The sequence below is a fragment of the Pelodiscus sinensis genome, chromosome 4, assembly GCF_049634645.1.
Source record: "Pelodiscus sinensis isolate JC-2024 chromosome 4, ASM4963464v1, whole genome shotgun sequence".
Taxonomy (NCBI): Eukaryota; Metazoa; Chordata; order Testudines; family Trionychidae; genus Pelodiscus; species Pelodiscus sinensis.
Window position 1 is genome coordinate 54,219,362 of NC_134714.1, and position 72,089 is coordinate 54,291,450.

A 72,089-nucleotide genomic window follows, 5' to 3' on the forward strand; every position below is an offset into this window, starting at 1 on the left:
TGGTACAATTTCCAGAACAAAGCCAGCAATGTGACACTTAATTTTAAGATTAAAAAATGCTGTCCTTAGTTGCAGTGTAGGAAGTATAAATGCCAGAGGCATCATAACATCTAACTTTCTTTTTTTGTCAAAAGAGGTTTACTTTTCAGTATGGGCAGTATGATGAAATGTGTACAGTTTTTGACTTTCAAGAACACAACCATACCTACAATTATGATGGATTGCAATTGTGGCACAATGGTTGTTTGCAATGTGGGGAGGGGAGGAGGAAAAACGATCTGCAGATGAATTGGTACAGGGCTCCATGCTGTGACTTATGCATTAATCATGAAGCATCATGCTTATGCAAATGTGTAGGAGTCCAATTAGGCATACAGCACAGAGCACTGGGAATAATGTTATGGGCTATTGGGTCTTTGAAATACACTCCTTGGCCAAATTTTCAAAAGCAAAGCAGATTTGAGATGCCTTTTACTTTTCAAAACAGGTGTACAATTGTCTTCTTAGTGCTTATTTCATGCCTTCAACCTTAAAATAAAGCTTTATCCCAATTGGCATGATTTTCCCTAGTCACTGAAGAGTAGCGGTGGAAATTCTGAATCACTGACAAGAAAATAAAATGTTCGTTCAGAACATGGACGTGCTGGGAATATTGAGAATCCTTCAATATTTGGACATTTTTAGTGAGCATTCTGAAAGCCCCACATGCTGAATATACTCAGGGTTCATCTGGCATTTTGTCTATTCTCTTTACAGCATGTAATTAATCAAAACATTCTGATTTACGCTCTGCAAATCCAATGAGCAAAATTCAAACATAACACATTTCACTTTGGAACAGAAGCTTTCATTACATAGACTAATTTATGTTCTTGCCCAGAAATGACTCTTTCCTACAAACCTACCAGTGTGTGTTCCTTTCTTTCATAAAACACTTGTTGGTATTACTTCAGACTTATTAGCGGGGTTTGATTCAAAATACAGCCATTTGTTTACTTTCTGAAACCATTCTGTTAAAAAATACCCTTTTAACTGCAGTCAGGGTTACTAATGGGTAGGCCACTGAAATGCTGACACACACAGGAAAAATTCCATTGTGATAGGGCAAGAGTAGAATAATAGGTGTTCTGGGCTGGCAGTGATTGTCTGAGTGTCTTTTTTCTTTAGACAAGTCTCAGAGGGATAGCTGTTTTGGTCTGTATCTTCAAAAACAACAAGGTGTCCTGGGGCACCTTAAAGACTCAGGCCTGGTCTACACTAAAGAGGAAAGTTGACTTCCGACATGCAACTCCAGCTATGTTAATTACATAGTATCTTTAAATCGTGTTTTGGTGCTGTCCACACAGCGGGAAGTTGATGGGAGCATATGTTCCCATCGTCTTTCCTTACTTCTCATGACAAGCAGCACTCCCAGCACTGATGGGAGTGCCCTCTCAATTCAAATTAGCATGTCTTCACTAGACCTGATAATTCCCCCAGAAGAGTGACTATGGCAGCTTCTATTTTCTCTGTAGTGTAGACATGGCCTAACAGATTTATTTGTGCATGCAGTTTCATGGGCAAAGACCGACTTCATCAGATGCATCCTTCCTTAAGGGTTGGAACTCCCTTGGACAGATGGTCCTGTCCAATGGCTGAATTAGAAAGAAGGCCCTGAATCTGTTTACACTCAGTATATTTATACAATGTGCCCTTTCTTTTTTCTTTTTTTTTTCTGGTGTCTGGAAAAGCTGCTGGAACCAATATGGCTGTGTCTAGACTGGCAAGTTTTTCTGCAAAAGCAGCTGCTTTTGTGGAAAAACTTGCCAGCTGTCTACACTGGCCACTTGAATTTCCGCAAGAACACTGACGATCTCATGTAAGATTGTCAGTGTTCTTGTGGAAATGCTATGCTGCTCCCATTTGGGGAAAAGCCCTCTTGTGCAAATGCTTTTGCGCAAGAGGGCCGGTGTAGACAACGCAATATTGTTTTGTGCAAAAAAGCCCCGATCGCGAAAATGGAGATCGGGGCTTTCTTGCATAAAACCGTGTCTAGATTGGCACAGACGCTTTTCCGCAAAAAGTGCTTTTGCAGAAAAGCATCTGTGCCAATCTAGACGCTCTTTTCCGCAAATGCTTTTAACGGAAAAACTTTTCCATTAAAAGCATTTGCGGAAAATCACGCCAGTCTAGACGTAGCCTATATGTAAGACTTGTTAGGGCAGTGTTCACAGACTGAGTGATGAACCTTAATCACACTCCCCATTGTTTTTGTTCCCCAATCCCTGGTGTTGCATGAAATCCCTGGTTCACAGCTATCTGTACACCATTCACAAACTTAATAAACTATGATCCCCTAAGCACACTGCATACAGTTCCAATATCTATAACATGTATCACTCAAGTTTCAATGCAGCCTATTGGCAAGTCCAGCGGAACTTGTGCTCTGGGGCTAATAGAATGGAGAATGGTAGGAAGGACTTAATCAGTAAACGGAATTCTATCTAACTCTACAACATGGCCTGGCTTCAAATTCAAGTATTTCCTCTCAAGCATAATTCATCAACAGTGGCCTGAGTGTGAGGCAGACCCCAGCAGAATAAACAGCTCTGTAGTGAGACAGCTGGGAAAGTCTCTTGCCAGACTGAGCCCAACATGCTGCACCCTGCACAACTGACTTTGTAAGTGTCTCTTACTGCTTAGTTTCAGCCTAATTAATTAACCCAAAGTGTACATCCAACTTCAATGCCTACAGACTAGATCACACTGTTAAAGGGGAAGCTTCCACAGTTCCCACATCCACTGTAATCCCCTGACAACTCCAGGGAGTGGAGACTGGACCTACTCTAGCTTACCAGCACCCAACTGTCTGTGCTGCTCAAAATGTTTGCCATACAAAGGGTGCATCAGGAAGGAGAGGGGAAGATTGGGCAGATGCAGGAGGAGAGGGGGCATATTGGCAGTCACAGGAAAGGCAGTCACTGGAAGGACACATTTGAAGAAACTGATATGCCTCATTTAAGGAACTACAGTAGGGATAATAATCAACTCCTGGTGACATCTCTAGGAGACGGTGGTACAGAACACCTCCACCCCAGCAGCACTACACACTTTAGAGAATCAGGCCCATGGGCAGTAATAGATTCCAGAAGTGACCTTTTATGGGTTCACCCATTCTGTGAATCATCTAGCTTGCACTGCCTATCTATCAAGATGGTGGCTGCAATATAGATAACATACTGCCCTTCCCCCAAGTTAGCATCCCCCATTTATGGTCTTTTCAGTATAGATGCTCAGTGGTTTATTCACTGTCAAATAACTTTATTCACACAGAAGTTCCCCAGGGGTAGCTTGTGTCCTTCCAGAACAGCGACTTCAGCAAAAATGAAATCTCTGAAAAGCAGGAAGTACTGAGTTAGGCTGCCTGTGAATGCAACCCTACGGCTGCCCCTGAAATAGCAGTGGCCATTGTTATGTGTAGCTCCACTGAATAGGAGCAGGTTGACAGACCTGGCACTGTATGAGAAGCTCTGAGTCTCATCACATACCTGGGGGATGGGAGCAGGCTCAAAGGCAAGAGGTGCACTTGTCTCTTGAGGGATCAAATTTGCATAATTTCAACTCTGAGTTCTGAAGCTTGGGTCAGTAGCGGGACACATGGGGCTTCTTGCCATAATAACTATTAGCAATATGAATGAGGGTGTAATGATGGGAGAGGGAGAATTTGTTGCTCTGAGAGACTTCACAGTCTTTGCAACTTACAGTTAGCTATTAATTAACTTCTTTAAACTGGCATCCCATCTCAGCTAAAGAGAATGTGGCAGCATTAGTGAGATGAGGGTTTGTCAGGTCTTGCTTCACTTTAGTTAGATTTATGAGGGAAAGATGGTGCTCTACAGCACAAGAGCCTTATAGACGTTCAAGGCATGGATATGTACATGCTGATCCCAATTTCTGCACCACTTTGGATAGCGACTATTTCTGTTTCACCAACAACTGAGGATTGGGGAGCCATTAACACAAGAACTGGAGCAGTGCTAGCTGTAGAGATCCTGGTACTGTTTGCGGACAAGGCCCTGAAGTGTTCGAAAGAACTAAAATACTGCTTGGTTCATGGTCCTGGCATGAGTGCAGGGGACTGGACTTGATGACCTCTGAAGACTACTTCCAGCCTTATAATTCTTTTCACACTCTGGAGAATCCAGGTGACACATGCTATATATTATGGCCACACTAACTAAGGGCTTCTCTTCATGTATGATGCATCTGTGTCACTGTGGCACGTGGCTATGCCGATAGGAGAGAATCTTCTTTCAGTGTAGTTCACCTCCCTGAGAAGCAGTAGCTCTGTCAATGAGAGAAGCTCTATGGTCAATGTAGCACTGTCTGCTCAGGGGTTTAAGTAGGATTTTGCACATTGCTGAGTGTCATAGTTATACTGAAAGGGTGCGTCTAGACTGGCAGGATTTTGCGCAGAAGCAGCTGCTTTTGTGCAAAAACTTGCCAGCTGTCTACACTGGTGGCTTGAATTTGCACAAGAGCACTGACGTTCTACTGTGCGAAATCAGTGCTTCTTGCGCAAATACTTTCACGCTCCTGCTTGGGAAAAAGCCCTCTTGTGCAAATGTTTTTGCGCAAAAAGGCCAGTGTAGACAGGCAGTTAAGACGTTTTGCGCAAAAGCAGACTAAATGGAAAAAAGCCCTAGTGGACGCTTGGAGGCTCCATAGCCGCAATCAGCTCCCGGACTCCTGGTAACCCGAGTCCCCTTAAAGCAGACGCAGGCTGCTGAGGTCACAAGGCAGGAGCCCTTCTCTGACCTCTGGCCAGAGGTCTGCCACGTGGCCCCTGCCGTCCAGCAGACACCCCCAAGCATGATGGCAGCTCCAGGTGGGGATCAGCCACCCGCACCCCCAGGGCCAGAAAAAGAAGGTCCCCATCCTGGTCCTCGGGGGAGCTGGAGGCCCTAATGGACCTGTGGAAGGAGGAAGAAGCCCTGCATGAGACCTGCTCCCGGTGCCGTAATGCAGAGACCTTTGCCCTCATGGCCCAGGCACTTGCCCAGCAGGGCCATCCAGCCCGGACCTGGAGCAAGTCCGGGCTAAAGTAAAGGAGCTGCACCTGGGCTACGTCTGGGCCAGCGAGGGGCAGGAGCCGACACCTGCCCCCATTACCAACGGCTCCACACCATCCTCGGCCAGCCAGCACCGCAGGCACCGGACGTCCCCATGGACAGCAGCATGCCACCTCCCCATCACCAGGATGACCGAGGTGGGGGAAGGAGACATCAGCAGTGCGTCGGAGGATGAGGCCAGCACTGCCACCCTGCAGGCCCCCTCCGGCAGCCCCGATGTCTCCCATGCATCCTCAGAGGCCGGGAAAGGATCCACCAGTGATTGTTGCACTTTGCACTCACAAGGGCGGGGGGGTGGGGGTGGGAAGGGGAGCCAGGTGCCTGGAGTGGGGAGGGGAAGAGCGCATCACTCAGGCCATGTGAGCTGCACGCTGTGTAGCATTAGGCAGTAAGAAGCACATGCAACCACGTGCAGCCTGGTGACCGAGCGGGATGTGGCCGTGGCAGGCAACTGCAGGACATGCCTGGGACCATGCTGCTCACACACATTCGGCGGGACCAGGGGGAAGAGTGGATGCCGGCTGGAACCAGTCAGGGCCTCAGGGACTCAGGCCAGAGCAAGGGTGCAGCACGCAGAACAGCACACTGTCTCATGCCTGGCTGTGAGGCACAGCCAGCTGCTCCTGGGAAAACCGCAGCATCACAGCCCCACTGAGCCCCTCACCTTCTCCCGGTGCCTTGGCTGGCTCCCCGAGGGAAGTCCCCACTGCGGCCACACATGTCCCTGGGCTTCGTGTACGAGGGCTAACAGGAGGGGGAAGGGGGAAGCGCACGGGCCGGTCCTAGGGCTGCCTGAGTTTTTCTGCAAGGGTGGTACACTCCCCAGTCACCCCTGGTTCTGTCCAGGAGACAACCCATGCGATGGGGATCTGAGAGCCCAGGCCACGTCTGCCAGATGTGCTCCCAGGCACTGTGTGGGGATTCATCTCGCTCCCTGTCAAACACTATTGATTAGCCCAAAGCCTCACAGCCTTCACTGGCAGGGAGTTCCACAGGTTAACACAACACAAGTGCCCTCCATGGGGCCAGGACACAGACCGGTGGTTACAATACATGGAGGAGGACCCTACTCCAGGGGCGGTCCTGTATGCAAACATAAACATGGGGGATAAGCTAGTGGGCCCAAGCCACACTTCTGTGGTGTCACCTGGGCTCAGGGGTGGAAGGCATGAGGTGTGGGGACAGTGGCCGGGCTGCCTGATTGACCCATCCTTTCTTCTCTTCCCTGCAGCAGGACCAAGCACAAACCAGGGACCCTCTAGTCCTGCAGCAGTGGCAGCGGCAGCAGCAGCACCCCGAGCTGCCCAACCACCGAGGTGGCGGCTCTGCCAACGGGACCAGCTACTTCGGCGCCATGTGCAGGCCGTCGAGCGCGTTGAGGCAGCCATCACTCAGTGTGTGGAGGCGGGCGTGCAGTGGTACCAGGAGGCCTGGGGAGCCTTCTAGGCCCAGTGCATCCGCATGGCAGATTCGATTGCCACCCTCACCACCCACATTGGCCATTCCATCCATTATGGCATGGCCTTGCCCCATGCTCCCACTGTCCCTCCCCTAGCACTGCCCCTGCCCCCTCCTGCAGTGGTCCCTCCTGCTTCTGTTCCTGCCCCTCCAGCTCCTGCAATGGCCCCTCCTGCTCCTGCTCTGCTCCTGCTCCTGTCCCTCCTGCCCACCTCCCCATGCAGCCTGCCCTAATACTGCCTGCCCCCATGTGCAGGTCCGCTCCCCCAGGGGTGGTCACAGGGGCCACCCCTCCCAGAAGTAGCTCCTCCCCCTCCCAGTTCAAGGTCTCCTCCCCCTCTCCTCCTTGTATATAAAATAATACAAGTTTTTTCTGTTCAAAACAAAACTGTGTTTGGTGTTTATTGGGAGGTAATGAGAGGGGAGGGGGAAGGGTAGGGGATGGGAGGGAGTTGTAAAGGGAGACTGAGGCGACCCTACTATGGGGCTTGGGTGAACATGTCTGTCAGGGCCTCCCGGATGCGCACCCCATCCTGGTGCGCCTGGCGGATGGCAGCTGTGTGGGGCTGTTCATAGGCCTGGCCCTTGGCTGCCATCCATGCGGGGAGGAAGGCTTCCCCACTCCACTCCACAACATCGTGGAGCACACGGCACGCAGCACGCGGCCACTACCTCCGTGACATTCCGCTCACCCATCTCGAGACGGGTGAGCAAACACCGGAAGCAGACTTTCAAGTGCGAAAGCGCAAATGGAGTTGCGACTGGCTAAGGATGTGAAGGATAACAAGAAAGGTTTCTACAGGCATGTCAACAAGAAGAAGGTGATCAGAGAGGGTGTGCAGTCCCTAATGGATGAAGGAGGTAACCTAGTGACAGATGATGTGGGGAAAGCTGAAGAACTCAATGCTTTCTTTGCCTCTGTATTCACGGACAAGGTCGGCTCCTGGACTTCTGTGCTAAGTGACACAAGATGAGAAGAAGATGGACAGCCCTTGGTGGGTAAAGAACAGGTTAGGAACTATTTAGAAAAGCTAAACGTACACAAATCCATGGGTCCAGACTTAATGCACCCGAGGGTACTGAGGGAGTTGGCAAATGTCATTGAGGAGCCTTTGGCCATTATCTTTGAAAAGTCGTGGAGATCGGGCGAAATCCTGGATGATTGGAAAAAGGCAAACGTAGTGCCCATCTTCAAAAAAGGGAAGAAGGACAATCCAGAGAACTGTAGGCCGGTCAGTCTTACCTCGGTTCCTGGAAAAATCATGGAAGGGATCCTAAAGGAATCCATTTTGAGACACTTGGATGAGAGGGAAGTGATCAGGAATAGTCAGCATGGATTCACAAAGGGCAAGTCGTGCTTGACCAATCTGATTAGCTTCAATGATGAGGTAACTGGCTCAGTGGACATGGGAAAGTCAGTGGATGTTATATACCTTGACTTTAGCAAGGCTTTTGATACAGTCTCCCACGCTATTCTTGCCAGCAAGTTAAGGGATTGTGGATTGGATAAATGGACGGTAAGATGGATAGAAAGATGGCTAGAAGGCCAGGCCCAGCGGGTAGTGATCAACGGTTCGATGTCACGATGGCGGTCGGTTTCTAGTGAAGTGCCCCAAGGTTCGGTTCTAGGACCGGTTTTGTTCAATATCTTTATTAATGACCTGGATGAAGGGATAGATTGCACCCTCAGCAAGTTTGCAGATGACACTAAGCTAGGGGGAGAGGTAGATACGCTTAAGGGCAGAGATAGGGTCCAGAGTGACTTAGACAAATTGGAGGATTGGGCCACTAGAAATCTCATGAGATTCAACAAAGACAAGTGTAGAGTCCTGCACTTGGGACGGAAGAATCCCAAGCATAGTTACAGGCTGGGGACCAACCAGTTAAGTAGTAGTTCTGCAGAAAAGGACCTGGGGGTTACAGTGGATGAGAAGCTAGATATGAGTCAACAGTGTGCCCTTGTAGCCAAGAAGGCTAATGGCATATTAGGATGCATTAAGAGGAGCATTGCCAGCAGATCCAGAGATGTCATTATTCCCCTTTATTCGGCTTTGGTGAGGCCACATCTGGAGTATTGTGTCCAGTTCTGGGCCCCCCACTACAAAAAGGATGCGGAAGCATTGGAGAGGGTCCAGCGGAGGGCAACCAAAATGATTAGGGGTCTGGAGCATATGACCTACGAGGAGAGGCTGAGGGACTTGGGTCTGTTTAGTCTGCAGAAGCGAAGAGTGAGGGAGGACTTGATAGCAGCCTTCAACTTCCTGAAGGGAGGTTCCAAAGAGGATGGAGAGAGGCTGTTCTCACTAGTGACAGATGGCAGAACAAGGAGCAATGGTCTCAAGTTGTGGTGGGAGAGGTCCAGATTGGATATTAGGAAAAACTATTTTACTAGGAGGGTAGTGAAGCATTGGAATGTGTTACCTAGGGAAGTAGTGGAGTCTCCATCCCTAGAGGTGTTTAAGTCTCGGCTGGACAAAGCCCTGGCCGGGTTGATTTAGATGGGATTGGTCCTGCCTAGAGCGGGGGGCTGGACTTGACGACCTTCTGAGGTCTCTTCCAGGTCTATGATTCTATGATAAGGGGATGGTTGGATGAAATAACATGATCGTGGTAACTAATTGACCATTCATTATCAGTTGGAAATAGGTCAATGGAGGGATGATAGGAGTTGCTATAGGGAACTTTCTGGGTGTCTGGCTGGTGAGTCTTGTCCACATGCTCAGGGTTTAGCTGATCGCCATATTTGGGGTCAGGAAGGAATTTTCCTCCAGGGTAGATTGGCAGAGGCCCTGGAGGTTTTTTGCCTTCCTCTGTAGCACTGGGCACAGATCACAGCTGAAGGACTCTCTGCATGTTGAGGCCTTCAAAGTATTTGAAGGCTTCAATATCTGAGACATAGGTGAGAGGATTATTCTAAGAGGGGTGAGCAAGATTCTGTGGCCTGCACTGTGCAAGGGGTCAGACTAGATGATCATAATGGTCCCTTCTGACCTTAAAGTCTATGAGTCTATGAGTAAGTGGCCGAAGGCGCACTCCACGTGATTGCGGGCCCGGTTGAGGCGGTCGTTGAACCAGGCCCGGTTCTGGTCCGGCCGCCTCGTGTAGGGCCGCATTAGCCAGGGCAGCAGGGGGTAGGCCGTGTCCCCAACGACACATATGGGCATAGGCACATCCCCAACAGTAAACTCTCGCCGGGGGAAGTAGGTGCCTGCCTCCAGCCTGCAAAACAGGCTGGAGTTGCATCGTATGTGGGAGTCGTGTGCCCTGCCGGACCAGCCCGCATAAATGTCTAGGAAGTGGCCACGGTGGTTCATGAGGGCCTGGAGTATGATCAAGCAGTACCCCTTCCTGTTCATAAAATGGGCCACTTGATGCTCTGGTGCCTGGATGGGGATGTGGGTTGCGTCCAGGGCTCCCCCGCAGTTGGGTAACCCGAGGGCAGTGAAGCTGGTCACGGTAGTGTCCACGTCATGCAGGCAGATGACTCTAGGGAGCAGGACGTCATTGATGGCTTGGACGACCTGCAGAAGGGAGCAGAGAAACACAGGGGAACACATCACATAAGGCAGGGGTGAGCGTGCACTTCCTTGGGCTCCCCCCCCCGTGATGCCCTCTGTGCTCTCTCTCACACACACACACACACACACACACACACACACACACACACACACACACACACACCAGGGCCCCATTGCCCTACTGTCCCCCTCCCCCACCAGCAGGCCTGTGCAAGGGAGGGACGGCCCACACCCTTGGGTGACCCAGCCTGGAGTCTTGGCTGCCCCTGGGCATGGAGTACAACACCCTTCCCCCACCCCACTCTCCCTGGGACTTACCTCCATCACGATGACACCACGGTGGATCTGCCTACCCCGAACGGGTGTGCCACCAATCGGTAGCTGTCCGGGGTGGCCAGCTTCCATAGTGCGATGACGACCCTCTTGTCAATGGGGATGGGTGCCTGCATCCAGGTGGTGGCTCTCTGGAGTGCAGGGGCGAGCCAGGCACACAACTCCAGTAACGTCAGCTTTTGCATCCAAAAGTTCTGGAGCCATTGCTGGTCATCCCATTGCCCCAGAACCAGCTGGTTCCACCAGTCCATACTGGTGTCCAGTCTCCACAGTGGCCTCTGCACGCTGGGGTGGGGATGCCACAGGGACACCATGGCCTCCCTGGTGAGGGAGTCCAAATCGATCTGCGCCTCCAGGTCCTGGAACACAAGGGCAGCAGCCTGGAGCACCAGCTGCAGGCACTCCAAAATGGCCGGCAGGGGCCAGAGCAGGCATATGGCCACCCCTGGCTCCATGGCAGACAAAGCAAGGGAGATGAAAAAAACCAAACAAAGGCACTAAGTGACAAAAGGCAGTGGTGACCAAAAAGGCAGAGGGCAACCACCAAAACTGCTACGGCTGACAGTCCCTGCAAGTGGTCCTATCGCACGCAGCAGGAGAAAAACAGCTGTCCAGGGAGATCCTTTTAAACACGTGTCTCAAAGGAGCTGCAGTCCCCACCCCCAGAAAGGGCTGGTGCCCTTTTGCCCTCTTCAAAATGGTTCTGGGCTTCTGCTTTTGCGCAAAAGCGGCCCACCAATGGTTCTGGGCTTCTGCTTTTGCGCAAAAGCGCATCGTTATAACTATAAGTCTGGGACCAATCTAGACGCACTTTTGCGCAAATACTTTTAACAGAAAAACTTTTCCATTAAAAGTATTTCCGCAAAATCATGCCAGTCTAGACATAGCCAAATAGTTTAGTTTAGGCCTAGTCTAGGGAGAAATCACACTTAAAAGAACATCAGAGATGAATGAATCTAGTTGTATATGTTAAAATATAGGAGTATAAATGTTGTTGTAGAACCTATCATTTATATATGAAGCAGCAACAAAGTGGGAAAGTCTGTACAAGGAACACAAGATTTACTACTGCAATAGCTTTGGTTAAAAGTTGTTCATAGCATTCCAAATACTATTTGAAGTACATTATTAAATATTTAATGCTTTTGTATGCATTAAATGTTTATTTTACTAACAAACTGTATGACTGTTCTCTCACTGAAGCAGGCTGAGAACTATTAATCCCTATTTTTCAGGGTTTTACATATAATACACCTGAGAGTTGACCCTACATAATATTTTGTGAGGGAAACAAAAGTCCTGAAAAGACAGAACACTACCAATACGATTTAAGCTGAGGTACAGAAAGAAGTAGAGTGCAATATAATTATACACAGTATTGCCTGAGCATCCCCCAACCATGTTACAGTCACAAAGTTGAAAATCTATTTGTTTCTTGTTCTTTTTTGTTTATTGAGATGCTAGGATGTGTATGGGAATCTATTGATTAATTATCAAAATAATTAGTGATTGCTATCAGGTAACAGGAGCCCTAGACACTTCTGAAACAGACATAATGGTACTAAAAGCTAGGGATAATATGTTTTCTCTTTTGACATCAGTGCATAACTCCCACTGACTTTAACCTCATTACTTAAAAACTTTCCAAATTCCCATGGTAATTAAGGTTTGCAGTTAGCTAACTTCCATATTTACTGTAATCAATCCATTTGCTATAGTGAGTTCAAGGGAATGCTGCAGATTATTTATCTAAAGTAAAATTGCCAGGGTTTTTCATAACCATCATTCTAGATAGATCCAGGAAGAAAAAAAAAACCAGAATGTTTTTCTTATCTGAAATTGCTTCACTTGAAAAAGTTGGGGAAAAAGGGAAATAAATTCGTAAACATATGAGGATTATATTGTCCATATACTGAGAGTTAGAAAAATAGAAATATCTCACACATATTTGTCTTTTTGTTTATTTCCTCTGTACCCTGGGTACTGATCATTTCACAAAGGTTAGGCAAAACAGAAATGTAACTGATGTCAAAATTGCTTCATTTCTTCCCCACACACATATTCTCTTAGATGCTGTACATTTAATTTTGAAAAAAAATCAATAAGCAAAGAAAACATTTGAGAAAAGAAATTGGTCTAGTTGAATCACAGTGCTTTGTGCAATACATATGTCAAATATTTGAGGAAACAAATGGATTTTAACAGAACGTTCTTTTTTTGAAAAAGGGTGGAGCAGGCTGGACATTCAGGCTATGTCTACACTGAAGCGATCTTGTGCAATGCCGCTACGCTGATTATTTTCAGGTTTTTCTTGTGCAAGAAGGGGCCGTGTAGACAGCTCCTTCTTGTGCAAGAGCCTCTTCTGCAAAATGGCAGCTCATTATATATGCAAATGAGTCTTGGCAATATTCCACGCTTAGCCTGATTTGCATAGCTCTGGCGCAAGATCGCACCAGTGTAGACATAGCCTCAGAGTGTGTCTACACAGCAGTGTTATTCCAAAATAACATAGTCCACATCTACGCTACAAGCACTTATTTTGTCATAATGTCAAAATAATGGTGAGCTGGAGGACTTACTCCAACTCCCATAACCCTCATTTTATGAGGAGTAAGGGAAGTTGGAGGAAGAGTAGACTTCCTGCTGTGTAGACAGTGCCAAAAACCAAAATGAGCTATTTCGACCTAAGCTATGCAATTGATATAGTTGATGTTGTGTAGCTTATTTCAGCTTTAGCCTTGCTGAGTAGACATGTCCTCATTCTTACAAATAGAAATGAAGATTAGTGAAACAATTATTATTCTTCCTGGGTTTCTAACTTCATCTCCTCTTTAGAATATTAATTTCCAATTTTAAAATGAAACCTGCTGCTGACATTTTATGCAGACAGAAAATTTCAGCCTAGCTGAGTGGCAATGGCTCTCAGTAAATGTATGCAACAAAACATACACAGTCTTCTTCACTGGTGAATATGAGATTTTGTTTTTGTGCTGATCTCCCTATTATTAAAAAAAAAAAAACCTCCACACAAGCCCCTCCCCCTCAAGCCCTAACAGAGCAAAACCCCAATATGTAAGGCAAACTGCAAAGGCAGAACAAAGCTTGTGCCTGTGAAAATAGGATTTCTGCCTTCAGATTTCAATGTGCTGACCCTGTGGAAACTACTCTGTAGGTTTCCATCTCTGGGAAATAAGAAGCGCAGGGATGGTGTAAGTGAGGGCATGACAACCACAGTCAGTCTAGTCAGAAGAAGGTTTTTGGAAGCTGTGTTGATATTTGGGGCCAGAGGGAGCTAGATAATAGAAAAGAGACAAGGGACACCTGCAGAGATTGTGACCATCTTCAGTTTAAAGGGCATAGTGTCTCTGGCTTCTTCTATGAAAGGTACACCACACCTTTCCCTGAAGAATGAGTAGGAAAATTAATGCACTGAGACTTACAGGAATCACTGTGATTTACAATGCAGGTATGGTCCCCAAGGTTAATTGAACAGAGAAATCAGAAATAACAAGGAGACACCACAGGCAATAATTACTGTGCACACTAGTTTAAAACAACAGAATATTAAGGCAAATCTTATGAAAAGCAAAGAACAGAGTATAGGTGCACACTTCTACTTGACATGCATAATGCATAATTATCTTGTGATGTGAGGGTTGAGTGATTCTAATTTCACTCAAATAATGAAACCAAACCACTTTAGCTTCTTGGTGTTTCTGGCAACTTTCTGTTTTGGTTCTTGTCACTCTTTCAGTTCACTCAACAATCAGCTTCCTGGATGTAAATGACTGGAATTTCTCCTTAGCTGGTGTGGGAAATATTTTTCTTGCAAAGTTAGGAGAACTGAATGAAAAATCTGGAGATGTTTTCTTCTTTGTGTACTTGATTTAAAAACCTGGAACAAAATGAAATGAAAAGCATGGGGCATTTATCATTTGCTAGGACTATCTGGATCTATCTCACCAAATCAGTTCCCTGCCACTGCAGTGGCCTTGTGCATTGGTGCACACTGGTCTCTGTTCTCTGCCCATGGTACTAAATATTTTTGTCTCTGAAAACTGAATATTATGCATATAGTCCAAGTTGTTGGGCTCAGTACAGAAGTAATTGGGTGGAGCTTAATGATCTGTGAAGTGCAAGAGATTAGACTGGAAGATCTGGCAGTCTGTTTTAAACTCTATCAAAATGTTCCTTTTCTCATCCTGATTTATTTCAAAGCATCTTCCCTCCTACACTATTTTCTCCTTTTGGATATGTCACCACTAGAGCTGTTTGAAAAGCTTTGCATCACAATTTTCTCAAAATAAATGGATTTTTGATTAAAAGATGGTTTTCTTCACAGTACTTTTGTTTTGTCCCTGAAAAAAATGGGAAAAAACAGATTCTTTAAATGAAAACATTTTTTCCTCAATTTTTCATGGAAAATATTTGTTTAGCAGGCCTGTGGTCTTCATCTTCTTAGTCTTGTTTATGTGCGCCAGTTTTAACTGAATCTGAAGAGGAAGTAACTATCCTCCTTACTTTTCACTGGCATTTATTTTTTTACAGATTTTTGAAATGTAAACTTGCCAGTCATATTTCCTAACAAAGATGATTTCTAGTATGTGTAGGTCTGTAAGATGATCTGATCCTTTACAGAATGAATTTATAAAGAGACATGAAAAACTGAATGGGAAATGTTATTGTCCATTTTACCTTTCATCTAAGACAGCTGTGTTATATTCCTTTGTTCTGATATCATTCCCTAAAGTGCTGCCCAGAGAAATGCTGATTCTTGTCCTTATACTAAAACAATGGAAACATTACGTTGTCAGAATTGTATAGCAATTGTGGAAATTGGAGCTTTTCCTCGTTCTGCCTTTCAATGTGGCTTTTGGACATGGCTAGTTATTTTAAAGTCCTAAAATAAGTTTAATAAGTAATAAAGTCCTTGTACACTCCAGAAATACACTCCAGGTATGCACAATGTTGTGAAAATTATATTAAAATATGTTTTCAAAAGTCTTACCATACTCACCTCTGTGTCTTCTTACATGCAGGTTCATATGGCTGCAGTTAGGTAATAATGCACAGACCTGCAGATGCTGAAACAAAGAACTCTCAGAAACTATGCATCTTGAAATTAGCCCCAGCTCACTAGAAGTGCTGTGGCGGTAACCTTACATTAGATTGCCCCCTAATGTCAGGCTAAGAAACATGGGGCCTCAACTCCATACCTCACCAGCAACTGAGCCCCTGTTGATTATCAGGAGAGGAGTCAGATTCTCTACTACCACCCCTAGATCCCTAACTTATCCTTTTTGGATTAAACCCTAAGAGGCATTGAGAAATTTAATTTGCTAATGTATACAAACTGTTTGCTAAGAATAAATTCCCATGCTGTCCATTTTGCAAATATGTTCAAGCTATTTGCGTAACAGTGAATGGAGCTGACACTTTAATTTGTTTAGAAAGCCCTGCACGATGTTTGCTCATTTGTGACTAATTTCTAAAACACTGGCACACTTTTAAAACATATTAGTTTAACTTTTGCAAAACTCTGCCTGACTGACTCTTGCAGAATTATATTACTAAGTCTTCTCTTCCACTTTTCATGGACTTGCTGTCCTTATAGGTCAAGCCTCCTATGGTGTGAATGTATAATTGCCAGCTCAGTTGTCATTAGTGCTGGAAGATAAACGTGTATCAAGAGGGAAATACATTCCTTACTAGGTGAAAAGGGGAAGCTAGGGCTGGAAATCAAGTAGATGCTTAGCTGACTCTTGAGTATTACTGAGTTGATAACAATATATTTGTTGCTCAGTTGATTTGCTTTTGTGTCTAGTTATACATTACTGGAAAAGTACAGTTTAATCTGTAAATACTAGCTCCCATAGAAAGTGATTTTGGTGATTCAGATGGTAGTACTCATCTCTCCCTGAGTTTGTGCTGAATGAATGCTATATTATATTGCTAGTGGCTACTCAACTGCTGGGAATGTCAAATGAAAATGGAGATGTAAATTTGGACTCCTACCATTTGTGTTTACTTAGGTAGTTCACTCACAAACATTCAACAAAATCATTAGTTGGGCCCCCCTAAAATCTTGAGATTCACTTTAGAATCATGGGATTTAAAAACAAACATAAGATTTATTTTCTTTTTGGTGTTTGAGCCTTTCGGTTCACATTTTCTAGCTTTATTCCAGAAGCCTAAAAGCCAGAAATTAATTTTTTTCTGAACTAAATCTAGGGTTTTAACAACTCCCCCACTAACAGTTACAGGAAAATCACAAAATTTGGTAGCATTGTTCATGAAAGATCTCAAGATGTTTTTTTTTTATGAAAGCTGAATTGTTGAGTTCCTGTATACAGAAATACAGCTCAGGTCATTAAATGCTAATGTCCACCTGTAATTTTGTTTTCATATATTCATAGATTTGAGGACAGAAGGGACATTTAGATCATGAAGTCTGGATTTTCTGTATAATCATAGCCCATTATATTTCATTTAGGTATCTCTGTTTTAAGCCCAGTAACTTGTTCATTGCTAAAGTATATCTTCCAAAAAGGCATCCATTCTTGATCTGAACACATCACAGATGGAGAATCTACCACTTTCCTAGGTAATGTGTTGCAATGATTAATCACTCTGGTGTTTAAAAATTTGTTCCTTAAAATTTGAACTTGTCTGGCTTCAGTTTCCAGCCAAGCAATTTTTCGTTCTTGCTGTGCCTTTCTCTATTAGAGTCCTTTTATTCCCTATATTTTTGCCCTTGACAGTACTTATACACACTAAACAAGTCACCTCTCAGTCTTTTTTAAAAATAACTAACAGATTTAGCTCTTGAAGCTTCTCACTGCACAATGTTTTCTTCAGCTCTCAAATTATTGTGTCTCTTTTCTGCAGCCTCTCCAATTTTTCAGAATCCTTTTTACAAATATGGATACCAAAACTAAATGTAATATTCTAGTACCAGTCTCACACATGCTGTATACAGAGGTAAAAGTAATCCCAGGATCCATACTCCTACTCATTGGCCCTTTCTTTATACATCCCAAGATATATAAAGCCCCCTTTTCCACAACATCACATTGGGAGTTAATGTTGATGACCCCTGTGATCCTTAAATTCTTTTCAGTATCATACCATTCCGTCCACCATTCTCCAATCTATAGGTATGACCACATTCCTTATTCCTAGATGAATAACTTCCATTTGGCTGCATTAAAATGCCTTTTCTTTAAATAGCCCTATAATGGGGGGCAACTCATCATTCCTGCACATCCTGCTGGCTGTGATGGCAATTATCTTTGCTTGCCAGGATGCCTTCCTCTGATGGTGCCTAATCACCATCACTTTTGTTCAAGGATCCATGCTATTCCTAGGACTGCAGCATCCTCAATAACACTGCCCTTGGGCTGCACCACACTCTGTGTTCCCCCTCTTCCAAGGGACCTGCAATCTCTGTCCAGCTACTCCCTTTGTGGCAACTGCAGTCCATTGTCCTGGGGCTACTTCCCATGAAGCTATAGCACCTCCTCTGAACTAGCAGCCAGCCAGCGGGGAGCTCTCTCTAGCTCCCCCATTCCTGCTTACAGAATTGCTCTGTCCCACATGCTGGTGCTCCCTAGGAGCCTGGTCTCCCCTCAGGCTCCAGTCAACTGTTGACTTCTTCTCTGCCCTCCACTCCTTCATATATGAACCTGATTGGCTGCTCTTCTCAGCCCTCTTCTGTTTGGCTGTCTCCAGTGGAGCCTCCATAGGGTTGCTATTAATTCCTTTTCTGTCGGTGAATGGCAGCTCAGCTTCCCCATCACAAGGCCGAGCTTACCAAGTGATCCAGACTGTTCTGAAAGACCACCCTGTCCTCATTATTATTTACCATTTTGCCAGCCTTTGTGTCCTCCGCAAAATTTATCTGCCATGGGATTTTATATTAACTTCCAGATCAGTGATGAAACTGTTCACTAACATCAGGATCAGTATTGATCTCAGTAGAACCTACTAGTTACCTCAGCAGAAACCCACACCCCCAACTGCATGATAATTTCCTATTGAGAACTGCTTTTTGAGATCTGTCAGTTAGCCAGCTGTTAATCCATTTAATATGTACTTTCTAGATATTGTATCATGATAATTTTTAATCAAAATGTTGTGGAGTACTAATTCTTATGTTTACAAAAGTGTAAATATATTACATCTGTATAGCTAATTTTTTCAGCCAAACTTGTAATCTCATCAAAGTATCAGATCAAGTTTGACAAAATGTATTTTCCATAAACCCACACTGACTGTCATTATATTCCTGTCTTTTAATTTTAATTAATTGTATCCCATATTAGCTTTCCTGTTATTTTTCCTAGTCCTGGTGTCAATGTAAATGGCAATTTGACAATTGATAACATAGTCATATCTCTTGCCTTTTTTGAATATTGGCAGAATATTAGCACTTTTCTAGTCTTCTGGAATTTCACTGGCATTCCAAGTTTTATTAAACATTAGTGATCCAGAAATATTTTCAGTCAACTCATTTGTGCAAGTTATCCAGGCTTGCTGATTCATAAAATTCTATTCAATAAGCTACTTTGATCACTTCATGTCCTAAACTGTTATGTGGTGGTGTTGTATCCTGTTAAACAATTGTTGCCTCCCATCTTATATGTAACTGCATATAAAAGATGACCCCTTTGACACAGCCCACGGATTTAGTTTGTTTTAGGTATTTAGTTTGTAAAACACTTTATGTAGTTTAAGAATAAAAGAACAAATATGCAATTTTTAGCCTTGCTCAAATAAGAAGCACAGAAAGGCTGCCTAATAATTTAGAGAGACAAGGTGGATGAGGTAATATCTTTTATTGGGCCAACTTCTGTTGGTGAGAGAGACAAGCTTTCAAGCTTGAAAGATATTGCCTTACCCATCTTGTCTATCTAATATCCTGGGACCACACTGCTACAACAACACTGTATCTATCAATCTAGGCATTTATACTGTCATGTTATATGGAGCCACATTTCTTTTTAAAGGGAAGAAAGAAGCATATATTAGAACCGCAAACAAGCTGGCTTCCTTCTTTTTGACTAGAGACCAGGTTTTTTTAGAACTTTCAGTAAAGCAGACACATGTAGGCTAAAATTCTGTGTGGTGCCTGTAAGAGACAAAGCATACAACTTGTAGACCTAGAAAAGGGAGGCAGGTGGCTTTAAGCCATCTGTGCAGCCCTCTGAATCCTGGGCAGCTCCCAAGGGTGGAAAAACAGCTGGCATAACTTAGGTGACTTTGTGGTCTTGTCTAAGCTATGACAGCCTTCTCAGTACAGCTTTGAGAGTTGCAGCACTGCCTAGAATCTCCACAGCTCTCCCTGCCACAGCCTTGCCTTGTCATGCTCATCACACTCTGGGTGTGTGAAAGGGTCTTTGAAGACATTCATATCATTGCTTTGCAGGGCCTATGTCAGAGAAATCCTTTCTGAGCCGGAACCAATTTTTTACTGCTCCAGCCTTTTCCCTGGCATATGGGAACTAGAGAGCAATGGATATGAAAAGGCAGATGGATTCAGAAGCTGCAGACACCTGCAGTAGTCATTTACTCTCTAATGACTTATCCGAGTGATCTGAGGGAAAAGACAAGAGTGGTGAGACAGCTCGGGATGCTAGGGATGATCTCTGTGGAATGGTAGTGATAGGGTATAAGGACTGCATCCATCTGCCTCTCAAGAGGATTGAGGTAATGGTGCTGTCCTGTCTGTGGCTATGTCTATACTACAGAATTTTTTAGGAAAAACTGCTGTTTTTCTGAAAAAACTCACGGAGCATCCACATCTCAAATGTGTTTTTGCACAAGAAAATCGAAAGAACAGAGGGAGTTTTCTGGCATAGGTATTCCTCATTCTATGAGAAAGAAGGCTTTTTTGTGAAAGAACTCTTTTGCAAAAAGGTGTGTGGAGGGGAAGAGGGTTTTTTTGTGCAAAAAGAAGAAAAAGCAGAGGTGCTTTGGGGGTCATTTTATGCATAGCATCAGAGCTTACTATTGAGAGAGCATCCGTGAAGTCTGAATGCTCTTTTTTGCAAAAGCGCATCACTTTTTCGATGTGCTTTTGCAGTGTGGATGCACTCCTGCACAAGAAGACTTGTGGAAGATTTCCTCCAATAAAAGCTTCTTGAGCAAGTGGCCTGTAGTCTAGACATAGTGGCTGCGTCTAGACTGGCAAGTTTTTCCACAAAAGCAGCTGCTTTTGAGGAAAACTTGCCAACTGTCTACACTGGCCGCTTGAATTTCCACAAAAACACTGACAATCTCATGTAAGATTGTCAGTGTTCTTGCGGAAACGTTATGCTGCTCCCGTTCGGGCAAAAGCCCTCTTGCACAAATGCTTTTGCACAAGAGGGTCAGTGTAGACAACGCAATATTGTTTTGCGCAAAAAAGCCCCTATCGCAAAAATGGCAATTGAGGCTTTCTTGCGCAAAAGCGCGTCTAGATTGGCACGGACACTTTTCCGCAAAAAGTGCTTTTGTGGAAAAGTGTTCGTGCCAATCGAGACGCTCTTTTCTGCAAATGCTTTTAACGGAAAAACTTTTCCGTTAAAAGCATTTGCGGAAAATCATGCCAGTCTAGACGTAGCCAGTCTGTGTGTCCCCAAGATACAGAATCAGGAAAGAATCTGCCTTTGGTATTGGAGCAACTCTTCCCTCATTGCCTCCTCAGTGTAGTCACTGACCCTCCCCAATATATCAGTTCCCTGACTGGATATTGCTTGGTAATAGAGATAGTTGCAGTGGGTGGGCTGCCAGTGACCTGAGAACACAAATGGCAGCAGCATCCTTATTTTAACTGGCAGGCTCATGCATTAGACCGGGGTGGGGAACCCAAGGCCCGGGGGTTGGATGTGGCTCCTGGCTTGCCTGGATACAGCTCAGAGCTCCCTCAGCATTGGGGAGCTTGTGGTAGTGCTCCAGGCCCCCCATAGTTTGCCCGCCATGGGGCTGGAGCACACAAAATCTACTAGTCTGGGCTCCCCCCAGGCTCTGGTGCATTTTTTTTGCTTCTCACTTGTGTGTGGTTCCTAACTGATTTTTCTGTGGGTCAGTGACCCGCAATCCACAAAAGGTTCCCAGCACTACACTAGACAGATCATTCTGAATATTAACTGACAGTGCTGTGTCTCAGAGCTGACTATCCAGTCTAGTTTCTGACCAGGTCCCAGGCTGCAGAGCTCCTGTTCAATATGTCTTTTACTGCATCCCTATTTCCATTTGTGCATGTTCCATTGCCTGCTGGTACTGATACTGTTCCCCCCTGGGAGCCTCCAGCTTTCTGTGAAAGGTTTGGGAGTTAGAAAAAGGGGGGTACTGATGTCAGGGTGTACTTCCTCCCACCACTTCTGTACCCCATCTCCACATAGGGAAAAGGGGGTGAAGGGAGCTTGTCAATGCAAATCTCTGTCGCTGTCATACAGTGTGGGTGTCTCTGTCGTTGTTATTCTCTCACATACACATTGTCCTGCACTCTCATTGCCTGACCCAACACATACATGGGGGGTTGTTGTTACTACTTTTACTGCTTGCAAAGTGTGTCATTTTTGGTTTTTGACTGGTCTGTGCATTTCAGCATTTTCATTTCTCTCTTATGCTTAAATTTCATTCTTTGAATAGTGAGTTCTAAAAATGCCTAACCTGCCATGGCTGGAGTAATTATACCTGTGATAATGGCTGCTACAGGAAGTGGCTGACATGTCCCTGCAGCCCCTGAGAAAGGCAGAGCAGGAGATCTCCCTGTGCTGTCCTTGCCTGTACACACTCTCCTACAGCTCCCATTGATCAATAATGGGGAACTGTAGCCAATGGAAGCTGTGGGCTCAGTGTCTGTACATGAGGAGTAGCACATGAAGCCATTGCTGTACATGCCAGCTGCTTTCAGGAGTGGTGCAGGGCCAGGGCCAGGGCAGGAGTAAGCCTGCTTTAACCCCACTGCTCCACCAGAAGCCATCTCAGTTAGGTGGTGCTTAGCCAGAGACTGCCTCCTGAACTCCTACCCCAGCCCTGAACCTCCTCCTGCACCCAACCTCCTACCCTAGACATGAGTTCCCCTGCACCCAAATTCCTTCCCAGAGCTTGCACCCTGAAACCCGTCCTGAATCCCAATCCTCCACCCTGGGCTAAGCCCAGAGCCCCTCCCACATTCTGAACCCTTTGGCCTGAGACTAAAGCCTGCACCCCGACCTCCTATCCCAGCCTGGTGAAAGTAAATGAGGTTCAGGGAGGAAGGGAGATGGAGTGAACAAGGTGAAGCCTCAGAGAAGGGGTGAAGCAGGGGCAGGGCCTCAGAGGGGGTGGGAAGGAAGAAGGGCAAGGGTATTTGGGTTTGAGGTATATCTTACATTGCACTTATATAGGAAAACTGATCGTGTGGCTAAAAAGGTTGGAGACCACTATACTATATCATATTCACAGTGTCAGTTTTCCATAAATTCTGTAATTATTTCTAGAATTGTTCAACACATTTTCAAAATAGCAGTAAGCAGGAATTTACTGCGTTGGCAAAAAGTCAAAAAACAATTTGCACTACCTACCCAATTGCCTCTTCGAAGACCACAGGCCTTTTACTCTCCTTTGTTTATTGTAATAGAATAGTGTAGTTTAGCATGGAATGAGTTAAATACCATTACATTCAGTTTAAATCTAGGTTTTGTGGTAGAACCAGGCTTTTCTCAATATGCCTGCATAGGTGTTTTGCATTTTGAGTGAATATTTCTCTTAGATGGAGCATTACTAAGTATTCCCATGACCTTTCAAATGTGTAGTCTGCAAAGTCCCAGAAGAGATACCACGGTGGCCATTGTACTCCTACAAATCTGTTTTACATGTATAATACTATCTGTGCACACGATGCTTTTGAACTGTCAGATTTACCTCACAGGTTTGTGAAATGCCTGTTAAAAACAGAAATAGTTTGCTGTTGTATAACAACAATTTAAATGTTTTTCTCGCTGTACTATGTCCATGATTCCTAAACCATTGATTAGTTTAGGCCCTTAAGGTTGGATACTGATCTGATCCATGCCTGGTGAAAACTAAATCATGGATAAAAACTCCTCCTTGCTAAGCGACAATGCCTTAAATCTACCAAAAAAAAGTTTGTGAACTGTCCATTGTTTGCTTTGTTAGACATTTGTGTGGATCTGTGTGCTATTTTCTATACCTCGCAGAATGTTGGTTTGGTAGCAACATGAAAATTTGAGGATATCTCCTTGGTAGGAGACCCAGATCATATTTGCTGCTTAGCACATTAATTTCTGATTATACATGACCTTTGTTTCAAAACATAATTTCAACCTTTTCACCTAGATCAGTGTCTGGTGGATAAAACAGCACATCTTCAGAGGCAAAATTGCTTCATCTGCTCAATTTGTAACTATTTCAGTAGTATCTTTGGAGAATAAAAATGAAAAGATGTAGGAGGATCCTGTAAAGGTATTTTTTGAATTTTCTTTCAAGAGCAACAGGCTAAAATTAGCTTTTCATAAGTAAGTGCAATTCTGGTTGTATCCCCTTACAACATGGCTGAATATGGTGTAAAGGTTTATTAACATTTTATAAACAATAATATCCAAATAAACATAAAATAGACTGATGGAAATATACATTTAAATAAATGGTCATTATGTGGGAATGGATATTATGTGCTTTACAAACATGTTATGAATATAATAAAATGTATCAGTCTCATATATTGCTAACCTTGATTCAAAATTAGAATAAATTAAGAATATTAAATAATATGGTTTTAAAGATAAAATTAAGTGAGAGTCACAACAAAGGAAATGACTATATATGGTCAAAGGAGTCCCAGCCATCAAAACACAAAGAGCCAATGTTAAGAAAAAATTAGTTCAAAGATGTCAACAAGTTTCCAAGTGTCAGAGAAAAAAGTTACATGCTACACTTTTTGGCATAATTTCTCCAATTTGTGTGATGTTCAGAACATGGTACTACTTAAGGCTATGCATAGAGGAGAAAATCTTTAGGGTATGTCTACACTGCCACCCTAGTTCGAACTAGGGTGGCTAATATAGGCATTCGAACTTGCAAATGAATATTCCTCCTGCAAAGAGGTTTAGCAGTAGTTTGAATTAGGAGCTTTAATTCGAACTACCTAGTCCGTGCCGCATGTAGCCGTGGGCAGGTAGTTCGAACTATGGGGTATTTAAAAATGGCGGCGCCCGGGAACATGCAAATGAAGCCCGGGATATTTAAATCCTGGACTTCATTTGCAAGTTCAAATGCCTACATTAGCCACCCTAGTTCAAACTAGGGTGGCAGTGTAGACATACCCATTTAGACTATGCATGAAAGGTATTCATATCTCCAGGTAGTCACATGTGGAGTCTGTAAGGAGCATGACCCATGACTGAAATGACTGGGCTGAACTGAGGAGTATTTTGGTCTACAAATTGGACTGAAGATTGGATCTGGGTGTCAAACTCCACAAAGATTAGGGATGTTTGGTTTCAGGATTTCTGTTTGTTTCATACAAACCAAAAACGTGGGTTGGATCTTCAATCAGTATAAATTGATATAGCTTCATATAGCAGCTCTGTTCTAGCTCTGTTAATAACTTCTTTTGACATGTATGGTAGTAAATTATTGCAGGAATAACACTCAAAAAACATGATTCTAAATTAAGTAGAACTCAAGTGTTGGATCTTATTTAGAAGTCAACATGGAGGAATTACAAGGATGGGAGTATTTTACAGCTCATATTACCCTAAACCAATGGTGGGCAACCTGAGCCTGCAGGCAGCACATGACTAATCAGAATAAGCTGTTTACCTTGTATGCACAGGTATGGTCACCTGGAGCTCCCATTGACTACATTGCACCATTCCTGGCCAATAGGAGCTGTGAATAGTAACAGCTGCCAAGTCTCTGTGGCCTACACTATTTCTTGTAGCTCCCATTGGCTGGAAATGGAGAACTTCAGCTAATGGGAGCTACAGGCGGCCCACTGCGACTTATCCTCATGAGCTGTGTGCAGCCTGCTCACTGCAGGTTGCCCATCACTGCCCTAAACTGTGGTTTGTTCTACATGCTGACATTTGAGCAGGGTAAGGCTGCTCTGTTCCCCTTGTGATACTTTATGATTAAACTTTTACCATTGACCTCATTAATTTTTCCACTGTGATACTATTGCAACAAATCTGGTGCAAAGTATTTCTTGTAGGGTATCAATGAAAGTTATAATTTGCTAACTAAGATTAACCTATATAAATTCAGGTATCATCACTGTATCTGAAGTGATGACTATATACTTGTATCACAAATATGTTTACTACGATGCTAACACCTACAAGGTAGCTTCAGAGGGTAGCCAAGTTAGTCTGTACAGGAAAAAAAACAACAACAAATGGTCTGGTAGCACTTTATAGACTAACAAAACATGTAGATAGTAGCTTACATCCATTCTAGCCAGCCTATTGTGAAGGCATTTAGCTCTCACAATGGACTATAGCAAAAATTAACTCTGCCCAGATAACTATTTTAGTAGATGCCTTAGCCATCAACAGGCTAATGGCTACACCCTGTGAGCATCAACCCATGTAATAAAATGTGATATACTCATGTGACTCCATCTTTTGCCAGTAACTTTCCACAAACTGGGCTGTGACCTTTGTTTAAAACAAAAGTTTTCCGGGAAAAAGGTATAGAAAACTATTAGAATGACTCCATTTTGCATCTTTCCTGCTCTAATTATTATTAGACAATCTTTCTGTTAAGCAGCCACCATTCTTGTCTGCCTGTCATGGGATTTTCAACTTGCTGCTCCTGCGCATGCCCCAATGTGGCCGCCCCCACCAGCTCCTGAAGGTGTGTTCTGCCGCCTGGCTCAGTGCTATGCCGCATGGCTCCACTGCCACTGTCCCCCCTGCTGGCCTGACCATGGGAGCCATTGCGGGTCTCTTGCTGCCACACCTTGTTTAGCTCCTGCACTGCCAGGCCCTCCTCTCACTCCCTCATATGGACTAAAAGGAGCAAATTGAACAATGGCCTTTGAAAGTTACAAGTCAGCAATCTACAACATCACTGTTACAAACCTGATATAAGAACCTTGCCATCATTATATGCATATGTTCTACTAACCATTTTAACTTTCCTTTCCTTTCCCTTAAGTTTTAGTTACTTTAGTTTGATGACGTCAAATAAGCTGAAGTTGAACCCAGATAAGACTGAGGTCCTGTGGATCAGGAGGCCATCTGTGCGTGAATGTGGCATGCACCTGTTCTAGATGGGGTTACTCTTCCCCTGAAAGAACAGGTATGCAGCTTGGGAGTCCTCCTGGACCCTTTTTTAACATTTGAAAATAAGATTTCTTCAGTGGCCAGGAGTTCCTTTGGGCAACTTCGTTTAATCCGTCAGCTGAGACCCTTACTGCACAAATATGACTTGGCCACAGTGATCCATGCTCTTGTTACATCCCGACTGGATTACTGTAATGCACTTTATGTAGGGCTGCCTCTAAAGAGCCTTCAGAAACTTCAGTTGGTCCAGAATGCGGCTGCTTGAGTTTTAACCAACACTAGTTATATAGAGCACATTGTGCCAGTGCTTTGGCAGCTGCACTGGCTTCCGGTATGTTTCCGGGCACAATTTAAGGCTTTAGTTATGACCTATAAAGCCTTAAATGAGTTGGGTCCAGGGTATCTGAAGGACCATCTTCTCCCATATGAACCTGCCTGGGGATTGAGGTCAGCTGGGGAGGCTTTGCTTCGTGTTCCCCTACTTGTGGAGATAAGATTATCATCAACGCGGAACAGGGCATTTTCAGCTTTTGCTCCCAGGCTGTGGAATTCTCTTCCTCAGGATATTTGCATGGTGCCAACGCTAGTATTGTTCCGGCATAAGGCTAAAGCCACCCTTTTTACTCGTGCTTTTATTAATGTTTGGGTCTGTATGTATGTGTTCCTCCTCTTTATGTTTTTAGCTGGTTATGTCCCTCTGAGGTCTCATATTTTAAATTCTCATATTTTAAATTTTTATATATATTTGTATTTTTTTGTTTGTTCTTGTAAGCGGCCTTGAATATTTTAGATAGAAAGGTGGGGTAAAGATAATTAAATAAATAAATAAATAAAATAAAAGATTGGCAACAGAGTGATCATTTGGTAAAATATGAGGTATATTTTGACCCGGGTATGTGGCCGATCTGTGAAGATCAGAAGAACCCTTTTGTATTGGACCATTCCATATACTTTATGAATATATGTTTATGATATGAATATGATGTTACTGAGATATAGTTTATGCAAGGTGGTTCATATAAGATTACATTGAAAAGGTTACAGAGAGGTAGTCTGATCTTGGTAAAACAAACCAAAATAAGCAGTCATGTAGCACTTTAAAGACTAACACGATGGTTTATTAGGTGATGTGCTATGAAAAGGTTATGATTTACTGAACATGACTATCCCATTTGAGTGCATATATCATTCTTGTACCTGAAGTTCAGAATATTGAACTCTGTATCAGTATCTCATATTTGCTGCTTTGGGTCACTCCCACCACTGAAACTTCAGGTACAATAATGGAAAAGCCAGACAGGGCTAAGAGCCCATTAGCTAGAACTATGAATAGCCTTTGTCTTCCTGGGGGTGCTTCATGCTGCGATTGACTCAGGACACTATAGTCAAGTGACTGGGTCACCTGACTAACCTGCGTCTTGGACTGCTGTTCTACAGGATGGTAGGGGGAATCAAACAAAGGATTCCCACCTTATGGAAATTCTAGATAAGGCGGGGGAGAAAAATAATGATGGTCTTCAGCTTGCTTCACCTCTGCTTCCCTACCCTAAAGAGATACTTGGAAACACCTGGAAACAAAATGAGTGTAATTGAAAGTGGTGGGCCCAGGCTAAAAAGCTTCTGGACTCAGGCTAAAAAGATAACTAGCCTGAGAAGGATTCTATCTGAAATAAAATCTAGGGTGAGAAATTATTAGATGTACCCAGTTTTCTTTAGTGAATTACACATTACTTTTGTTATTGGCTTGGAATAGCTAATGATAGAATAACTACTAGGCTAAGGTGAGCCTATGCTATTTCTCAGCAGTTTAGCTGAAATCTGGCATGTTTAGATGTTACCCAGTGAGGTATAGTGATATCTCCTCATGCAGATGGGCGGGAACGGAGAGAGGAGGAAGGCCTTGACTCTGCCTTCTTTTTCCCTCATGTACCTGATGGTGTGCCTAGGCAGGCGTGTTCCAGCGTAGTCCTTCCCCAGAGCAGTGGAGAAACCAGAAAAGAGATTGTGTCTCCTGGACTCCTGTGGGGCAGCACACTGCTCCTTGCTTTGTGTTAGACTGTAATGTCACTATCTAATCCATTTTTATATTACTGACTCAATTCCCGTCATTCATCTGAGGGAATTGAATGAAAAGAGAGTGCTGGATTAGCTGAATGGAATTGGGAGGGAATTTCAAACATTATTTGGAATGTGGGGGGAACCACATATATTTGTGGGGCAAGGTGAAGAATGGAGCAATGAGGGGGGTGGTGTTGTGAAATGTATGAGGATGATACATTAAGAAAGAAGAGTGCTTTGGAGTTTATTTACATAAGAGAAAAGCAGGTGTTCTTGCTACCCCTAAGTTGTATTATACAATCATGTTTCAGTGACTTCACAAGGTTTAAGGAACTAGGGAATCAGGACAAGGTCTGAAATGAAGTCTGGGACAGAGTTATGTCTCCATTTACACTGAGGCTAAACTCACCATGTTAAATTGTACCTCTTTACCACCAGTATTTAGTATTATAACTGTGCTAGAGATTGGTAAACTGAGGCACAGAGAAGTCAAGTTCCTTGGCTAGTGATTTAATAGCTGGCGGGGCCAAGAATAGAACACTTAGTGTCTCAACCTTGTTCTCTAGTCACAAAGCGTCCTGTTCCTTCTACAAAGGTGATAGTAGCTTTAGACTATACTATATCATGCCGTCAGTATCATAGTGCAGAAATTAATGTGTCTCAGAGTGAAATATGCATGGACAGAGCTGTGAAGGAATTTTTTAGGAACCATTTTAATATACTAAAAAAAGATCCAGGACTTGTATATGTTTAGTCCATACAATTTTTTTTTCAAAAGCTCATAAATTTTCTCATATATATATTGGATTTATTATATTTTTCCAAAGCAATTTGAAAGACACTGAATTATGCTCCCTTTCAGCTTCTGAAAGAACTTTAGTAATAAAAGCAGAAAAGTTGCCTCTGAAATTCATTTTCATATAGATTTATAGGAAAACTGCTTTGATGTCTTTTGCATTCCCCTGCCAGTAAAAAAAAAAAAGAACTTCTATTAAATTTAACAACACCCTCCCTCCTCAGCCCCCCCTTCAAACCTCATTTATCTTTTATGAGCCCTGGGCATCTTGCCATAATAACACTGCACATAATACCAGAATTCTATAATCATTCAGCATTTCTTTTTCCTTCATCCCAATCAACAGAATGTGTTATTGACCTTCCCATTTAAAAAGTTAGTGGGAATGGTCTAACTCCTTTAAGCACTGCAGTACACTGTTCAATATGGAACAAACAGCTGCTTGGGAAGCAACACTTTGTCGTCTACTTATACATTGCTGATGCACTGGTTTTATAAAGCTATAGAACCTGATCTTCAAAAGTACTCAAAACACCTTTAGCCCCCACTGCAGCCAATAGGAGGTTTCTGGGCTCAGTTCTGTGAAAAATCAAGCTCTGTTGAACTTAGGTCTTATTTCTTTGTGGAAAAGCTATGTAGAATTTATGAGAGATTGAAAACCTTTATTGTCTATGGAATTTAATTAATACTTATATCCCTGCCATAGAATCTAAAGTGAAGGTCAACAAACCTAGAGAAAGGAGTTTAGATTCCATTGAATTCTATAAGTTTGTGGCATAATTGCCACAGAACTTTTAAGCCCTACTGATTCTGTCCCTATTAATTCTATAGAAATGTCCCCAAATGGTTAATAATATTGTTCTGGGGTCTGTGTTCTATTATTAGTTTCATGGAGAATGGTGATAGTTAAATACATTTTCCTCCATACTTCTGGGAAAATGAACCCCAGCCTATTTTAGGATCCAGTTCAACACTTTGAATTCATTGTGAGTCTTTCCAATGACTACAATTCTGATTCAAGTCCCATTGAAGTCTGTGCCAAATTTTGCAGACTTGTTTTGGAGCTGGATCAGACCATTAGTATATATTTCTTAGTGCTTTCAAACCAATGAGCCTTTGGAGGTAGGATAGGGCCCACTGAGACTATGAATACATGTTAGTCCTCCCAGCAAAAATGCTGGTGCTTGAGCACCATTTGTCTCATATCATAGAAAAAGAAGAAGGAAAAGAGAGGTTACAAATGGAGGAAATGCTGGATGGGGTCTTGAGAAAATAGAGCTATAAATGTCGCTAGTAACACAAAGCAGAAGATTTGCATTCCCTGTGTGTCACAGAAAGAAAAACTAAAAACAAAAGCTACTTATGAAAATTTCCATGTGGTGTAAATAAATCTTGGGTTGGAAGAGATAAGTCTGTATTGCAAAGGCAGGACAACTAGACAAGTGTGGTAGGCTGAGTGCCCGAACTGGTCTGTGCTGAACGAAAGGTTAATCTCACTCAGTTCCCAGCTCCTCTTGCACAGGTGATTAGGGGAGGAATATATATGGGAGATTGCCTAGAGGAAGAAAGGAAGGCTCACAGAGCTGATCTGGATCTTGGGGAAGGGAAAAGGGATTTTTTTTTGAGCTTATGTGTTGTTTTCTGGTTACAAAGATTACTGCTGAAGAAAACCCTTGTTCAATGATTATTTCTGAGTTTTTTTTCTACTGAGTCAGCTCACCAGTATGCATCATGTTAACAATGATGGACTTAGTCCTAATACGAAAATATTTAAGACAGAGTCAAGAAATATGTTCCTTGGATCTTATTTAAATTTTATGTATTGTGCATAGTCTTTTAAAAAGTTGTTCTCTGTTTTCTTTCCAAAATTCTTAGCTTCCCTAAGAATTCTTAAATTGATAGATCTCAATGCAATTAGAACTGATTAACCACAGGATTGTGCAGATCCTACCCCTCAAACTTCTGCATAAGAGAAACTGGTTTTTTTTCTAAAGAGTTTCTTTCTCAGTCATAGATTTAAACTTGGGTCCAATTCTTTCACCCTGATGTAAATCAGGAGTCTAGAGAGAAAGGCTGATCTAGCAGTTAGCATGCTAAACTGAGATTTGGAATGTCTGTATTCACTTCCCTACTGCCATTTGGTAAAGTCACTTAATCTCTCTAGGCCTCTGTAAAGGATGAATATATTTTAAAATGTGAGGGATGCAGATACTATGAGATTGGAGGACATATAAGTAATTAGATGTAAAACTAGAGCACATGAGAGAAGAATAAAGCCCAGTAGCTCTATAAATTATAGGGATTTGCTATTCTCAAGTACTCCCTTGTCCCATAAATTTCAGGTGTTTTGTGTGTTACAACTGATTTTCTTAAGTCAAACTTTACCATGTATTTTCTGACCTGAACACCAGCTGCTTGGGGCACTTTTGGTCAGTTTGGCACCAATCCACAGTGTGAAACTGACAAAGAAAAATGAAAGAAACACAGAATGGAACAAGCTGCCAGGGACCACTCAAATTTTCAGCTTTGATTTGTTACAGCCATGTTACAGTGCTTAAAAGTGAGCTCAGTGATAACTGCAGCAGCTGTTTACCACTGAAATGTTTTGTTTTTCTTTTTTTTTCTAATGGTAAAATGGACATCTCAGCTATGAGTTACTCACCTCTGCCCTGAAGGAAGTTAAATAATTCATTTTTTCAGCTATTGACAACAAATGACTGAATCAGTGAAACCAGAAACACTCCCAAGCCAGTTTCTTCTCAGCACAATCTGTCAGAGTTATGTGATGGTTTAGTGATTCTGAGCATGCTGGAAGGCTCTGCTCTGCAGTCTGCAAACTGAAACTTTGTTAAATAATGAGTTTTTTTGTGAACAAAAGGTCTGTATTATTTGTTGATGTTCCTGAAGTTTGGGGTGGTTTAAACACATGGGGATAGATAATCTGGCCAGTACTACTTGCAGGGGGGAGGATTTTGCTTTTCCCTCATCTGAGAGACTTCCTCTTTCACATCTATAGTTGGGAAAACTCCGAAGAGAGAGAATGTCTCCAGAACAGTAGCAAACCTTTACAATGCTGTGGAATTAGAATTGGGGAGAGTCCCAGATGCAGAATAGAGATACAGGATATCCCACATATCACCTAGATCACTGAGGATTACATAATGGCTGCCCAGTTTGTGCTAGATGCAGTAAAGGTTGAGGGTCAGGTCTGCTCCAAGATGGAATGATTCAGGAAAAACTGTATGGGGAGCCTCACAAGATTTTCTAGCCCATGTGCCCTCTTCTATAGGTATTTCCAGAAGGTATAATCCCACCTTTGGGGACCAAATTCAGTTTCAATTGTCTCATTGACATTAGTTACTCTGTGGGTGAGAGCGACAAAGAGTCCTGTAGCACCTTAAAGACTAAAAGGTGTTTTGGAGCATAAGCTTTCATGGGCAAAGACCCACTTCGTCAGATGCTGCCCAGTTTGTGCTATATGAATCTGATGAAGTGGGTCTTTGCCCACGAAAGCTTATGCTCCAATACATCTGTTAGTCTATAAGGTGCCACAGGACTCCTTGTCACTTTTGCAGATCCAAACTAACACAGCCACCCCTCTGATACTTGATATCCGTGGGTGACAGTTGCTGTGTGAGAGCTGCTAATAGACCAAAACAAAAAGGTTCTCACCTATAGCATATTCTTACACTAGCAGAATTTATCTTCATTTTTTCCCTCTTTCCTTTTCAGAATCATGAATATGTCTCACATGTAACGTATTTTTCAGTGGCAAACAAGAAGCACTTCTTTGTTCCTTCCTCCTTTACTCATCCTATTTATCTGCTGAATTTAGGTTGCTTTGCAGGAAAAAATAAAAACCTTAAGTTAGTACCAATTAGTTTTGTTGTTGTAGGTGTGAATTTCAGTGAAAGCTGTGCCAAGGACTGCCTTCTGTAAGCAAGCCTGGGCCCTGATTCTCTGCAATGCCCAAGTGGCACTTGCAGTGGACAATGGCAATTGTAAGATGCTGGTTCCAGCTCTCTGATCCTTGCTCACCCAGATTTAGCATAAATTGGAGCCCAGGAGCCTCTAACTTCTGAAGCTGAAATAAATTTGGTTTGCTTGAGCTAGTGGGAGATCATGCATAGCTTGGCCCTACCCTACCCCTGGTATGCTGTCAAGACATCCTCTTTCCCCCCCTTACATGGCACAAAATGATATTGGTGGTACTCCTGAATCCATCCCTCAGTATCTGAAGGGTCCTTGAAGATTTTCATTCCATTGACTTCAACCTTTTCTTTAACGAGCATGGGGAAGATTCACAACAGCTTTCAGAAGGAGATTGGTAGTACTTTAAAATAGGGGTTCAGATTGTGATCTCCATCTTAATGGAGGAAGTGTCTTGTGAACATGGTCTTTCCCATTTTCAAATGCATAGCCACCTCCCCTCCCACTAACTTCTCTCCTGTTCACAATGGTGAACAGCTTCCCTTGTTAACTAACATAATGTTTACATGGAAATTAACAGGAAATTATATCATGGCTTTCAAGTGACTTGAATTAGACTGAACATCATGAGGAGGGGGGTTGGCACCAGGTGATCAGCCAGTGCTTTGTGGACTGCCATTGGTCGTCATGAACCACAGTTGAAGAACCGGTGTTGTCCAGGTACCCAGTTGTCCAGGCTGGAATTTCCTTAATTCCCCTTTTGTTAGTACCCCTCTTCTTATATTACTGATAATGGATTTTTTACGGATGTAAGTGGGTCAGAGCTTAGGTTTTATATCTCACATAAACTATTGAAAGACAGACTAACTCTTGCTCAGGTTTAGAGAACATGCTATATTGAATATATCTGAAACAAAATACAGGACTATGTAGCACTTTAAAGACTAACAAGATGGTTTATTAGATGATGAGCTTTCATGGGCCAGACCCACTTCCTCAGATCAAATAGTGAAAGAAAATAGTCACAACCATATATACCAAAGGATACAATTAAAAAAATGAACACATATGAAAAGGACAAATCACATTCCAGAACAGAAGGGAGATGCAGGGGGGGAGGTAAATGTCTGTTTACCTCACAGACATTTACCTTCCTCCCCTCCCGCATCCCCCTTTTGTTCTGAAATGTGATTTGTCCTTTTCATATGTGTTCATTTTTTTAATTGTATCCTTTGGTATATATGGTTGTGACTATTTTCTTCCACTATTTGATCTGAGGAAGTGGGTCTGGCCCATGAAAGTTCATCATCTAATAAACCATCTTGTTAGTCTTTAAAGTGCTACATAGTCCTGTATTTTGTTTCAGCTACACCAGACTAACACGGCTACATTTCTATCACTATTCTGAATATCTCTGGTAATATATATACCAGTATACCCCACAGAAGTAATCAGGTTCCAGAATTCCTCTTCCTAGAGCTCACACTCTTCTCTCTGTCATACCCCAGCTCCTCCAAAATATGTGTTTGTGTTAATCTGTAGACACAAGCTATTTTTTTTTTCAAAATCCAACTTTGTGTCACCAAGGCTACCCTTCTTTTTGGCTGATTTATTACGCTAGTGGGCTGCACCCCATGCTAGCTATACTTGCCTATCCCCTTCTCTCTGGTGGCTTTTGCAGCCTGAGAGTGTGAGAGAACAATGATGTCATTCCGTGGCCTGGCAGGAACAACTTTTTTATATGTAGAGAGAGATAAAGATGTAACTTCAAGAAAAGAAATACACTAACATTTTAACTTCTGTTGTTTCCTTTTGGTCCCAGCTTCCAAGCTCCTAAGCAAATGTTTCCCCATGTTCGCTCTTAAACTGCCACAAAATAAAATAAAATAAATCCCTAAGAACAAAAAGAAAACAATAAAGTTCTTAAGAGGCTGTTTGATTTCTGTTTTAGGATCCTAACAGCTGTTGTATTCTCCTTCTTCACTGGTTCCAAATTTAATAAGACCAAATAAGTCTCTAAGAAAACAACACTTTAAAGTAGTTGCTGAGTTTATTTCCACACTCAGAATGAAAAGGCTTTCCCCTCTGCTTTCTTCCAGACTAATCTGAGATCATAACAAAATGAGAAAAGCAACAAAAGCCATTGTTTTTCCCCTGGAATTTACACCTGTAGCACCCATTGCAGTTACAAGTGCTGTTACATTTAATTTCATTTGCTTTCATATTGAGAATTTGAAATCAGTCAATTGAAATCAGTGGAATTTCTCCAGCTTCATACTACTATAACTCAGATTGGCATATGGTTATTTTGTCTCTTCTATCTGGTTTGGGCAATGAAACAAACAATCTTCTAAGAAGTAATACAAAATAACTCCTTATTCATGTTTTCAAGTGCTCCTAAGTCTTTTACCAGAGATTAGTGGCTCCCAAATATTGATGTCAGGTTTTACAGAATGAAATCTAAGCTTCCCTTTAACTGTTACCTTAAATAGAAGAAGCCTGCAAAGGCCTGGTTTGCTGTCATGCTTACCTCCATTCATCTGTGCATGCTTTTATCCTGCCACAGGGATCCAGTCCCAGTCACTCTTGACCCTCTGTCACAATGTTAAACTAGGGTTGCATAAGCCTGTTTCCATGATGGATTTCAGAACACGCCCCTTTGAACTGGGGTGAGAAAAGCAAAGTAAACCCATTGGCTGGATTAGTAAAGTAGTAGAACTGCTTAACAAGTCTGGTGGAATCACTGAATTCTCTGTACTTTTCTGTCGGGAACAAGCCCTGAAAAATTGGTCCCCCTCTCCCCGCGACTTTCTCCTTCTTCTTTCAATGCTGCAGTTTCTTTGAGACCTTGGGAATTGTTCAGTGTGCCCAGAGAGAAATCAAGAAGCAAATATTGCATTTTGAACAATACAGTAAGCTTCTGCGGAAGCCAGAACCACTGACTTCCCAATGCTGAGATTCTTTTGTTCTCATGATGCTTCCTTTTTTTTCTTTCAGACTCACTCACTATTTCATGCCCGTTAGGGGTATTTCAAGGCTTGCATTGAGAGAGAGGAAAAAAGAGTGAATGACACCTGTTAAATTGGCAAGCTTCAGAGACTCGTTTGCTTCTCCAGAGATCAACTCATAATTATAATGATAGTAGGGCACTAATATCCTAAGGCAGTTAAAAAAATCCAAAATTTGACTGGTATTCCATCATCACCCTCCTAACGCTAAATCTTTAATAGCATTTGTAATCTCTCTTGTCATCATATAGGCTTCCAATAATAATTTATCTTTACTCTTCCCCATTGTGCTCAGCTAGAAGCAGGTAGAAATGTGCAGCACACAGTTAACTACCCAAGGAAAAGCTCCCTGTGTTATTCCAAAGATATATTCTTGGCAGGCTTAATTATATCAAAATTAATACACCACTCTATTAAAATGGAATGAAAATTAAAGTTTAATTCTGGATACATGTATAGAAATTAAACAGGAAACCAAGTGTATTCAATCAATTTTATTTTTCAAATGCTTTTCATTCAGTCATCCTAGTTTTTCCTACTTCTGGCATTCTAATTTCGGGACATGCTCTTTTCCCATGCACAAAAGGCACCTATATAATTTCAGTCTAAACAATGTGTAGCTTACAGTCAGAGAAAAAGAAGAAAGAGACCTGGGTTCTGTGGTCCGAGTCCCTTTGGTCCCTTTGGACATCAGAATAGTGAGCCCGTTATTTTGAAATCTATTTTGAAATAATGAGCTTGCTCAAAAGATGCGGAATAGCTATTTTGGGATGCCGGAAGTATCCCAAAACAGCACTGCTGTCTAGACGTAGCTAAAGGATAATCTACATCAGGTGTGGCCAGCCTGAGACGAAGCAACCATTTCCCAATGTACATTGCCACAGAGCTACAGTAATTTGTCAGGAGTTCCCATCAGGTGCCTCCTCTCCTGTCTCCAGTATATTTTGCCCACCAGCATCCCCCCCCGATCAGTGCCTCCTCTTCCTTCTTGCGCCTCCTTCTCACTGCAATCAGCTGTTTCATAACACTCAGGAGGCTCTGTGGGAGAGGGAAAGAGCGAAGGTGCAATATGCTTGAAAAAGGAGCCAGGAAAGTTGGCACTGCAGCTGCAGCGCCGGAATCGGTACCTGAGCAAGGAGATGCATATTAACTTCAGAAGAGCCATAGGTAGTTCCAGATCTAGATGGTGCTTGGTCCTACCACGAGGGCAGGGGACTGGAGTCAATGACCTCTCGAGGTCCCTTCCTGTTCTAGTGTCCTATGATTCTATGACCATCATGATGTTGTACTATGTATATCACATTTTTTTAAAAACTTTGGGCCTACAACCTCAGACATTTAGGATTCTCAGCTAAGGCTTTGATTTGACATTCTGTTTGAAATTACCTTTCTGGATTTCAGAACATCACATGTGAAAGTATAAGCAATGTAGTCAGACCCCATATTTAGAATGTTCAGATTGTTTATGGAGGATAATGCTTTCCTTTTCAGTCATGCTTGTTTTAAAAAACTGCTTGTCATTTCAGGGAGATCATGTTTGAAACTAATCTAAGTTATCTGGATAATCCCACACTGTAATGAAAAACATTTCCAAAGGGGTCTGGTAATTATTGATGGATGAACCTCACTAGATATGGAAGTTTGCTCGGATAAGCATCTACCAGTCAGAGATTTATCCAGACATCTTTGGTCTTTAAATCTTACATGGTCAGGTTATCTTTAAAGATTTCCATACATAATGAGTCTGGAGTAGAAATGACACGGGATTACTCTTGCTTGTGCTGTTTTGGTATTTGATGAAACTGAGAAGCACTGAAGAGTACAAAAATGGAAGTCATTTAATAAACTGAATTATTTTGAACCTAACAGGATTACATTTGGTTCAAGCTTTAGGTTGGTTTCCATGGTTTAGTAAACAGACTCTTGAATTGAAAGACAGGAGACTTGATGAGTTCTACTTCAAGTTATTGCATTATTTCTTTGGTTTCTATGCCCTCTTCCCTACTGATGCTGTTACACAGGCAGCCAAAATCTAGTTCTTGGTTTCAGGAACTGCTACTGATTCTGTGAAGCATGGCACATGCACACAATCTCCCTTTCCTTACGTCAGAGCTGGTGACAAACTTTGCTGGGCCCTTTGGCAATATGGGGGCAAGGGCTCAGCTCTGGGCCCCTGAAAGGGGCAGGGCCTCAGATGGAAGGGGACAGGGCTAGGAACAGCCAGGTCTCAGCACTGCCCAGAGCATCCCATACCTCCCCCATCTAGCCTTCAGTGCCACCCAGATAGTGCTGTGCCAAGCTCTGATAGCGATGTAAAGAGCCCGAGTCTCTACCCTCCACTGCTGCCACAGTAGCAGCTCAGAGACCCGGCCCTTTCAAATCACTGGGCCCCAGAACAACTGCTCCTTTTTCTGACCTCTCTCTTAGTGACCCTGCTTTAATTCAAAGTATTTTTCTTATGGTAGGGACTAACTTTCTGTCCCTGCTGCTAACTAATACAATTAAACTAAAATTCACAAAACAGCCTCCCATTATTCCTCTTCTTTTTTCTGAAATGGCAGAAACACAACAGAAAATTGTTTGGAATATTCTTCAGAAAAGCTCATTCACTTGACATTTTCTGTACTTCCTAGTTTCAATCAGCTCACTTATACTAGCTCATACAATCCAAACTGACCTTTTCTCCTGCTCTTTCTTTCCTAGTCATCATTCTCTCTCTCTCTCTCTCTCTCACTCTCTCTCTCACACACATATACATACATGGTATATTTATGCACCTGAATTTTATAACTAGCTGTACTTTGTGATAATGTGGGAATTCTATTATTTTTCAAAAAATAAATAAGTTAAAAGATGGGGATTAGGTGATTTGAGAGATGGGAATCTGTTCACCAGAGGGTCTTTATTCCTGTCCAATTGTCCCTTTCAGTGAGTATAACCAGAAGAAGGCATTAAGTCAAAGCTGTGTCTTGGAACAGAAAGGAGATGTAAGGTTCACCAACCTAGGCTCCCTCTAGAATTTCTTGGACTCCCCTCTGAAACTGGCCCTTACTCACCAGCACTTTTCAACTGGCATCTTTCACATTCCCATGAAAATCTAGTTTCATACTTATATACTTCATTTTTCATTTTCCTTTTTCATCTCATTGTCTATTTCTATGTGTTTAAATTCATCAATATAAGAAACCCAATTGACACATACATAACATGAAGGCCTTTAGTGAATGTTTATGCATTAGATGCAATTTCTGTAACTTTTGCAAAGAACAAAGAATAATAAGTAATGGTTTGGTTTGAACCTTTGTTTCAGCCCCAAGAGTTAGTTTTGAGATTGAAAAAATTTCTTTTTAGCTTGGAGCAGTGTGCTTTTTCACTTCCATCTGCTTTATTTATTACATTTTACTTTCCAGACATTATTCACGTGTGTATTTTGTTTCTGTCAGCCTCCTGAGATGTATTTTATTTTTCTAGTTCATATCTTGGTAGAATTCCTAACAAAGTTGCTAAGAATATGACTTAGGAGAGAAAACTCTTAGAAAACAAAGTTGGCCCAATTAAGTGTAACAATGAATTGTTCACTGTAGTTAAATGAGTATATGTTAAATAAAATGCTAAGTGTATAAGGTTACACTATTATTTATACAATGAAATCATTATTTGTGCAAAGATTTGTGTCAATATTTGTATTGTTCTGGTATCCAAACAGCTTTAGATTGATTCCAACTCTAAGAGCATGTCCCATGACCATCTGCCATAGGTCTTCTGAGTTGCAAAGCCACTTTATCTAGTGGAAAGGTCAACCTGCCAAAAGGACCTGAACTATTCTCCCTCCCTCCATCATTCTCTGAATAGCGAGGAACTGCAAAAATATTTGAATAAAGAGAATCATGAAAAGTCTTCCACCATGCCCTGTGCTTTACTATGCCCTTTGTTTATGCCATATCACCCATTTTTTTATTGTACATTTTGGCTGCAAGGCCATTTATCTTATGACAGCTGTAAGAGAGCTCATGTTCAGTCAGCCCAGAAATAACTTCTACTGCCTCTTGATTTTTTGTGAGACCAATCAGCAAATGTATTACATCCTTTAATGTCACACGAAAGAGTCTGAGATCAACTGAGAGGACTAGACAAAGTCACAGATTCCATTCACTATTTAATGTCTATGTTTATCAGTGCAACTGGCACAAATTCACTCTGGTCAATGGTGATGCAACAGATATAATCCGTGCACACATTTAGAACTAGAATAGTCTTTCAGTCCAACATGCTGTGTGACTTAATAAGCTCAAATTTAGTGTGCTCACTGGAAATTTTGTCCTAAAAGTGTTGACTTCTCAAAAGAAACCACATGGATGTTCAGTTACTGACTTCAGTGGGACTAAGATTTGGGCATGTATTTTTACATTGATTTATAACAAATTAATGACTAGTCCGTTGTCATCAGGGCTTTCAATTTTTTATGATTAAGTAAACAACTTGTTTCAGGGGCCTTTTCCAATGCTTTTATATAAACATATATTATTTTAGGGGAATTTTTAAAAAAATGAATGCAACTCACAGATATAGGTAATAGGTAAAAAGAAGATTACATTTGATATGGGAATTGGGAATAGTGAAGTAGAGAAATAAATTGTGTTGGAATATTAAAATTTTAATAAATGCTCATTTTTATTGCAAGAGCAGTACTACTTACATTTGAATCTTGTAATCAGCCTCAGGAGTTTCTTCTGAGTTGGCAATGAGATTTCTCTTTTAGCTTGCAGCCGTGTGCTTTCTTGCTTTCTTGTATCCAACTGTTTTATTTATCCCATTCGACTCTCCTTCCTTTATTCTCTTATGCATACTCTCACTTTCTGAGCTCCTGTCTTGTATTTCATTTTCTTAGTTCTTGTCCCAGCAGATTTCTTTTCAAAATACAGGCAGAGCTCTGAGAAAATGGCTTGGGGAGTAGGATCCCTGGGGAGAAGGCCTCAAGGAAATGAAATAGCTCAGCTTAAACATAACAATGAATTGGTCGCAGAGCCGGTATAAATTCAGTTAAGTGTGCTGTCTTTGTTTGTTTGTTTGTTTTTTAAATAGTGGTTCTGATTTTCCAAAACCAAATAGTAATTCTGCAAGCTAATCTAAAGGACCACAAAGAAATTCAGGAAAAAAAGTTTCAATGTTAGATGAATTAAAGCTTTTGTTTCAGTGAAGAATCCCAGACCAGATGACTGCTTTGGTTGGCTATTTTTCAACAAAATTTGTTCAAAATAACTGAGTTCTGGGATGTTAGAGCAACTTACATTATCAGAAAGATTATGGATGGCATCTGGGCTGGTTGATGGTAGCTGAAGAAAAACAAGTTTTGCTAGCTGGAGAGATTATTACAGAAGACCTTCCAGTAGTGTATATAGTAAAATCAAATATAGAATATGCCTTTAGCTATAGATCTTGCAATTCAGATTATCTTGAAATCTATACGTGCAACCTAATGGCTCCATTTCATTGTGTCTTTGCTTCCACTTCTGCATATTAAATATAAAGCTAGTAATCCTAACTCTAACCCATTCCCCCCTTTCTGTAGCATATCTTGGTACATTATGTGTTTACATTAATCACTGTTGGAAACATGATAATACATGTATGGGAGATTTTAGCATTCAGTACAGTTTCTTAGTTACTAATTATTGCGGAATGAAAAGGAAGGTACCTTCCCATGTGATGTTATGTGGTGGCTTGCCCATCTGATGGGCATAGTGGAATTCTGTTGCATAACCTGACAGATTTGGATGGGATTGCACAAGTTTTAAATTAGGAAAGAATTTGACTCTAAGGGGTCTGTATGTGATAGTCTGTAGCAATTAGCCAGTATGAAAACAAGTGCTATTTCTATTTGCATGGTAATGAAGCATTCCTTCAAAAGGATGTTGAACGAAATCAACACACTAATGAGATTTGATGCACATCACCTGATGGTCGACTTTAGTTAGATGACGATGAAAACCTTTCATTTAATGCATATCAATAGTCCTGGTAATATTGGACAAGGAAATGAAATGAGAAGCTAACAAACCAATATGAGAGAGACAGCTCTCAAACTGAAACCATGCAGTTCTCTCTCCTCCCACAGAAATTAATCAGACAAGATACAGAAGGGGAAAAAAAAGTAATTCTCAGCAAAATTGGATATTCTAAACATATTGTGCACATAAGTGTGTGTCCGTGTATAATATTTCACAGCTAATCACACAGTCTTTATAATACTGAAAACAGTTTTGTTGTTAGATTTTGCCTGTTCATGGGCCTTCCTAAAAAACAGATATTTTTTTCCCCCTCTCAATGAAATAGCCAAAGGGCTTGTGCCTTCTTTGCTCCTGTACACCGATGGTATACTCTTTGCCCTCTGGCATATTCACTGAAAGTCTGTTGCCTTTGAGGAATGATCCATCAGGCTGTGATGACAAGGGTTTTATAGAATTTGATTACTTAGCCACTTTTGTTCAGACTGTCAGATGGAGTCTAACAATAGTAATAATAATAATTAATAATGACACCTAATCCAATATATCTAGAAGACAGTAACTTCCTGCAACTTTTTATAAAGTAATGTAGTCTGACAAATGGTTATGTTTACAAATAAACTTTTAAAATAATTTTAGACCAAACAATATTTCTAGAGAACTTGGAAGAACTGAAGCTTATATGCAGAAAGAATTTTGACTTGTACTATACTGCAGTTCTTGAATGTATCACTAGAATTATCTAAAAGTACATCAATCCTTCCTATTTTACAAATATAAACATTTTTTATCATTTTTCTTTTCTCATTTTATCTTTCTTTTTCAGCTGTATTCCAGTTAGCTTTCCATTACTGTTGTCATTCTAAGCTGTTTTTCAGCTTTTCACATATTTATCACTCAAACCTGGATGTTGATTTTTTTCTTATTTGCTTTAATTTGTTACAGGAGTTTGTATCAAATAGTGGATTTTTAGATAAATCTATTGGGCTATTTCAAGACTATGGAATGCATAAGGCTGATTTATAGAAGTTCACTGATGTAGACTGAAATATGGTATTTGATTTATCAAAGTCACATGGGAGTAGCAAGCAGAGATTAAAAAAAATTCTTGTAGCAGCAAAACTATCACCCTTTGATTATTCAGGAATAGACAATGCACCGATATTTACCCAAGTTTGATATTTGAGCCCAAGACAATTCTTTCATCACATCTATTTCAGGAAACATAAGTGTAAGCTGCTCTTGACAAATTTTAAGTAACTCAGCAAGTATTTTAATAGTAATTTATATGTATATTATATAGTATAACTTACTCCAAGATTGCAGAGATTTTATCTGATAATCACTCTACAAAGTGCATAATATTTTATTGACCTCTTTGGAAAGTTTAAAGGGGACTTATTTGGCATTTTGCTTCCCCAAAGTGAACTAAATAGCAACGATCATTTGGTTACCAAAGAGTCAGGACAAATTGTTCTACTTTTGCTGAGTCTTAAGTAGAGATGTTTCTTAAACAAAATATTGGATTCGGTCTCTCTCCAACACTTAAAACATGTTTATTTCCCCCAATTAGAGCTGGTTTAAAAATAGATTTTATTGCTGTGTGGAAAATTTTGAGGTTAAAAAAATTAAATTTGGATGAAAAGACAACTTTTTTATATGCTTCAAAATAAACCAAATACCAAAAAGAGTTTATTTTATGAAATACTTCAAAAATTAAAACTAGTCTTTTTGATTTTGTCCCTTTTTTCAGTATAAAATAAAATATTTCAAAATGAAAAATCAATATTTTTCATTCAAAGTCAACATTTTATGCATTTTTATGCATTTTTTAAAAAAAGAAATGTTATCAGAATCGCTTCATTTTCCTGCAAAAAACTGTTTAGATTCAAATGGCATATTTAAATGGAAAACATTTTAATTAAAATATTATGACTAGCTCTATCCTTAATTCATTTTGGAAACAGGCCATAGTTTTATAAGAGACCAAACCAAAACCCAACCACAATATTCTCAAACTATGGGACTTTAAAAACATGGATGTAATCCAAATGCTGTGCTTAAAACCACTGCTTTTCCTTAATAACTATGAATAAGCAAATCAGAGAAACATTTTCTCATTCTATTTAGCATGGATTTCTCTGATTCTCCCTAAAAGACGTGGTACGTGCCCTGGGAATATATTCCCCAGTTAAAGAAGTACTGTGGTTAATTTTTAGATCTCAGTAAAAAAACCAAAACCAAATATTTTTTAATGTAGAAAAACAAGCTTGGCATGTTTAAAAATGTTTTTTTTAAGTATTTCTGCTTGTTTAAGTTTTATATGATAAAACTCTGACTCTATGGACATCAGTGGGAGTCAAAGGGCCAGATTTCACTGATGTTTTATACTTCTTTAGTGCTTTATGTACCAGGATTTCAATCCACTTTATGGCCATTAATTTTCACCATTTCAGTGAATTAAATAGGAAAACCATATTTAAAATTGGGTGGTACAAAAAAGTGTTTACTAATTTTGATTTACCAACTTGAGCATTTGAATCTCCTATTAATTTCACCTGGATTTCTGGGAATTCTGAGTGCCTGTAAAATTCAGGCATCAGGTGTCAAAGTTGGGTATTCAAAATGGAGCCACTGAAAAGTAGTAGGCACTGGAGTAAAGCTCTGACTTATAGCAGAAGGTGGTTCAGATAGGAATAAAACTCAAGAAGTAGCTTGTGAGCTCTTTAAAGTGGAAATCTGTGTTTTTCTGTACATGTATTTTGCTCCCATAGTAAGTTCGGAGCTTTTATCTGATCAACTGGATTGAAGAGGACGGAACTATATGGCTCCAATCCTGAGAGGACTCTGGGCATGACTGTAACAGAGGTAATAATTAAATAATGAACCCAGAATATGAGTCTCTTCATCTACGCTACTATCTGCTATGGCATATAGTTCCCACTATTTGAGAGACTTTATGAGATGTGTTTCCTAAATTCAGACCAATATAGATTCAAGGCCAGATTGTCCCAGTGTGGGTCAGTTTAGGCATGCAAATTTGACATTACACAAGCGAGGTTTGTGGTCACACAGAACATGACCATTCAAGAAGATAGAAAACTGAAAAGTTGCAGGTCTGTTATCCCCATAAAATTTAGAAATTGCATAATTAAGACATCGAACACTGAGTTTGGAACAGAAGCTCTTTTATCACCCTCTAGTAAAACTTAGTCTTGGTACAGAGATCCTCTTAAAGCTTTACAGTTTTGAATATGAGTAAAAGAATAACTTACAAATCTGAAAAAAAAAATCAGTGATCTTCAGCTGTACTACTTGATTTCTTTTGCATAGTCTGTCAGCTCTACATTATGAAGTATACATGAAAAATCATACAGCACTTGAGAAGTTGTTTTTTGATTGTAGACCAAAACCAAGTTTTAACGTCACATAGAACACTTAAATCACGTGGTATTGCAATGTTAGTTTTTTCGGTAACCGGGTTTGGTTCTTTAAAGGATTTGAAACCACAGAGAGAGGAATACTTCTTTTTAGGGTTAAACAAAGATTATTTATTTTTTCTATTTACTTTATAATCAATTTTCCATTTAAATCAATTCATTATTTTTGATTCTTTTAAGACAATATAATATACAAAGAAAAAATAGAAAAACAGTACAGTTAAAAATAACAAGAAATAATAACTTCTCCTACTGATATACCCTCCTGAGTTACCTTTAAGAAATTTATGGAGTTAACAGTTATATAATACTCACGTTAAGAAAAATAGAAGCATTGCTTAGATTCAGGAGATATTCTTTTCTTTATGTTTTTCCTTTCTTTGGATTTTTCGTTGCAACTTACGACCGGTATTCGTTCCCCTTTCGGAGCTTATTTGTTCCCCTTTCGGAGCTTACGTACGGCAGCGAGATTCAGCGCCGGGGAGGGAGCCCTGGTTGATCAGACCTGGCTTTTCGGATTCGCAACCCGTCCGCTCGTGGTCTGTTTCAGCCCACCTTATATACCCTGTTTCGGTATTTTGGTACTCCTCCACTCGCCTGACAATTGCTGACGTTAGATTTTTTTTGTCTCATTCTGCCCTTATAAAAAACTTTCGTCTGCTCCATTTGGGGTAATCAGCACTTTGTTGCATACTGCTGTCTGAGTTACTTACTTCCCTAAAAGCGGGGTTATTGTTGGTTAACCAATCAAATTTTGTTTTTATTTTTATCTCCTGTATCTGAGAGTGCTGCCTTTCCTTTCCACTTAACAATTAAACTGGTGCTCATTTGACATATTCTGGGTAGGCCTCAATACCTTCCTTTCACATCCCCCCGTGTCAAATGAGACACTTTAATTACAATAACTCTATTTCCCTCTGTGCTTGTGCATCTGCTATTTGCTCATTTTCTATTTGTTTTATTTTCATATATTTTATAGTTTGTTTTTGGGAGAATATTCCACACATATATAATATTCTTATCACAATTATTAATATTATTATTGCACAAACAATCCAAAACCATTTTCCTGATATCAACATGGATAAAAAGTTCCAAACACTTGCTCCCCATCCTATTGCACTTTCTATACCCTTATTAATTGTTCCATCCAAATCATTTAATATGTCCACAATTGTTATAGGTGATTCGTCCACATTCCTTACAGTTTGATTCTTGATTGCTAGCTCAAGAAATTTTCCATTTTTTAACAAAATGTTCCAATTTCGTTTCTCCACGTCCAGATTTATAACCTCTATTTTTTGTAAGTCCAGTTTTTGTATTGTGAAATGCTCCACTCGTAATATTACTTGGGCGTCTTGGAAAGTTTGTTTTGTTATGGCTTTCACTTCTCCTGTTAAAAATCGGATCCACAACACCGTATTTTGTTCAATAGTCTTATTGCCTTTTCCAGTGCAGTTGTATCCCATTTGTGTTAAGTTCCATAGTCCATTTACATTACAAAAAGGTACGGTGACATTCATTTTAACTGGTACAACATAACATTTATTATGCATTATCTTTTTGCTTAACAATTGCCAAATTGAGTCACTACAGTGACAAACAATTAAATGGGTCTGGTTAGAGCCTATGTATTCTTTACATTTGTTTGGTAACCAATTAATTTTACCCGTTAATGTGGACACAACTTTCTGTCCATTAAACAATGCTGGTTTACACATCCTGAACTTTTCTGAACTATTACACCAACGCTCAGGTGTAGTAACCATTCCTCTTCCCCATACTTCACTTGTTTCTTTATATCCTACTTGTTGGTACACCATTGCTTCCCATCCTATTTTAATTCTATGGGATGTTATTTCATGACTTATTTGTGCTGTATTTGGTATTTTTACCAATGGTGCCCTTCCACTTATCCCTCTCTCATCTTCCTCAATTTTTTGCAATAATTTTTTTCTAAAACTACTACTACTATACAAACTTATACAATTTAGATTATTTAAATACATAGATATATTTTTACTCCATTCTTGTGTTTTATCAGCATTTGTATTAGATATGTTTACAGCTGTATTTACCCAATGTAATAATTTTGCCGTTTCAGCTTTCATGGTGACTATTATTTTTTTACTTAATGAATCAATTGCTAACAAATCTGGTTTTACATCCTCCTCCCATTGCCTTAATAATTTTTTGGTTGCCCATATATCCCATGCTCCTCTTTTTCTTTCTTCGTGACCCCCATGTTGTGCAATTTATGCTATATTTAATATTCCTTCCTTCATTTTCATATGCTGGTTGCAATCTTATTATTACTCCTCCTGTTTCTGTTGATTGTAATTTTGAGGGGGGTATTACAACTGTTAATGTTGGAAGAGTTGTATTACTATCTGGTGTAGCTAAGGCTGTGGTTCCAGATAGTGGAATTGTTACAAATGTGGGTTGGATCCATGGGTCACATGTTTCTGTTGAGTTGCTAATATTAAGCCATACGCCATATAATGGTGTTAAGCTAAATCCAAATACACCCAGGCTTGGGGCCTGTATGCCTATCATTGTATTGGGGGGAGTGCTATCATATGATTTGTTTACCCAATTGTTCATATTAGCTTCAATACTATACAAGCGGGACATATTCCAACTGGTATCATTTTCCTGAACTATAACTAGAGTTTGATTTACCTCCTCTTTCCAGTGGGTGGTATATTTTATTTTACACACTTGCCACTGGGCTGGTTTGTTAGCTAATTTAGTTTGGGTATTGTTGTTATTTTTGACCCAGGTCCAGTTTTGTTGTAATGGATCATACTTACCATCTACGCTGGTCCATCCTGCACCATTAACGTGATTTTCAGTGATGATGAACAACCTGTAACATATAATCTTGCGTAACTGTTAATTTCATTCTCTACTACTTAGCCAATTATGGTGTGCTAATCCTTTTCTTGTTTTTGTTGTGATTACATAGGTGAATGGTAACTTTCCAGCTTCCATTACTGTTCCTTCTAATGCCACTCTTTTCTCCTTATCCTCCGTTGGCCATACAATCCATATTTTTTCTCCTTGCTTATAGGAGGGCTCCCAGTTTGGTTGCTGCTTAGGTTTTATATCTGGCCATCGGCTTGTATGTTCATTCACATTTAATAAAACTGTATCCAATACTAGGTGCCAACCTTTAAAGGTGCCATCCTTAGTTGCCATTTTTAAATGTTGTTTTAAAATATCAATTTTCTTTTCTACTACTCCGCTGGATTGAGGATGGTATGGGAGATTTAAATGCCATGTTATGCCCTTTTCCATGGACCATTGTTCTAATTTCTTACTTCCAAATGGTGGGCCTCCATCTGACTGTATTATTTGTGGGCGTCCCCAAGCTGCCATTATTTTTTCTAAGGCTTTTAGTATATGTTCTGCTTTTGTTTTTTTCAAAGGAATTACCATAGTACTCCGACTTCCCAAATCTACTACAATTACTCCCTTTGGGTATTGTTTAGCATTTGGTAATGGTCCTATTAAATCTATTTGCCAGTGGTTTCCTGGTTTATAATATTCTGGGTTATATGCACCATAGGCATATTTTAGCTGATTCATGCGTTTAGTATTGTGACAGATTTTACAGGCTTTATGTATTTTTTCATGTTCTTTTACTCCAATTATTGATTCTCCTCCTGTGTACTGTCTTATCCATTCTCTTTCCTTTTGTATCCCAAAGTGGCCTGTACATTCATGTAACCATTTTATGAATGGATCCACTTCTCCTTTTTCTTTGTTTTTTTCTACTAACACTTCAAATTCTTGCAATTCTTTATCTAGTTGTTTGTGGTCAGGATTGTATCCTTCTTTATGGCTAGGGATATGTTTCACTGATGTGCCACTTACGTGATTTCTAATTATGGCCCATATTTCTCTCCACCCTGCATGTGTTTCAATGTCTGTATTCCCTTTTAACAGTGTCTTTATACAATACATACTATCTATGCCTAATTCCCATGGTTCGTTAGGGTGACTCTCTTGTGCATGTTGTAATCCTATTCTAACTCCTTCTACTTCTGCTTCTTGGGCATTCACTTTTTCCCCTAACACAATAAAGAACTTTTTTTCACATTTGGTACAGTAATATCCTGCCTTTGCTTTTCCCCCTTTCGTGCTCCCATCTGTAAATATCCAGGGTGTTTCTGTTATTCCTGGTGTAGCTTTTGGGGCCTCCCAGGGTACTAAATTTTTTCCCAGTTTAACATTTGACCAACTTACTAGCCAGCTATAATACAGTTTTTCCCAAGTATTTTTCTGGCCCTCAAAGTTTGGTGGTATTATTTCCATGGTAAGCCATGCTAAAGCTGACACCCTTGGAGCGTGTAAAGTAAGACCTACATTCGTCATTAAAAAGTACCTATCTTTTATTTCATTTAAAACCCATAATAATTTTCCATATTCACCATAATGTCTTTGGGGTCCGTTAAATTGCAAAATCCATCTATCTACCTCTTCCTGTGTTTCGCCTTGTGTTGCACTTCCTGTTACCCACTCTTCATTCCAGTTAATTTGTAATTCTATCGGGGGTCCCTTAGGGTCCCATCTTTTTAATGGAGTGGGGTATTTCAAATCCTGGTTTAACTCTATTAAGGCTGCTTGGGCTTTTTCATTCCAGTTAATTAAATCTTTCCCTCCTTTTAATAATTTCATTAAGGGTTTTATTTTATGTCCTAACCGTTGAATACTTGCCCTATTATAATTTACCATGCCTAAGACTTCCTGTAGCTGTTTGCGGGTTTTCGGAGGGCTTTTTAACCACTTACCTACACCATTGGGGTAAGTTGTACCTATTGTTATTTTATTTTCCATCACCTGAATTCCTAGAAAGGAGTATTCAGTTTGGGCCATAGTTACTTTTCTTTCGTTTATCTGCCATCCCTGAGTGGTTAAGTGTTCTATAACTTCTTGTTTTAATTTCTCAGTTTTTTCTTGTGTCTTTTCTCTTATTAAAAGATCATCTACATAGTATATTATTCGGGGATCTTGTTCCCAACCTCGTTGACTAAGGGTATACCTCATGGCATCTGTTGCTAATGCTGGTGAATTTTTATAACCTTGGGGTAATACATTCCACTTATAGTATTTTCCTCCAATTGAAAAATTTAAGGCTCCTTTTTTATCTTTTATAGGTATACTATAAAACATATCCTTTAAATCTATTAGTGCTCCCCATTTTAATTCTCCATTTTCTTTTAAATATTGTTCTATAGTTGGTTTGTCCCAGGGGGTGGTAAAGGCAACTGGTTGTATTGCTTCATTTATTTTTCTATAATCTATTACCATTCGCCATTTTCCCTTTTCCTTTTTCTGTATCCCCCATGCTGGACTCCTATATTGGGTGTGTAATACTTGTTCAATTTTTCCTTGATCTAGTAACTCTTTTAATAACTGATTAATGGGTTCTTTTCCTTCTGCTTTTGTTGGTATACTATTCACCTTTTGTGACCTTAATTTATTCTCATCAATTTGTGGGATATGTAATTTTTCATTGGATATTTGTATTGGTAATACTGCTTTTAAATTCTGTCGTATTGCTGGATTCTGTATTATTATATCCATGCCTAGTATATTCTCTTCCCCTAGTACTACCGTGGTTTTTGTTACATTCTGTCCCTGTTTTACTTCTATTACCCCTGTTCGATACATTTTATCCCCATTTAGTCCAGACACCCATATTTTACGTTTTCTTCTTCTATGTGGTACTTTTGCTTCATCTATTATGGTTATTTGGGCCCCTGTATCTAATAACCATTTAAATTGTTCATAATTCCCAGTGTTCCAATTTAATACTTCAGCACTTATATAAATTCTATTATCTTTTTTTCTTGGATTGTTTCCAGGCCCTTGGTTTGGGGCCTCTGCTATTCGTTTTTTGATTTAGGGAATTTTGTCCATTCCTGCCATCCTTTTTCTATTGCTGCCTGTTTTTGTTCTTGGGGCGTCATCTTTTTTAAATCTGGTCTACTGTATCCATTTCCTAACAGAAAACCAAATATGGCTTTTTCTTCCTTGTTTGGGTCTTTCCCCTTCTGCGGGGTTTGGAAACTTTCACACGTTTTACGCGTGTCTCTCAGGGGTTCGTATGTTGGTGTTCGGGTATGTTTGCGTACTACTTCCAAATAATTTATAGTTTCTAATATTCCCCAAACACTACTCCCTGTTAGGGCTGTTAGCCACAATTTTAGGCTTTGGTTTCCTTCCTTATTTTCTACTCCTTGCCATACCATTTGTGCTGTTATTCTGTCCATTGTTATCAGACCTGGATCCCCTATATATTTAAATTGGTGAGGATCAGCTCTCTGTGCTGCTGTTAACTGGTCTTGGGCTGCTGTTGTGGGTTGGTAAAATAGGAAGGAAATTCCAACAGCTGCAGCTTTAACATCTTCCTTCGTTTTTATGCAACCCTCTGGTACAGCTCCTCCCTGCCCTGTAGCTGCTATTGATAAGGCTACTGCGGCTGGTAAAGTTAACGGCCAGTCTTCATTCCCTATAGCTGAACTCATTTTCATCAGCCCTCCTGAATATCCGGGATTTCCTGTTAATATCGTTAGCTCTGGTTGTGAAATTAATTCATTCATATTTTCCATTACTAGCCTTCCTACCCACACTACTGGGTTCTCTCCCTGCCTCCTTCGGGTTCGACTTATTAAGTCATTCATTTCTATTCGGGATCTTTCCCTTGATTCCATAGTGGCTACAGGTGGAAGTCCTCCCCTCTGTTTATATATTATTTGTGTTATCGGATGAGCTTTGACCAAATCATCTCCAGCATCAATCTTTTCTCCTATCTCCTTCTCACATTTACATTCCCCTGTGCATATTCCTTCCGTTAGCATATCCCATGGGTATACACCTCCTTTTAATACTTTTTTCCTTTCTTCCTTTTGATTTTCCTCTATGACCGATTCAGGATAAGGAGGGGGTGGGGCTGTTGGTTTTATTATATCTTTTTTCCCATTATTTCCCTTTTTCTCTCTCTCCTGAGTTTCTTTTTTTAATAAGGCTTGTAGGGTATTTACTGTGCCTTCTAATTTAGTTATTGTATTTCCGGCTTTTTTCAACCAGTGCCAAAGTACACGGACCCCTTTATTTGGATCCCATTTGTCGGCAGTTAATTTTTTCTTTTCTCTAGCATATCTTATAAGGTCCTCTAGTACCTCTCCCATCAACTTGTCAGTTGTTTGACTTGGCAATTTTAATATTTCTGGGGTACCCCCATTTCGATACGGATCTGTCGTATCGGCTGTTCTTTCTAATATGTTTTGCAGTTTTTTATAATCTGTTTCTTTAGATGGGGTTTTTTGTGTTACATCTGGTAATGGTACTTTGCAATCTTTTAACTCCCATTTCGCTAGATCATTATTAGCCATTAAACATCTCAACCCTGAACATGTTACATGTAGGGTATATGTATGATTTTCTTCCCCTATTGCTAGAACTGCTCCTATTTTGAGCATGTTTTCTTCACTCTCATCCTTATTATGATATAACCAGTGGTTGAGAGGTCCTATACCTTCTGTTTTGTTTAACCCATCAAAAGGGCATCCTCTGCTCTCATCAAATCCTGTTCGTGACGCCATTTCGGTAACCGGGTTTGGTTCTTTAAAGGATTTGAAACCACAGAGAGAGGAATACTTCTTTTTAGGGTTAAACAAAGATTATTTATTTTTTCTATTTACTTTATAATCAATTTTCCATTTAAATCAATTCATTATTTTTGATTCTTTTAAGACAATATAATATACAAAGAAAAAATAGAAAAACAGTACAGTTAAAAATAACAAGAAATAATAACTTCTCCTACTGATATACCCTCCTGAGTTACCTTTAAGAAATTTATGGAGTTAACAGTTATATAATACTCACGTTAAGAAAAATAGAAGCATTGCTTAGATTCAGGAGATATTCTTTTCTTTATGTTTTTCCTTTCTTTGGATTTTTCGTTGCAACTTACGACCGGTATTCGTTCCCCTTTCGGAGCTTATTTGTTCCCCTTTCGGAGCTTACGTACGGCAGCGAGATTCAGCGCCGGGGAGGGAGCCCTGGTTGATCAGACCTGGCTTTTCGGATTCGCAACCCGTCCGCTCGTGGTCTGTTTCAGCCCACCTTATATACCCTGTTTCGGTATTTTGGTACTCCTCCACTCGCCTGACAATTGCTGACGTTAGATTTTTTTTGTCTCATTCTGCCCTTATAAAAAACTTTCGTCTGCTCCATTTGGGGTAATCAGCACTTTGTTGCATACTGCTGTCTGAGTTACTTACTTCCCTAAAAGCGGGGTTATTGTTGGTTAACCAATCAAATTTTGTTTTTATTTTTATCTCCTGTATCTGAGAGTGCTGCCTTTCCTTTCCACTTAACAATTAAACTGGTGCTCATTTGACATATTCTGGGTAGGCCTCAATACCTTCCTTTCACAAGTTTCTGGCATCATCACAGTCATTGTTATCAACTTTACCCCTTCAGAAAACAACTGATCTTCAGTTTGGCTGAGTGAGCTCAGATATTTCTGAACAGATGTCAACAATCTTTCTGTGAGCTGGCATTTTCCTTGCAACAGGTGAAGCTGAGTAATCCATTGGTCATGGCTGAAATTGGGGCCATGCAGCCGAAGCATATCTTGAACCTACGTTTCTGTTAAGTGTGTACTTGTGAGGAGAGTTTCAAGATTTTGAATAATTTTTCTGTTCAGCTCTTGAGTGACTATTAGTTATTATAAAATCTATTACTTTGAAGTAGATGTAAAATACCTTTGCTAAATTTGCGTAGCTGGGTTCACCAGTGCCTATTTGTGTTTTCTTGGGAACATCTCTCTTCCCTGAAGCTCAAGAATTTCAAGTATCTCCAGCTTTAAACTTTTCTGATCGATTTACTCCCATAGGAAATTTGGAGTTTTTATCTGATCAGATGGACTGAAGTGAATTATGTGCCATTTTCGTAAGAAAGTGGCCTTCTGTTACTGAAATGTCTGATACTTGCAAACTTTTAGATAGATTGCCCACCAGACTTGTGAGTTTTTAACTCAGGCCAATACCAAAGACCAACTTAAACATTTCATTGTGAAATGATATATTACCAATTTGAGCTCTCATTTCTGGATCTTTTGTTGAATCCTTCCCAAGTAGAGTTAGGTGATTTTTCTCAACTAACTTGTATTGCTCAAAAAGCATTTTTCAGACCCTAAAACTTTTTGCTGAATTTGAATTAAAGTAGTTGAATTTGTTTTGGCTGCAAAAAAACATTTTGTTTTCACCATTTTGAATGTTTCCCTTTGATATTTTTAATTTAAAATGCTATTTCAATTTCAAATTTGACCAGTTAAAAGAGTCACACCCACAAGAGTGAAAACCCCCCAAATGGCCTAATAGAAATTAAAAAAAAATCATTTAGAGTCAATTGAATCATTTCATTCAACTTGAAATAAATTGAAAAATGGGAAAACCAATTTCAAATTGACTTGACATATTTTAGCTGATTTAAAATAAACCAACAAAAATTAATTTTTGATTAGACAAAAAATTAAATATTTTGGCTGAAATTCCTCAGCTTCCCAAGTTTTACACAGTGCAAGGTAATTCTCAGATATAGAAGCTAATGTTCCTGTGCAGAGAAACCATCTTGTTCAACACAGGACACAGAGACTGCTTCCTGATGTTCCTAACACTTCACATATTATGTCCTGAAATACTGCTTCTCATATGATTAATTTGCTTTTTAAATGTACTTTGTGATGCCTGCATACAATTTCAAGAATCTTTCTTTTGACAGCATCCTGGTTTGCTAAATTCAAAACATGCCTGTACTATGGATATTAAATGTTATTAATTAACTAATTGAATAGTCGATGGGATTTCCATCGACTGATCGATTAGTCGATAAGAACTTCTGTGTTCCATCTTTGAAATGTACAAGAGTCCCCAGTGGGGGCGCTTGTGAATTTCAAAGCGGAAGCACCACATGGAGCCGACGAACCAGCTGGGACTCAGAGTCCTGTGCTGGCCCCAGGCTCCATGCTGCGCTTCCTCTTTGAAGTGCACAAGAGCCCCTGCTGGGGACTTTTGTACATTTCAAAGCTGGCACACCGTGTGGAGCCCAGGGCTAGCGGGGAATCCCCCTCTGACTCCAGGCTCCACACGGCGTTTCAACTTTGAAATGTACAAGAACCCCAGCAGGAACTCTTGTACATTTTAAAGTTGGCTGCCGCTGAGCTTCTGTCCCCTCCCACGGAGCTGGAGCTGAGAGGGGTGGGGGACTGGCTTTTAATCTGGCTTCCTCCAGCACCCTCTCTTTTCCCCCCACTTTCTGCCTCTTTGTGATAGAGGCAACAAGGGGGGGAAGCAACTAGTCGATTAGTTGTTTACATCCCTGTCAGCTGATGGTCAGGGCAGTGTGTGTGTGTATGTTACACCCGAGTCTTCAACTGCTGGGAGACAAGGTCCTGTTGCAGTGGGCAGCCTAGGGAGGCTGACAGGTGCCCCGAGCGGTTTAATGTCTGTGTCTTTAACCGCTAGGATCGGGATCCCTTCATGGCGGGCAGCCAACAGACGCCCCAGAGTTTATAGGAAGAGCTTATTACATCTCAGATTTTGACTGCTAGGATACAGGATCCCTTCACAGCAGGCAGCCTAGGGAATGCTGAGAGATGCCCCAACAGATCTGTCCTCTGGAAGCGACATGATCCAAAAACTCTGGCTACAATCCCTAGCCTGTACCAACATATCCAGCTAGTTCATGGTTCCTCATTCCACAATCTGTTTGCTAGGAAAAACCCCACCCCATTTTCCATTATAACTGTTGATTGTCACACTGAGACCCAATGTTATCTGTAATTACTGATATGATTACCCCTTCTGAGGTACAAATTACTTTGTTTGGTGATCTTTTTCATTCTCATCGTTAACATACCACAGGCATAAAATTACTTGCTCTTTGTTGCAGAACTCTATTGTTTCATCTACCATAATTGTATTCCACTTTCAAGGAATTTGTCAGAACTATCCCTCGTGGTTTTAAGAACCAATTATCTTCTTCAGTTATCTCATTTTGAATAACTGGACTTGTGAATTTGTCATGACACTGGTTGAGCTACTTTGAATGATTCTATCTACTGGAATAAAGTTGCACTAATGTCTCACTGCAGTGGTCTCACTGTGCTAGTCCTTGTTTGGAAGGTAACATATAATACTTAGTATTTTCATTAGAGTCTTCCTGTTTTCTTCTTTCTTCTGACAGCACTGACAAATGAGCATGTCACCAACATTCTTTTGAAGAATATCAACTACACTGTGAAGACCTGAAGAAGCTTACTTCCTCTCAATTTATTATCAAGCCCTTTTCCAATGAAGAGCTCTGTGTTGAAGCTTCCTCTGTGTACTTAGTCAAATGCAGTTCATATCTAAATATGGTAGAATAGTAGGAGCCAAATATATTGTCACAAACTTCAGAACATATTGAAAAACATCCAACAAGGATAAGCAGAACTAATGCCATTGATTTACAAATTACACACAAGGAAAGAATTATGATTTGGCTAATGGGGTCACGGGAGTTCACAGCCTCCATGGGCCACTGGGCAAGGAGGGAGGGGATTGACTCCATGCTTCTAGAAATGGTGGGAACTCGGATGGAAAAATGGGGATGGGGCAATCAGCCCTCTGTGCCAATCAGAAGTGCATAGAGCATGCAGCACAGTGCTCCAGCAGTGATTTAAAGGGCCCAAGGCTCTGGCTACCATCGCTATTACACTAGCAACTGCAGTGGCTAGGAGCCCCAGGCCCTTCTGAATTGCTGGGCCTCAGGACAACTACTCCCTTTTCTCCCCAGCTCCGATTAGTGGGCCTGGAAATGCTAATGATGTCAGGCTGGTGCAGATGATAGTAGAGACCTCTCAGTTCAGCAACTAGAAGATGCTGTTCCACCTGTTGGAAATCTTGTTTCCTCCTTTAAAACTCTTGGATGCAAGGTATCAGGATCCACTGGTTTTGAAATGGCTTCTTTTTGTAGCTACTTCTTAACATCTTCCTGAAAAACTGGTGGAATGGAAAAAGTGTTATCATATGATATGACTACACCATCTGTGTTTTTTTCCTAACTACAGAACAGAAATATTTATTGAACAAATTTACCTTTTCTGCATTATTGCTGATAACTCAACCCTTTTCATGTTTTAAATGAGTTCATGCACCTTGATAATATACTTTTTTTTCATAAGGAAAAGGAGGGGGGAGGGACAGCAAGTTGTGTGCAGAACTTGGAGTACAGCTCAGATAGGTGAGCCTCTCCCAGACATACCACATTGCTTTGACGAGAACAACGAGGCTATCTTGCAGAGTCATTTCCTAGACAGGCAAATAGTCTGGGTGTGCTGCAGTGTTCTATCCATATGCAGAATAATTATTGTTCTATTCACCAAGGGGTGTATGGATGTGCACCACCAATAGAAACACATGCTCCCAACTCTGGATCCACTGCTAATCAGCTGGGTGGCATTTGAACACTTGTCTGCTGTTTGATGGACTTTCAACTTGAGTCTAGCTACTAAGAACCGGCTGATACTCCAATGGACCATGCTATAATAATTAGTGTAAAATGATATTTGACAGCTATTATTTGACAGTTATTTTATTATTTTTTTAAAACTCCAGCACTCTCAAATAAGAGAAGTTTTCTGTGCGTTGAATATGCTAGACTCACACTCTTTTGAAGGGTTGGCCCCAGGTCTTTGTACATAAGAGGAACAAAATAGAATATTAAGGGTATGTCTACACTTGTACCCTAGTTTGAATGAGGGATGCAAACGGAGAGATTCGAAATAGTAAAAGAAGCGGAGATTTAAATATCCCATGCTTCATTAGCATAATTTCGCCGGCGCGTTACTCTGAATGCCAGCTGTTTTGAAAGTGAAAGTTCATGCCAGAACATGTTAGTTTGAACCAAACCCCTTGGTTTGAACTAACCTTACTATCAGGAGTAACGTTAGTTCTAACCAAGGGGTTTGGTTCGAACTAATGTGTCCCGGCGCGCACTTTCACTTTTGAAACAGCTGGCATTTGGAGTAATGCGCCGACGAGATCATGCTAATGAAGCACGGGATATTTAAATCTCCGCTTCATTGACTATTTCGAATGCCTGCATTGGCATCGCTAGTTCGAATGAGGGTGCAAGTGTAGACATACCCTAACAGAATCTAGTTTTGTTTAGGTTTTCTCAGTCCAGTCACTTTTAGATATGCCATCTCGTTGTTTGCTTCTTTGTACCTTTTGCTCTGTCTCTCTTTTGTTCATCTCTTCAGTAACCCTGATTGGTGGTATTAACCACAGTTAGCTACCATGGTGATAAGTGACCAGAGATGAAGTGTGTATTAATGTCCTTTCCTTCCCATTTAAAAGAAAAGCCAAAGGGGAAAAAACAATTTCCCTCTCTTATCTATGAAGATCTTAATACATTAGCTATGAATAGTAGTTCCAGCACTAAGGGTCAATTTATCTAACATGTCTAAATGATTTAAAATCTTAAGTCCTGTTTTCAAGAGAGAAACATAGAATCTTAAGTTTCATTGGCAGTCAAAGGGACTTAGACTCATAAGGACAAGATTTTCAAAGTTATGTGCTAAATATATATATAGGCACATAATATATTTTTCAGAGGAACTTAACTAGGTTGGATACCTAACTCTCATTGACTTCAATATACCTTTCAATATCTGATCTTACCTATATAATAAATAATGAGCTAGAAACTGTATAAAATTGATAAGGGAAGCTCAGGACTGCAAAGAGACGTGTATTGCAAGCAGAGTTCAGGACAACAAAAAGAGGATTTTTAAAAGTATGTTAGGAATTAAAAGAATCTTAACTGATGTTGGTCCATTTCTAGATGAAAAAGGTTGAATTATCAATAATAATGCAGAAAAATATATGTGTGTGTTTAATAAATATTTCTGTTCTGTATTTAGGAAAAAAAATCAGATGATGTAGTCCCGTGGCTCCCAACCTTTATGGGCATACGTACCTCTTTTCAATCTATTAAAATGTTACGGACCTCCCCAAACAATATATCTGTTTTCAAACATTCCATTACTTGATAATTATTTGAAATGTATAATAGTTCATGTTATCTAAACAAATATAGTAGTATTGAGAGATAATACAGGGTGTCCCCATTGAAATGTAACAACTTTGAGGTACCATATATTTTTATTGAATCAAATTTTATTGGCTCCACCGATCCATTTTTGCTAGCACCCCGACTAAACCCTTCCTGCCACTCTAATACCTTTTAAAGAGCAAAGGCGGGGTGACATATTCAGATAATATGATTGTTTCAAAAAACAGAAAAAATGGTAAAAAGAGACTGACCCATTTAAAAGCTGACTCCAGAGTACAATCACAGCTTGTCAGCTTCAGCGCGGGCTGAGGGACGTGCAGATTACAGGGCATGGAACTTCTCAGCTCCCATTGGCTGCTGTTTGCTGTTCAGAGCCAATGGGAGCTGAGGGACTCTGTGCCTCCAATCAAACAAACTCAGACTCTGCAAGCAAACAAATGTCCCAGCACAGCCCACAGCATTTCCTAGGGTCACTTCCAAGCCCAGCAGGGCAAACCGCTGGTGCACTGGGACTTTTTATCCATGTGGAGTGTCTGCAGGCTTGGAGCCTGTCAGCTGCCAGTTCCTGCCTTTCACTCAATGGGACTAGCAGGAAGTGGTACCCAGCACATACCTTGGCCCACGCTGCTTCCTCAGCTCCTGCTCCTTCCGTCTCCTTCCCATGCATGGAAGATACAGTGAGGAGGCTCTCATGGCCAAAGGCAGCTCCTGCCCCAGCACTCAGCCCTTGGCTGGGCACACAACCCTAGGGAAGAAAAAAAAGAAAAAGGAAAAGAAAAGTAAGGATCAGGCCCACTGCGGCACTGGGAAGTGGAAAAGGCTGGAGCATAAACGGCAGCACAGCTGATGGTGGACGGATAGTCATGAATGGTCAGCCCCGGGTGAGATTCGCCGGGCGGAAAGTCCTAGTCCCATGGTGGGCCCAATCCTTATTTTTAAACTTTCTGCAGACACCCTACAATACTGTCACGGACCAGCAGGAGTCCGCAAACCACAGATTGGGGACCACTGATGTAGTCTAATCAGATGATAACATCTTTTCCATTCCACTCATTTTTCAGAAGGATATTAAGAAACCTCTACTAACATCAAACATTTTAAAATCAACATTTTAAAATCAACAGATCCTAATAACTTGCATTCAAGAGTTTTAAAAGAGCTGGCTGATGAGGTCAATGGACCAATAATGTGGCTTTTCAAAAAGTCTTGAAACTGAAGAAATTCCAGAAGACTGGATGAAAGCTATTGTGCCAATATTTAAAAAAGAGTAAACAGGATAACCTGCATATAAATCATAAGCCTGTCAGTGTCACATTGATCCCATGCAAGCTAATGAGTGATGAATTAAAGGATAATATAATTAATGCAAATCAATGTGGGTTAATGAAAAATAGATCCTGTCAAAATAACTTGATACTTTTTAATGAGATTACAAGTTTGGTAATGGCAATAGTATACATGTAAAATACTTAGATTTTTGTAAGGCATTTGACTTGGTACTGTATGGCACTTTGATTAAAACAGCTAGAAATATATAAATTAACATGACTCGTTGAAATGATTAAAAAATCTGTTTAATTGATAACTCTCAAAATGTAATAATAAATGGGAATTCACAATTTAGCACGTGAGTTTCTTGTGGGGTACTGCAGTGACTAGTTCTTGACCTGCTGTTGTTTAACATTTTTATCAGTCACTAACACAGAGGCTGTGTCTAGACTACATGCCTCTGTCGTCAGAGGCATGGAGATTAGACACATAGGCAAAGGCAAATGAAGCCACGATTTAAATGATCGCGGCTTCATTTACATTTACATGGCTGCCGCGCTGAGCCGACAAACAGCTGATAAGCTGTTTGTCCGCTCAGCGCGCTAGTCTGGACGTTCCTCTGCCGACATCAAAGCCCTGTGTCGGCAGCCCCGTTATTCTTCATGGGATGAGGTTTACCGGGGCTGCCGACAAAGGGCTTTGATGTCGGCAGGGGAGCGTCCAGACTAGCACGCTGAGCAAACAGCTGATCAGCTGTTTGTCGGCTCAGCGCGGCAGCCATGTAAATGTAAATGAAGCCGTGACCATTTAAATCGCGGCTTCATTTGCCTTTGCCAAAACAACAAATCTACATGGCTCCGTCGACGGATCCATGTAGTTTAGACATACCCAGAGCGATCAGGATCTTGTGGCAAAGTGGGAACAAATAAACAATATGCATTTTGATATGGCTAAACGTATTCATCCAGAAACAAAGAAAGTAGGCTAGGTTTAAAAAAGCAAAGAAGTGGTGATTCTGAAAGAGATTTTGGTGCTAATCAGCTGAACACGAGCTTCCCATGTAATGCTGTGGCCAAAAGGGCTGCATTAACAGGTGAACCTTGAGCAGGAGAGGCTCATTTTTATCTCTGTATTTGGCACCAAGGTGATCTGTGCCAGAATACTGTGTTTAGTTACGATGGCCACCGTTTTGGAAAGATGTTGTTACATTGGAGAGGGTTGAGAGAAGAGATGAAGGGATGATTAGAAAACATGCCTTAATGTGCTAGACTCAAGTTAGCTTAACAAAGAGAAGGTTAAGGGATTATTACAGTTTATAACTACCTATATGGAGAACAAATTCTTAATAATGGACTATTTGGTCTAGCAGAAAAAGGTACAACATGATCAAATCCTGAAACTCATCCAGATGGAATGTCAGCCATACATATTGAACAGAGAGGCAATTTAATCATTAACAGTTTACCAAGTGTCCTGGTGGATTTTCTGTCACTGGCAATTTTAAAATGAAAACTAGATATTTTTCTATGCTCTAGGAATTATTTTTGGGGAAATTCTATTCACTGCAATATATGTTAGATCAGGTGATCATATAAATGTCCATTGAAATCTTTGAACCCAAATCCTCAAGGGCATTTAGGCACCTAATTCTCATTGAAAACAGTGTGAGTTAGGCACCTCAATATCTTTTTAGGTGCTTGGCCTACATGCCTAATTCACTTTTGAAAATAAGATATAGTCTTCTAAACCACTCTGGCACATTTGACAATCGCTTTAAACCTTTTAGGTGAGCTTTTCAGAGGAGTCTTAATGAGAATCAGTGGGCGTTGGAGGCTTAAAAAAACCAACCCAGCTTTTCTATTACAAAGCCTGGGTTTTTATTTATTTATTTATTTATTTTTGTGGCGATTCCTTCTCTCACTTGCTTTTGTGCTGTGGTATTGTTTACAATTTCTTGAGTTGGTTCCACAAAGGCATTTTTATCCATGAGGCACTCGGGGAGGCTGCACAGAGATACAAAAGTGTTTTATTTTATTTTTCTTTAAATGTGAGCGTCCCCTCTGGGAGCGGCAAACAAGCATTGAAGTGTTGCTACATCACTGTATTTGCAGAGCAAGTCACTCTTTGTCTTGAAGTCAACTGCTCAGAAGTAAACATTGTTTGTTAAATAAAAAAAAAAAGTGCAATGCTGCTGCAGGAACCTTGGGGGAAAATAGCTTTTTCCCAATATAAACCTTCTTGATAACACCAAAAATGAGAAAGTTTATGAGCGCTGTTACAGATTCTATTTTTTGATAACTAAGAAATTGCACTTTTGTCAGTGAGTTTTCAGTAAAAGAACACGGTGGGTTTGATTTGGACCTATGCTTTTATCTACAACTCTAATCTGTACATGGTGTCAGGTTTTCTGTGACATTTGTGGCAGCATTCCTGAGATTGATGTTGCCGCCCATTATTATATAGGAGAAACATTTGATACTAAAGGTTCCCAAAGCCCCCATCAGCTTTTCTACAGTATGTCTGCTCTCTTGACATTTAATGTCCCGTAAGCCTGATGTGGTCTGATAACTTCAACATGCCATGTGCTTACTGGGGAAATAAAGAGCTGTGGTATCTTTGGTTCTCCGCGGAGATTTTTGCTATCTACAATCCCAGTTCAAATCACTCCCTTCTTTAATTAAAAAAAGAAATCAAGTTCAAACAAAGGAATTGGAAAAAAGTTATAGATTGGTAAACAGCTCAGGCTGAAATTAAAGACTGTGAATGACTAAGCATTACAGACGAATGTGTACACAGGTGAATATATAGATGTTTGATTCACTTCTGTGGGCCTGACTCTGCTCCCTTAGAAGGTGGGGAAGGGAGCGGAGGTCCCATTGGAATATCAGGATGACCACACTGGATCAGACATATGGTCTATCTAAAATTGAGTATTCTGTATTGTATAGTGGTCAGCACTATGCGATTCCAAGGAAAGTGTTAAAGCATGTTGCCCAAAGCGGTTATTTCCTCCGAGTCCCAAACATTTTGTTTTTTTCTCATGGTCTGAAGCAGAAGAAGCTGTGGTAGGAGTGCCCTGGTGTCAGATTAAACAGGACTATGGACAATTTAACCAGGCTGCTTTAATTTATGCCTGGCACCAATTTAGATTGTGGCAAGCAATGGGAGGCTTCATGCATAAAGGTGGTTTCAAGTATCACCACCATCAGTACCCTGGCCCTGCAGTGAGCAGAGCTTTGCCAGGCCAGAAAATAAAGGCTGTATGAGAGTGTGCTACATTATGAAATATAATTATAAAAGCTAAGAATATTGCAACCAAGTGTAATATATTCTGCCTTTGGAGCAGTGCTGCTCTTAAGTAACATCTTAAATGCAGTAAGAGAAAGAAATATAGAGCTATATATCTCTATAGACATACATCCCCTAATATCTCTCTATGTAAACTGAACCATATATTTAGATACATACACACATTCTCCTAAGCATCAATTTGTCTGGTAGTCTTGAAAAAAGCCCAATTTCTATAGCTCAAGCTGAGGAAAAATATGAATATTTTATTGCATATACATGATGAAATAGTGACCTAAAGCTCTTGGTGAAGTTATAGAGTATTTTTTCTAATGTGCAAGTACAGAAAGAGTGCTGTAATAATCATTTTGATTGTACCTTGAGAGTTCATCATGAGCTCATGGGTCACTGATTTAATTTCTTTTACTCATCACAAACCACAATGACACCAAAGTCACCTACTGTGCCTTCTTCATCCAAAGTAAATAGCCTGAGGGAGTTAAACAGGAGCAGGAGCACAGTGTGTGGGTTGGTCTTCTCTAGCTATGCCCCATTTATGGGCTAAGTGGAGAGGGTCCTGGAACATTATCAACATTGTGCTGACCTAATTGTAATAGATGTCATTTAGCTGTAAGTTTGACACGACACATGTCCATAAAGCAGCTACTCAGAACATGCTGATAACCAGAAATGGGCCCAAGATGCACTGTTCAAATCTAAACCCTGTTCCAGGTATGAAGTTTCCCAAGCTTTCTGTGGAGCTCCTACCTAGGTTTGAATTTGGTACATCACAGAGACAGGAAGAAGTTGCAAAGCTGGGATCTGGATGTGCACTTTGGGTTTTTGGATGTGATTGCATCTGGAGGTTTGGTTTGGAACTGTCTTTACTCAGTCTGATTTTAAGAGGCCAGCTAGTGGGTTTTAACATTTTCATGTCTATTAGTTCCATTTTTCTTCATTTTTGGGATTGCCTATAAATACAAACTGCAGTCAGCTACCTCTAGCAATATATTATTCATGCTTTCTGACTGTTATGTTCATGGGACCCTTTTTATCTATACATTTTATGGACACCATTAAAGGACTTTACACACTCTTTGGCTTTCTTTAATAATATTAATGTCTATTTTGCAGAATGCAGCTGCAGAAGGTTTGTGTGTCCATGAAAACTGAGTTGTTATGCAGACTTAAAAGAATAAAGAGTATCATATGCTACAGAGCATGTGCTTGTTTCAGTGGGATTTATTAACCCACTATAAAGATAAATTCAGCTGCACATTCTTCTCCCCCCAATGGTTGATAGAAAGTGGGTGGGTGGGTGGATGGCTGAGTGGGATATTTGGTTTTGTAAGAGCTGCATCTGATTCAGACTGAGGCTGAAACTCACCCATGGTACAGATGTTCCACTCAAGGTCCTCAGCATGACTTAAGCTTTTCATGGAGGCTGTATAAGAACCTGAGCTGGAGTGGCTGGCACCCAGCCTTCATGTGGCAGAGAGGGTCTCAGACAGCAGTGGTAGAGGACAGCAAAGATGGGGCAAGGGATTGGTTGGGGGTTCTGTACTTAGGACCCAATCCACATTAGTTGACAAAGTCGCAAGTGTTCCTACACCCTGCCTGTAAACTGAAATAGCATCTGTGCACGCGAGGAGCCTGTGCTACAGCTCTGTGTATTGGCCCCAGATTAGGGTTTTGATTTCACTTTCCACCCACCAGCACTTCTCTTGTGCAGAGACCAATTATGTGGGCTCCAGGCAGGTGAAGCGGATTTCACACATAAACAATTGCTACCAGTACCATCTGAGGCCATCTCCAGACTCCAGCTGCAGAAACCGGGATTGACCTGTAATCCCAGGTATTGCTGTGCCTGCATCACTCAACACTAATTTAGGGCTTTTTGCAAACAGTTCACGGAACAGTGAATGTGAGCTGAGGAGAGCAGCATAGCCAGGCAGAAAGAAATCCATCAACATCTCCCTTTCTTGCTGAGAGGTAAGACTTTTTCTCCATTTGTACTCTTCAGTGTCTGACAGAATACTTTAACTTTAAACAAAATAACAAACACCATAAACATCACTAAAACAACCCCCACCCCCACCCTAATGTACCCCATCTCTTCTATTCTTATAGCTTTTTCTCCTCTTTAGTCTTTTTTTCTCACTTTGCTCCTCTGTCTTTCTTAGAACATAAGAATATAAGAATGGCCATACTGGATGAGACCAAAGGTCCATCCAGTCTGGTATCCTGTCTGCCAACAGTAGCCAATACCAGATGCCCCAGAGGGCGGGATCACAACAGGTAATCCTCTTGTGATCCCTCCCCTCTCATCCGTCTCCAGAGAAACATAGGCTAGGGACACCATTCCTACCCATCCTGGCTAATAGCCATTGATGGACCTAACCTCCGTGAATCTATTTAGCTCTTTTTTGAACACAGTTAGAGTTCTAGCCTTCACCGTATCTCCTGGCAAGGAGTTCCACAGGTTGACTGTGCGCTGAGTGAAGAAAAACTTCCTTTTGTTTATTTTAAACCTGCTGCCTATAAATTTCATTTGGTGACCCCTAGTTCTTAAACTGTGGGAATAAGTAAATAACTTTTCCTTATTCACTTTTTCCATACCAGTCATGATTTTATAGACCTCAGTCATGTCCCGCCCCCCCTAATATTCTCTTTTCTAAACTGAAAAGTCCAAGTCTTTTTAATCTCTCTTCATGTGGGACCCATTCCAAACCCCTAATCATTTTTGTTGCCTTTTTCTGAACCTTTTCCAGTGACAATATATCTTTTTTGAGATGAGGTGATCACATCTGTACATAGTATTCTAGATGTGGGCATACCTTAGCTTTATACAGAGGCAATAAGTTATTTTCTGTCTTATTCTTGATCACTTTTTTAATGACTCCTATATTCTATTTGCTTTTTTGACTGCTGCTGCACACTGAGTGGATGTTTTCAGAGAACAATCCACAATGACTCCAAGATCTTTCTCTTGAGTAGTTGTAGCCAAATTAGTCCCCATCATATTGTGTATATATAGTTGGGATTATTTTTTTCTAATGTGCAATACTTTACATTTATCGACATTACATTTCATTTGCCATTTTGTTGCCCAATCACTTAGTTTGGTGAGATCTTTTTGAAGCTCTTCACAGTCTGTTTTGGACTTAACTATCTTGAACAGTTTGGTATTTATAAATAAGTTGAATAGGATGGGTCCCAGGACAGACCTTTGGGCGACCCCACAAGTTACCTCTCTCCAATGGGAAAATTTACCATTTATTCCTACTCTTTGTTTTCTGTCTTTTAACCAGTTATCAGTCCACAAAAGGACCTTCCCTCTTATCCCATGACAACTTACTTTACTTAAGAGCCTTTGATGAGGGACCTTGTTGTCAAAGGCTTTCTGGAAATCTAAGTATACTACATCCACTGGATCCCCCTTGTCCACATGTTTGTTGACCCCTTCAAAGAGCTCCAGCAGATTAGTAAGGCATGATTTCCCTTTACAGAAACCTCTCAAAATCAGGAATAAGGGACCTTTCGGAAAAGGCTTTATTTTCCAAAAGGTCCCTGTCTAGACTTGCGCTTTTTTCCGGCAAAGCCCCAAGCTGGAAAAAAGTGGCAGCCACGTTCATGCAAATGCAGCGGGGAAAATGTAAATCCCTGCTGCATTTGCAATTCTGACTTGTCTAATCTGCATCCCTTTTCCAGAAAAGAGGTGCAGTATAGACACAGCCTTGGAAAGTGGCAAGGTGATAGGGAACAGCCAGCATGGATTTGTAAAGAACAAATCATGTCAAACCAATCTGATAGCTTTCTTTAATAGGATAACGAGTCTTGTGGATAAGGGAGAAGCAGCGGATGTGGTATACCTAGACTTTAGTAAGGCGTTTAATACAGTCTCGCATGATATTCTTATCAATAAACTAGGTAAATACAACTTAGATGGGGCTACTATAAGGTGGGTGCATAATTGGCTGGATAGCCATGCTCAGGGTATGTCTACACTACCACCCTAGTTCGAACTAGGGTGGTTAATGTAGGCAACCAGAGTTGCAAATGAAGCCCAGGATTTGAATTTCCTGGGCGTCATTTGCATATTGCCGGGCGCCTCCATTTTTAAATGTCCGCTAGTTCGGACTCCGTGTCCGCGGCTACACGCGGCACGAACGAGGTAGTTCTGATTAGGCTTCCTATTCTGAACTACCGTTACTCCTCGTTCCTCATTCCATGAGGAGTAACGGTAGTTCGGAATAGGAAGCCTAATCCGAACTACCTCGTTCATTCTGCGTGTAGCCGCGGGCACGGAGTCTGAACTAGCGGACATTTAAAAATGGCACGCCCGGCAATATGCAAATGAAGCCCGGGAAATTCAAATCCCGGGCTTCATTTGCAACTCCGGTTGCCTACATTAACCACCCTAGTTTGAACTAGGGTGGTAGTGTAGACATACCCTCAGAGAGTAGTTATTAATGGTTCACAATTCTGCTGTAATGGCATAACAAGTGGGGTTCCGCAGGGGTCTGTTTTGGGACCGGCTCTGTTCAATATCTTCATCAATGATTTAGATATTGGTATAGAAAGTACGCTTATTAAGTTTGCAGATGATACCAAGATGAGAGGGATTGCGACTAATCTGGAGGATAGGGTCATAATTCAAAATGACCTGGACAAATTGGAAAAATGGTCTGAGAGAAATAGGATAAAGTTTAATAAAGACAAATGCAAAGTGCTCCACTTAGAAAGGAACAATCAGTTTCACACATACAGAATGGGAAGTGACGGTCTGGGAAGGAGTACGGCAGAAAGGGATCTAGAGGTTGTAATGGACCACAAGTTAAATATGAGTCAGCAATGTGATGCTGTTGCAAAGAAAGCAAACATGATTCTGGGATGTATTAACAGGTGTGTTGTGAGCAAGACACGATAAGTCATTCTTCCGCTCTACTCTGCGCTGGTTAGGCCTCAACTGAAGTATTGTGTCCAGTTCTGGGCACCGCATTTCAAGAAAGATGTGGAAAAATTGGAGAGGGTCCAGAGAAGAGCAATGAAAATGCTTAAAGGTCTAGAGAACATGACCTTTGAGGGAAGGCTGAAGGAATTGGGTTTGTTTAGTTTAGAAAAGAGAAGATTGAGGGGGGACATGATAGCGGTTTTCAGATATCTAAAAGGGTGTCATGAGGAGGGAGAAAACTTGTTCATCTTGGCCTCTGAGGATAGAACAAGAAGCAATGGGCTTAAACTGCAGCAAGGCAGGTTTAGGTTGGACATTAGGAAAAAGTTCCTAACTGTCAGGGTAGTCAAACACTTGAATAAATTGCCCAGGGAGGTTGTGGAATCCCCATCTCTGGAGATCTTTAAGAGTAGGTTAGATAAATGTCTATATGGGATGGTCTAGACAGTATTTGGTCGTGCCATGAGAGCAGGGGACTGGACTCGATGACCTCTCGAGGTCCCTTCCAGTCCTAGTATTCTATGATTTGTGCATATGCTCGCTCTGTCTGTCTGTCTCTCTCTCACACACACACACATATCCACGCACACACACACACACATTCTGGGGGCATGAGGGCCCACACATGGTCTCCCTTCCCCTTGCAATACATATGTCCCCTTGGGAGACAGCTGCAGAGAGGAATCAACCACAAACTTCATACCTGCAGCTGAAGCAAAGATCTTTGGAAAACTTTCCATGGCTTGTACTGGATTTCATTTGCTGTGCTGATTGGATGTTTATTTCAACACTTCCCCTGAGCTTCACTCTTCACCTGCCTCTATTACCTTCTCCCCTGCCCTGTCTCTCTCACTGGCCTTCCCTTTAATGTCCCCTCTCCTTTCTCTTTTTTTTTCCTTTTAGCTCTTCACCTCCTAAGTAAACTCACTTAATGAAAAATAATTGTGGAGGTAGCATGCATTAGCCCCCATCATACTGTTCACTCTGGCTATGTCTACATTGGCACCCTTTTCCGGAAAAGGGATGCTAATGAGACACTTCGGAATTGCAAATGCCGCAGGGGATTTAAATATCCCCCATGGCATTTGCATGAACAAGGCTGCCACTTTTTTCCGGCTCGGGGCTTTGCCGGAGAAAAGCGCCAGTCTAGACGGGATCTTTCGGAAAATAAAGCCTTTTCCGGAAGATCCCTTATTCCTGATTTTAAGAGGAATAAGGGATCTTCCGGAAAAGGCTTTATTTTCCGAAAGATCCCATCTAGACTGGCGCTTTTCTCCAGCAAAGCCCCGAGCCGGAAAAAAGCGGCAGCCTTGTTCATGCAAATGCCACTGGGGATATTTAAATCCCCCGCGGCATTTGTAATTCCGACTTGTCTCATTAGCATCCCTTTTCTGGAAAAGGGTGCCAATGTAGACACAGCTTCTGTGTATTATACTCTTCCACACTTCATGCCTGTCTTGTCTAGTTAGAGTGGCAATTGCATTTTTGTTCTGTATTTGTACAGTGCTGAGCACAATGGTGTCCTGGTCCACAACAGCGGGCACTACGATAATACAAATCACTAATATCATCTACTCTGATCTTCTTTATATAATAGACCCATTAAATTGTACCCAGCTATGCCCCCAGAAGGCCCTCTAACTGGAATTATACTAAAGTATTACATACGTCAGAAGGCCAAACTATTATGTGACAAAAGCAGAGAGTAGGAGAGAATGAGGTGTACTGATGCCTGAGGGTTCTGCAGTAGGAAGGAACTGATTTAGTGAGATATATTCAGATAATCTCAGCAACTGACCCACACTTCACATTGCAGAGGAAGGCAAAAAAATTCCTTAAGGGCCCTGCCAATCTGACTGGGAGAAATTCTTTCCCACATCTATGCATAACAATCAGTTAGACCTTGAGCTTTTGAGCAAGAACCAGCCAGCCAAACACTTGAGAAAAAGTATGGTTGGTGCACAGACTCCCGCCCTCCCCCTTTAGTGTTCCATGTCTAACCATGCTGCCATCTTATGTACTTTTACATATTTTGTTTAGGATATAGGAGGAAATGAGTCCTATTTGAAAAACTCCCCAAACTCATCATCTCAGTGGATGGAAATAGTGTGATTTGTTTAAAAAAAATTCTCTATGCTGTCTCCCAAAGGAAAATCTTATTTAAGTCCCATGTATACTTTCCTACAGGTTGAATCTCGCTAGTCTGGCACCCTCAGACCTGATCAGTGCCGAACCATGGAAGCTCAATATTGTCTAGCATCATTAACAGCATTTCAACTACTTACTGGGCTTTTAGAAGACAATTAGGGGTAAAATAGAGCTAAATGATAGCACAGAATACTGAGAGTCAGGACTGGTGGCTGTAAACAAACGTTATGGGACCATGGGAAACTTTGCCTCTCACCCATGATAAGTGGACATCTGGCTAACTAAAATCTTTCTGGCCACAGATTTTGCCAGATCATAGAGTGCCATAGAGAGGTTCAGCCTGTAGAATAATTCAAT

The 72,089-nt window shown here is 40.9% G+C and overlaps 1 protein-coding gene and 1 long non-coding RNA gene across 2 annotated transcripts; both read right to left on the minus strand.

The window, feature by feature from the left end:
• Positions 1–12,363: 12,363 nt before the first annotated feature.
• LOC112545825 (uncharacterized) lies at positions 12,364–41,681 on the minus strand. Its single transcript, XR_003089372.2, has 3 exons — positions 41,186–41,681; positions 15,438–15,504; positions 12,364–14,315 (listed from the first exon to the last, which is right to left on the minus strand). It is a non-coding gene; the product is annotated as an uncharacterized LOC112545825 (long non-coding RNA).
• Positions 41,682–46,025: 4,344 nt separating this feature from the next.
• On the minus strand, positions 46,026–54,379 carry LOC142829119 (uncharacterized). Its single transcript, XM_075927006.1, has 2 exons — positions 53,834–54,379; positions 46,026–48,803 (listed from the first exon to the last, which is right to left on the minus strand). The coding sequence occupies exon 2, from the start codon at positions 48,043–48,045 to the stop codon at positions 46,831–46,833; it is 1,215 nt and encodes a 404-aa protein (XP_075783121.1). The 5' UTR covers positions 48,046–48,803; positions 53,834–54,379; the 3' UTR covers positions 46,026–46,830.
• Positions 54,380–72,089: the final 17,710 nt, after the last annotated feature.

What these genes read in the sequence shown, in the direction of transcription:
- LOC142829119 (XM_075927006.1), bottom strand. Translation starts at nt 48,045, where the DNA reads ATGAAAGCTGAAACGGCAAAATTATTACATTGGGTAAATACAGCTGTA.